This window comes from Protopterus annectens, chromosome 1.part1 (genome assembly GCF_019279795.1).
Source record: "Protopterus annectens isolate FY-2018-M chromosome 1.part1, PAN1.0, whole genome shotgun sequence".
NCBI lineage: Eukaryota > Metazoa > Chordata > Ceratodontiformes > Protopteridae > Protopterus > Protopterus annectens.
This window is the reverse complement of record NC_056726.1, coordinates 301824678-301896766: the sequence shown is the minus strand read 5'-3', so window position 1 is coordinate 301896766 and position 72089 is coordinate 301824678.

The following is a 72089-nucleotide window of genomic DNA, read 5'->3' as shown; positions in this document are numbered from 1 at the left end:
TGAATATTACTTACCATTTACAGAAAGCACTCAAAAAGTAATTTCCCTTTTCCTTAACTTTCTCAAAATTTTAATTTTATTTTATTTGTCATCCATTTCCTTTCCTTTTTTATTTTATACTCATCCCTTTAAATTTTCTTTTCCTATATTTTACCATTTTATCAATAGAATTCTTTTTTTTCCTTTTACTACTTCCCAATTTATATCTTCCTCATCACTTATTTCAAAATGTTCCTCTATTTCCTCCCTTTCATTTCATTCATTGACTTCTGTCTCTAACTTATCTTTTTTTCCTTTTACTACTTCCCAAGTTATATCTTCATCATCAGTTATTTCAGAACCTTCCTATAGTTCCTTTTTTCTTTCTTTGCCTTCTTTATTTAATTTATCTTCTACTCTCACAACTTCTAACATCCCTTATCTTTTCCCATTTTTCTTCTATTTTTTCTTCACTTTCCTGTTTATTAGTTTCTATTTCACAATCCATTCATAAATGTTCAATTTTGTTAAATTTATAATATTTCATTCACATTTTCTTGCATCATGACCCAGTCCTTCACAAATACATTTCTTTTTTATCACAGTTATCTATCATATGTCCTTCTTTTCCACAAAAAAAAACATGTTTGGGTTGCCCCCAGTATTTTACTAAACCGTTATTTCCATCAACATTTATCATACTTGGAATATGTATAATTGTGTCATTTTCTATCATTTACACAATATTACAGTCCCATCCACCAGTCCATAAACCCCTTTATCATAAACCTTTGCAATGTCCAGCACTTCTTTACATAAGCAAAATTATGAACATAGGATCATAGGAAGTTACTAGGCTATTGGCCCTGAGGCCCTTATAAGTCTAGCCAAGAGTTTAGCCCATGCATAGACAAATCAGCACCTGATGCCCCTGTCCAGCAGGGACATAGATGGAATCCTGGGGATATATTTTCTATTTCCCCTCCAGTTATCCAGATTGTGCTTAAAAAGGGGTAAAGAGGTACTCTGCTTGACGTGAAAAGGGAGTCTATTCCATAGATGGGGAGTCTCTGGGACACAGATCTCTCCTGCCAGCAAGTCTTATTGATGTCACAGACCAGGTTGAGGCCACGTGTGTGGGTTACTCGAGTGGAGCTTGACTTGCAGATATGCAGCAGTCCCATCGAGACGGGCTCCAAGATCACCTTGTATGCCAGACAGAGGTCACCTCTGAGGAGTCTGCATGAAACAGAGTAGAGCGATAGGGATTTTAGCCTATCTGTGTATGGTAGATTTTTGAGGCCCTGGATTCTCCTGGTGAGGAACCTGTGGTCTCTCCAGCTGCTGCATGTGCTTTGCGAGGTACATGCTGAATGGAGTGTTGAACTCAATAATGGGCCTTATAAGGGAAGAATACAGGGATGTTATGACCTCCTTGTCCCTGGATGAGATACCCTTACTTATGATGTGGGCCATGTAGAAAGCTATCAATCTGGGTGCCAAAATCCCTCACAACTGACTGCATGCTTAGAATGTTGTTATTAATGTAATAATTTGTGGGGGCATCTCTCTCCCCAAAGGGGATGATGATGCATTTTTTTGTATTCCACTTGAGGCCGTATTTCTGGCACCAGTCATTTGTTTGGGTAAGACCCTCTTGGAAGATGTCCGTGTCACTAGGGGAACTGATGACAGCTCCCAACTTGAAGTCATGTGAAAACTTAGTCAGCCATTGCCCACTGGTTTTGGCCTGTACCTCAGAAAAGTATATCCCAAATAACAGAGGCTCCAAGATGAACCCTGGGGTACACCACTCAATACGGGTCTACTGTTTGAGGTGGCTTCCCCTATTTTGACTAGGTGGGTTCTATCAGTGAGCCAGTTGGCTACCCATCTGGTAACATACAGATTGATGCCTAGTTGAGAGAGTTTATCTATTATGCCTGAGTGGGGAATAGTGTCGAAGGCTTTGGCCAGGTCAAGGTAGGAGGTGTGCACTGTCTTCCCCTCATCCATGGCTTTGGTGACTGTCTCAAAAAAGTCAACCAAATTTAACAGACATGACCTGTCATTGATGAAGTCAAACTGTGTGGGATCAAATGTTTGGAGGTTGCCAATGTCCTTGTTAATGAGGTTCATGGTAATCCTTTCCATGGTCTTGCAGATCTGGCTAGTTAGGCTGATGGGTCTATAATTTCCCAGATCAGTGGATGCTCCACATTGGTGTAAAGGGATGATAGTGGCTGCCCTCCCCTTAGCTGGGACAAAACCAATACTCAAGCTTTGGTTGAATAGGGCACCTAATGGTGCTGCAAGTTCCTGCCTGAGTTCACATAGGATGCAGCCTGGGATGTTATCAGGTCCTATGGAGGCTATATTTTTTGCCTTTGAGAGAGCAGTGATGACCTGATCCCTAGATATAAGGGGAAGGGGGCAGGTACTAGAAATGTCCTGATTTACTGATGGGGGGACAGAGGGGTGAAATTTTTGCTGAATCTGTCAGCCAGCAGGTTTGCTGTATCTATGCCATTTGTATATGTGGTGTCCTTGACCACCAGTTCTGAACAGATCTGGGTGCTACCTTTGAGATTATGGACATATGTGAAGAAGGCCTTATGATTGTCTCTAGTGAATGTGGCCAATTTGGACTTAAAGTTTGCTTTTGAGGATTTCACTAGTGCTCTTATTTGCTTGTTTAGGCTAAGGAGAGATTGCTTTCAGTTGGGCACCTGCTCCTTCTTGGTTCTGGACAGCAATTTTTTTCTTTTGTTATAGAGTTTATTTATTGCAGATGTCCACCAGACAGGTTTACTCTTCCTTGCGGAGGATGATTTAGTCCTGTTAGGTATTCCTGATTCCCTGCATCTATATAAATGTTCGTATAGTAATTTGGTATAGTTTTGGATACTGGTACCAGTTCCTAGAGGGGGGGGCTGTGAAGTTGTTTATACCATCCCTCAGGAGGCTGTAATCAGCATTGGAGACACTTTTTTGATTGTCCCTAGCTAGAGAGGGGTCGGGGGGCGATGGTGACTTCGAACATGACTATTTTATGGAGGATGATATTGCAGGGATGCTGCAGTGGTTACTCATGTTGGTTAACACCAAGTCTAAGATATTATCACCTCTTGTGGGGGTATTAAATAGCTTTTCCAAAGCATTTGCATTGACAAAATCAAGGAATCTCTGGGCATTTGTGTTCTGGCAAGAATAGTTCTTCCAGTCTATGTTTGGGCAGTTAAAGTCACCCAGGATCAGGGTAAAGGGTTGAATCTTGATAACTTTGAAGAGGTCTAGATAGGCAGTTTGGGCATCTTGGGTCAGATTTGGGGGCCAGTAGCTAGCAATGATTTCTATAGGGATCTTGTCAATAGTTAACAGCACCTGGAGTGTCTCCTGTGCATCATACTGCTTGACCAGCCTGGAGGTGTGTATGTCTTTAATATATATTAAAACTACACCTCCTTTGACTTTACTACCCACAGGCTATTTTGGTTCAAAATGTCAGCATTCTCAACACCACATCCCATTAAGTATGCTACTGTTATGTATAGCTTTGACACAAAGGGCAAGTCCATAGTTAAGGTAGAAGAAATTATGTTTTATGGCAAAGTTGCACAGTGACTTTATTATTCCTTGTAACTCTATCATTTCTACTATACTTTTCCTTTTTTTGTTTTTCTGCCTCCCCTCATGCTCTCCTGTTGGTTAAAACAAAAAAAAAATGTTTTTCTTTCCTGTCTTTCTCGCGTGTGTGCTCTCTGTGTGAGTGAGTATGTTAGGCCGTGTGGTTTGGAGTATGTCTGAAAATCCCAAACCAGGCTTCCAAAAATGCACAGAGTGTGGTCACAAGCTCTCCCCAGCTGATGGCCACAGTCTGTGTGTTGACTATCTTGCGGCAGCCCATTTGGACACCTCCTGTTCCATCTGTGCTGGGTTTAATCCCCGGGCACTGATGGACAAGAGAAATAAGCAAATTTTGAGGGCCTTCCTCCCCCTCCTACCACTGGGGCACAGGCCTCTTCTGCACTAGCTTCTACCTCTGTCTCCACCCCAGCCTCTGGGACTGAAACTCCCGCCAAGATTCCTGGGGATGGAGACAAGTTAGCCAAGTCTAAGAACAGGGCCAGGAAGTGATCCCCAGATCATTTGACTTCGGCGGGCCCTCCGTCTAAAGTCAGGTTGGCTCTGAGGTTGGAGTCTCCCAGCTCCATTTCCCTCAGTTCTCTCTGGAGCCGGAGAAGCTTTGGACCTGGTTGCCAGTGCAGGCCTCCCCTCACTGCCCCTCTAGGCTGATGTCAGTGGCCTCCTCTTCTCACTCCACCCCACAGCCTTTCTGAAGCGGAGATGGATAGGATGATGCAGACGTTTATCCACACCCAAATACAGTTGGGAGTCCTGCCTGCCCCCTCTCCTCCAGAGCTGGGGGCATGCAATTGGCATTCATCCCTATTGTTCCTTCTCCAATCCAACCTCCGGTTTTGGAGCCCTTGGATCTGAGGACACTTGGGATCGAGGGGTTAGCTCCAATGGTACTTTGTACCTCCATGCCAGCTATGGCCTTGAGCAGGAGAACAGACCCTTTCCTTTGGTATTTTGATACCTGGAGGTTTGGCTCCGGCTTCCCCGTCTGGTCAGAGGGTTTCGGCTCTGACTATTGTTCCTTCTCAGGAGGTCCATTCCCCTTTGGCTTTTGATGTGGTGGAGACTGTCCTCTTGATTGCATTGAGACCCTTGACAATCTCATCTTTGGAGTCTGTACTGGCTCCCTCTAATTCTGGTGTGGACCCAGCCATTCTACCATCTCAAGGACAGCCTGCTGCCTCTTTGCCCCAGGGTGGTCCTTCTTGGGGGCAGTGAGACCTTGACGAGTCCTCCCCAGAGACCCCCACTGAGGAGGTCCCTCACAAACATACATGCAAAAGGAGGCACCTGAACTCCCCTCAGGAGTCCCTCATGGAAGACACCAATTTGGAGGAAGGGGAAGGTACACCAAGGTCACCCCCTGAGGATGTCTCCTTTGGAGACATCATGGAAATCCTACGCCAATGTGGGGGGGTGGTCTGCTCAAAAACCTAACTCGGATGAATCTGTGTTCCTGGAGGCATTTGGTGCAGGACTCTCTACTTCCTGTGTGTCCCTTCTCGCGGATCCTTTGGTGGATCTTATCACATCTCAGATGTGGAAGGAACCGGACATGATTTAGCCCATTCCCAAATGCCCTGACCAGGTTTTGAGGCCCCCTTCAGACAGGACCCATTGGATTAAAGGATCCTCGGTTGATGCCATGGTGGTGGTGGCCACCACTAAGAAGGAGCTTACTCTGGAGAGCTCCACGTTCCACCCTCCTGACCAAGAGTCTAGAACGATGGACCATTTTGGGAAGTGAGTGTATGCTTCAGTGACATTTTCTGTGTATGCTCTGAATTATATGGCACATGTGATTAGGCTACAACTAGACCTGGTCAAAGAGGTCACTGAGTCTACCCCTGGAGCCATGTCAGAAGAGGACAAGAAAGTGTTCTCCTCTCGAATGGCCACCCTGACTTCTATCACTAACACCTCTATTTGTCTCCTCTCTCATGCTACCAAGGGCACTGCCTGAGCTGCCAGTACAGGCATTGACATCAGGCACCATGCCTGGCTCTGGCTCTGTGTCCTTTTGGAACCCTTCAAGGCATCCTTTATGAATGCCCTGTACAATGGTTCCTCCCTTTTTGGGAAGTCGGTATGTGACACCTTAGTCCAGACTGAGAAGGATGGGAAGACTGTCTGCTGTCAGGATCCACTTTTTGGCCCCTCAATGAGCCTTCTCAAGGAATCAGTGAGGGGCCAAGAAGATGTGGTTCTAAAAATCTCAGAGCTATTCCCAGGACACTCAGGACTCTCCTTCCCCAGGGGCAGAGAGGGATTTGATAGACACCACCCTAAGATACAGAGGGGGTCCGAGGAATCAAGGGTCTCATGGGCCTTTCTCAGAGAGACCTGAGCAGCAATCCTGAAGGGTTGCCCGGCTGCTTGTCTCTGGAAGCAGTCAGGGGTCACCTATTGCTACCTCTAAGCATGGGAATCTATCAAGAAAGATCATTGGGTGTTGCAAATTATATCCAGAGGCTATTCAATCCCCTTTCTCACATCAACCCCATCCACCTAGACACCTCCCAGATGTTCCACCTGTGCAAAGAGAGGATGCAACATTGGAAATTGCAAAGCTGCTAGAAAAGCAAGTCATCCAACCCATCCCCCCAGACCAGGTTTTTTTTTAGTGGCAAGGAAGATGAGGGACTTGAGACCCATTCTGATTCTCTCCACCTTGAACCTAAAATTCCAGATGGTCACCATTCTATCTATCCTGCCCTTCCTACAGGAGAGCAATTGGATGTGCTTGATCGACCTCCAGGACGTCTACTACCATATGAAAATTGACAGTTACTCTCAGAGTTTCCTCCACTTCTGGCTGGGGGCCAATCATTATCAGTTCAGAGTGCTCCCCTTTGGTCTCACCACAGCCCCCAGGGTGTTCACCAAAGTAATGGCAGTGGTAACGGCTCACCTGAGACTCCAGGGCATACAGGTCTTCCCCTACCTGGACAATTGGCTCCTCGCTGCCCCTTCCAGGCATCAGCTCAATTAAGTTAGGGATCCCCTTCTTCTCTTAGCCCAGCAGTTGAGCATTACCATCAATCTCAACAAGTCACTTCTGGTCCCACCTTAAGTGTTAGATTTCACTGGGGCTCGATTGGCCACAATTCAAACCAAAGTCTTTCTTACCTCAGACAGGATTCAGTCTCTGAAGCTACAAGTCCTTTGCATTCTCCATGCTCAGTCACCTACAGTGGAAATGGATTTTAAGGGCATTGAATCCATGGTGGCCACTATCAATCTCTTGCCTATAGGGCGTTTTCACATGGGGGTTCTTCAATGGACCCTCATGGTCCAATGGTCCATGTTAGATAACCCTTTGTCTCATCCTGTTCAAGTCTCTTGAGTCTGCAGGGACTCTCTTCTATGGTGGATTCATTCCCCGGATCTAACTCGGGATCACTTCTTTCTTTCACCCTCCCTCTCAACCACAGTGACTATATCAATGTCCTGGAGATGAGGGCAATGCTTCTAGATTTGCAGGATCTCCATGCCCATCTTTCCCCAGGAACAATTGCTATCCATACAGACAGTATGTCTGTGGTCTGGTACATCAACAAACAGGGGGAACCAGGTCTTATCCTCTATGTCACAAAGCCATGAAAGTGCGGGAGTGGGTGATCTCCACCAGCCATTTTCTGGTGGCAATGCACATTCCAGGGAGGTCCAACATTCTAGTGGACAGGCTCAGTAGGTCTATTCTGATGCCTTAGAAGTGGTCTCTGAATCCTTCAGTAGCGAAACAGATCTTTCTCAAGTGGGATCAGCCTTGCCGTGATCTCTTCACCTCTCCTTCCAACTCGAAATGCAGAGAGTACTTTGCTCTGAATGCTCCACTGGGGAAGTCACCAGAGATGCTCTGATTCATGCTTGCCCCCCCCCTGTCTTCTGTATGCTTAACCTCCTCTCCCCTTGATTCCAAAATTTCTTCAGAAAGCTCACAGGCTGGGGATCTTAGTTAGCCTCATTGCCCCATTCTGGCCTCATCAGGTCTGGTTCCCCTCTCTGTGGTCTCATTTGGTGGCTCCACCATGGATGTTTGATCCAGTTCTGGATTTTATTTCTCATCTGTCAGGGATTCCCCATCCAGACCTGGGCAGTCTGAAGCTCATTGCTTGGCTGATTCAGTTCCCATGATAGTCAGGACTCCCGGATTATCTTCACCTGTCAAAAGGATTCTGGTGGTGGCTCATAAGTCTTCCACCACAAAGGTGTACTCCAGCAAATGGAAATGTTTTTTTAATCTGGGCCTTGCAGCATGCCCTAGATCCCTTCACTGCCCTGGTCTCGGCAGTTTTGGAATTTTTTGCCGGGATCTTTCAGCAAGGTGCCAGTTCGTTTACAGTCAAGGTCCAACTTGCAGCAATTTCTAATTTTCATGTAGGTGATAATATGGCTTCCTTAGCATCCTCTAAGCTTTGCAAAGCCTTCCTAAAAGGCACTTTTCTGCTTCGGCCCCCGGTGAAGGACCCAATGCCACGGTGGGATCTTATGTTAGTTCTGCAAGCTCTAGTTTCATCCCCTTTTCAGCTTGCAGCTTCTGTGGATCTGCAATTTCTGCCCTGGAAGACGGCCTTCTTAGTTGCCATTACATCTGCCAGGAGGGTTTCGGAACTTCAAATGTTGTCGGTCAAGTCACCTTATATGATTTTTCATAAGGACAGGGTATCCTTGCGTACTAATCCATCTTTTCTCCCTAAGGTTGCTTCAGGGTCCAGTATTAATCAGGTGATTAATCTGACGGTCTTTTTCCCAAATTTTCAAAACAAGGGAGAATATAAATTGCACTTGTTGGATGTGCACAGACAGTTACATTTTTTATCTGCACAGGACTAAATCCTTTCACAAGTCTGACCAGCTTTTCATTTCCTACTCTAAACCCTTTTTGGGGAAACCAATATCTAAATTCACCATCACCCATTGGATTTCCCAGTGTATTATTCTAGTGTACTCTGTTAGGTGGTTATCCCCATCAGGTCATGTGAAGGTACATTCCACCAGATCTATGGCTACTTCAGCGGCCTTTTGGTCCAGAGATTCATTAGATTATATCTGCTCTGTCGCCACTTGGGCTTCATCTCATACCTTCATTTTACATTATAAGTTGGACATCATATCCAGGAACAGGGCAACCTTTGGCTCCACCATGCTCCAGAATATCCTTCCATGAGGGCCTCCCAGGTGCTTAGCAGCTGGGGCCTCTCTCCCACAGGTTAAAAATCAAATGAAGACAACAACTTCAGATAAAGAAGTTATATACCCACCATAGCATTCCATCTGAGTTGTTGTTCTTCATTTGTCTTTAACCGTCCCTCCCTCCTTCCCCCTGCCTTGCTTAGACTGTGTGGTGGTCTGACAAGTAGAGGATGTGTTCACCTCCTGCATACCTCTTACTCTCTCCCTTTGGCTTATGCAGATGTATTGTATGGGATAAGGTGTTGGGTCGGGTGCAGAAGCTAGTTGGGCAGCAAACTCAAACTGAAGGGAGGAAGGAGACAGGGGTGTTATGGGTAGGGGAGGAGCTTTGAGCTTGGATCAGATGCTGGATATGCGGCCAAGTCAGATCCATGCCAGATCCGGGAACCCACAGGTTGAAGACAAATGAAGAACAACTCAGATGGAACATTATGGTGAGTACATAACTTCTTTTTTTTTTTAAAGGCTATGACTGTCACTGAATAAAATATGAAATACAATAGTGTAAGGAAGCAAAAAAATGCAACACAAAAAGGTATTTATTTAGGCAATAACCCTTACATTGTGCAAATATGTAGGTGTTTACTTAAGTAGTGATATGTGTACAGAATGATTATTAAACAATTTTCCTATGTGCATATGTATATATATATATATATATATATATATATATATATATATATATATATATATATGTAAAACATATTTGGCTAGGCATTAAAAATGTATACTGTTGACAGAAAATGAATGCGCACAATGTTTTAAGAGTGGAAATGCTGAAATATAATATATGTTTAATTTGAACAAGTTTGTAGGCTAATTTGTTAAGTACTGTTAACTTTCCTTGCAATACAAACTGAGCAGTCATAGGTAAGGGCTGTAGCATTTATCTCCATGTTAATGAAGTGTGAATATGAACTATGGTAGGAATTCACAGAAGGTTAGCACAGTGCATAGTGCAAAATAGTATGGGTAGTGGCCATTTATAGGATGAGGTGAATCTAAGACACACATTGCTTGGCTAAGCATTGGTCAAAATGACATGGTTTGCACCACTTGCTAATGAGTGAATTGTGACATACAAGCAAGGAACTCCATGCAGATGAGACTTATGGAATATGCAAATAAAGGAATTCAAATGGTGTACTGATTCAGAGACAAATAAAATGAGGTGTTTTGTTGTCACATTTACCCATTTTGAACACAATGAGGTCTGTGATGTACATGATGGGAGGTATGCTAGAAACAGAAGCAGCAATAGCACAGCAGCATGTACTGGGAGTTGGCACTGCAGCCAGGGCTGACACTGTTGTACATCTCAGCCATCCATTAAATGGAGGAGGTTCAGACAGCACCCGGTATACCATTACTGCCTGGCACTGGCAGACCAGTAATTAGGGCACTGTGTTTAAGTAGACAGGGACATTATAAGGGACCAGGTTAAACTGTGTCACCCTCAAGTGGAGCTAAGATGTATATGAGTCATGTTCATTCCAGTGGACACAAAGATATTTGTAGCATTCACCATCTTAACCTACAGAGATCTTTTAAGAACCTTCTAGGGACACATTAAGGATATCACAGATGTCAGGCTTGTGAATCTTAAAGCACTTCCACAGCATGAGGAAGAGAATATCTTCCTCTCCAGGACACCAGAGCAACCTGTGAATGGATGATAATACATGACACCATTGTCAACCCGCAGACACATATGCCTCCATATCCCCTTCTGTTATGCAAAGTGAGACATGAGGAAACAGTACTATATAACATTTTGGAAGATGTATCTTGTGCAGGATGCTGCATTGCAGACCAAAGATGCCTAAAATGACAGACATGCAGCTTCCTTGCTGACCTGTGGGTGTTTGGTGCCAGGTCTGCTCTCTCTTCCTAGCCACCCCCAAATATGAGGAGCCAATCCCCCTGGTTGGTGAACAACATCAAACAATTCCTCTAACTCTCTCAACCACTTGTGTGTTTGTGGTCCACCACCAGGGGTGAATCTGTCTGCCAAAATGTCCCATGCTTTTACTTTTGCATCATCATATCAGTAACTCTCTTATCATATCTGTCATAGGGCGATATTATGGCTGCTGACAGCATTCACATCACACATCAGTCCCGGCCAAATCTGATCCCATCAATGCTTGTCTGCAGCATTTTTGCCCAGCAGGCACATGCCATGTATGTGAATTTCCTGCAGTGACAGTTTATTCTCCTGGCTAGTGAACCTTTTTAGGTGTTGTTACCATGAGATGGACAGTCTGGTATCTGTGTGCTTGTTATACACTGGGGATATACGCTGTGCTGTGGCATGCACTTGAGCATGACATGGCCTCATCCCCCCTCCATGGTCCTTGTTAACAGCTGCAGTTACTGCTGTATACAGCCGCATAGGTTCATAGGTTCATAGCTTGGTACTAGGCTATCGCCCTAGGGCCTATGCAAGCCTAACCATAACAATTCCCTGGCTATTTCTTCCCACAATATTTACTTCCCTGGACCCCTGTCTAGCAGGGTGACTGACGTGATCCCCAGGGTGAATTTCCTATCTCACATCCAATCATCAAGGTTCCTTTTGAAGAGGGCCAAAGAGGCACTCTGCTTGACATGTATGGGTAGTCTGTTCTAGAGTCTGGGGAGTCTCTGGGTCAGGAATCTATCCCTACAGCATGTTTTGTTCATTGTGATGACAAGGTTTAGATCCCTGGAGCATATGTCTCTGAGGGATTGGGATTTCTTTAAGTGTAGCATGTCCAACAGCTCTGGGTTTTGACATGGATTTGTATGTTAAGCAGAGATCACCTCTGAGTAGACAATATGTGACAGAGTATAGGTGGAGTTTTTTCTAGATGGTCAGGATAGGGCATCTGCTTTAGGCCTGTGATTCTTTTAGTGAGGATTTTCTGTGGCCTTTCCAGTTGTTGCAGATGTCTTGAGAGGTACATACCAAACGGGGCGTTGTATTCTATAATGGGTCTAATGAGGGATGAGTACAGTGGGACAATGACCTCCTTTTTTCTGGATGAAAGCCCTTAGTGATGAGGTGTGCCACATAGAAGGATTTCCTGACTGTTGTGGTGATGTGGTTATTGAAGGTGAGACCACTGTCCACCTGTGTCCCTAAGTCTCTTATCACACTGTCAGTGTTTAGTGTACTGCCATCTATGTGGCATCTTCTCTCCCTTTGGTACTGCACCCTACATGGAGCCCTAGAACCCCATGCTTCTTTTGTAATGCAATCCACAGAGTAACGCATAATCATGCCTTGAGCCCCCCTTACACACAGACAGACACTACTGGACCATGCGAGTATGATGGGATCCCAGTTAAACATACAAGACATTTGCCTCATGCTCCCTGACAGCTACTACAGGGTTTGTTGTTTTCCTCTGCTATACTTACTGAGTAGCCATGGCTACCTCTGGGAGCTTTAAAAACAGGGCAGCTGCATGGAGGGCCAGGGAGAGCAGGATTTTCCTGTTCTTCCTACACAGGGATTTTAAGGGGCACCTCTTGGACACGGGTGGTCACCTTTTACAAAATGGTATAGGAGATGAATGATGCCACTGGCATCAACCACTCCAGAGAAAGGCACCACCTTAATTATAATTAACTGAGGCTGCACCACTCTAACTTGCTCTGAAAGAGCCAGAGGTTTAACAGAGTGAGATAGATATGTGCTGTAAGCATTTTTTTGGGGGGGAGGTAGCGCCATTGTCTTATACTATGTACATTGTTGTACAAGTATGCTTAGCAGTATGTGTTTTGTTTTGCAATTGCTGAGGCACATCTCGTTAATATATCTAGAAGTTGTAGAAGGCAGAAGCTCATGTCCATATAGGTGGGTATGTGCATAATTTGTGCCAGTCCACTGTACATCTGCATTTGTGTTTGCATCATATGTGCATGTGCTAACTTTTCCCATTGTGTCATCTTTCTGTAGTTTAGGTTGTGAAGTGAAGGAAAAAATGTCATGTTCATCTGTCTCTACCAGCCTCTGCATCTGACACTTGGTCAACAGTACCCACCAAGTCTGCCTGTCAGGAGGCGGAATGTGGTCTGTCTGCTGAAGGTGACCTGGAGGGGTTACCGGTGCCCTACATGTATGCCTCTCAGTAGAGGTGGGTGAAGGCTCCTCTCCTGAAGGTGAACTGGATGGAACTCTTCTGGTATCCCAGCATCAGTTTCAGAGGCTGGACATTGTTAAGATGGATGGGCAACTGGATGCCTGCTTTGGCAACATAGATTGCCTTCTGATATGACTAGTAGAACCTTGTGACTGGCTAGTCCTGCCTGTCAGGCATCCAGAGGAGCAATCGGCATAAGAAATCAGCCATCCAGGTGAGTGATTCCTCTTTTTCTGTTTCTGAAGCCTTGGCAACATAGAGTGCCTACTGATATGATTGGTGGAATCTTGTGACTGGCCAGTTCTGCCTGTTAGACCTCCACAGAAACAATCAGCACATGACTTCAACACCCAGGTGAGTGATTCCCGGTTTGCTGTTTTCCAAATTGGACCAGCAGCCAATCATGACAGAAGTCAACTCTATCCCCTTCCTGGTATGTTGTCTCTCTTATGTGCCATTTCCCATTCCTTGTTCATTGTGAAATCCTCCCAGTCACCAAGTTTCCACCCTGTATAAGTATGTGTCTATCCATTGCACACCCCACTTTTTGTGTGTATACAACCCTTGTCTGTCTGTCTTTGCCTCAGATCTTTATCCACCTTATTTTGTGAATATTACACCAGGGGCTGTAGCCTGAAAAATATCCTTCCTCCTCCACCATTCATGCTTTAATGGTGTCCCTCGGTATTTGCCTCTGGTGACAAGTTGATAACATTGGTCCTGTGGAACTTATGATTCACATCGGATATACAATGCTGCTGATGATGATGTCTTTTTATCTATTTTGGACATCATGCCAGTTTACAGTTTTAGCTTTGACCTGCTACTGTCACCTGGAGTTATTTGAACTAACATTTGGACCTTGGACTGTGTTTCAACCTGTTAGTTGTTAGCTAGCACTGAGGACAGATAATGACTCATAGCCACTGTTTATTATGTGAGCTCACCCTGTCCTTAAATGAATTATGATGTCTGGGACATTAGAGAACATAGATTATGCAACACGTCCTTAACAGGAGACAATAAGGCTGTTTTCTGTACTAAGACCATTCAACATTCCACCTCCCCTTCCTTCCTAGTCTCCTTTTCTCCATTTGTCCCGTCCCTGTTGAATATGTACATGGGTTCCTTTTTAAACACCCATTCTAGTAGTAGTCTGTTCCATGAATCCACACCTCTGTTCATGTAAGATTGTTTCCACAGAACCAAGGAGTAGTTCGTCACTATAATCTGCTGCCTGTGTGCCCCCCCCCCGTCCTTCCTGTTTAGGACAATCCCTTCACCATGGCATGAACCTACACTCATATCATGCCCTGTCTTCTTTTCCAGTTTCACATGAGAAGAGCTTTAACTCCTGTAGTCTCTAGCCATATTTTAACCTCCCACCCTTGCACCCTACTGGTGACTTTCCTTTGGACTCCTTCCTGTAAGCCAATGTCTTATTCCTTCAGTGGTTTCCACAGTTACACACAATACCCAAGATGTAGGCTAACCATTGGCTGCTATAGTTGAAGCATTACTTATTTGCATATGGCGTCTCCGTCCTTGAAGATACACACTAGCATTCTGTTGACTGCTAGCAATATACTTTCACTTTCCTTGTGGCAATCCAGTCCAGCTGTGATCAATACTATTAGGCACTTTACCATCCATTTCACCCCTTTCACCTTGGCTGATACTCTATATCAGGGTTGTTGTAGTCACCATAAAGTACTTTGTATTTTTCTATACTGAATATGAACTGCCACCTTTCAGATCTCATGATCCTTAAAATCATATATCTTACACTTTGTGCCATCATTAAAGAAGTTAATGTTGTCTTCTAGTTCTTCAGATATGTCTAAAATGAGCACACTAAAGAGTGTTGGGCCCTAGAACAAACATGCTCCACTAGTCATGTTCATTATTCCTGACATGGCCCCTCTCACCATAACTCTCTGTGCCTTACTGTAGCTATGCAGTTCCTCAGTGTTGGTCCTACCATAAACCCCTTCAGTTTTCCTATCAACCTTCTGCGTAGGACATAGCCAAAGGTCTTTCTGTAGTCTAAGTATGCTATGTTTACTGGTGCTCTCCTGTCAAATTCACCTGAAGCCCAGTCATAAAATTGGATCAGGTTTGACTCACAGCTCCTTGTGGTCATGAACCTTTGTTGGATTCCTGTGCTAGATGTTGTTTTCCACTAGAATGTATACTTTCTCTGTGGCTGTCACAGAGATAATGTAAAACAGGCTCCATAATCATAGAATTCACTTTCTTTGTATTAATAGTCAGCCTTCTGCTTGTGCCATACGTTCTAAACTCTTAGGTTTAGGCTATGGTATGGGGATACACACTAACCCCTTTTAGTAAAGCAGACTTTAACCCTGTGCAGAGGCGCTGTCACTGGTAGTTAGGGGTGGTAAAGAAAAGAAAAGAATGAAATCTAGCAGCTAAGAACTGAAAAGAAGGGCTGTGTGTTTTAATATGACAACTGTATTCCTATAGAATTGGAATTTCAAAATTCCTTTACACGGATATTTCAGCATACTCTTTCTTTTAAGTGACATTTGGTATGTAACATATTTCATTTTTCAGATGATGCTCAGCCTTTCCTGACAGCATAATATCTGCTACTTTTTTGGTCATTAAAATGAAGCATCTCATACCACCTAACACTTTTTTCATATTTTTTTTCCTTCTGGACTTTTGTTTAGACTTTTTATAGGCAGCATAGTGGTTAAGATCCTTGGTTTATAATCATAACTCCAGGGCTGTGGCTCAATTCTGTCTCTGTAGAGTCTGCATTTTCTTCCTGAAGTTTTTTTTTTCTGGGCATTTCTCTCAACACCTTTGTGCAAGAATTCTGGACAAAGTCAAAAATAATGGGCGGGGAGGTCAGCTTTAAATCTTGCTCTTATAAACTCAAGTTGCTAGAATATGTTTTGCGTTAGCTTGCATTTTCTGAAGGATATACAGATGTCTTATTATTTAGTGATTTCAGTCCTCAACTATTTACCAGAAAATGACACAAACAGACCAAAATATAGGATCATAGGAGATTACTAGGCTAATGGCCCTGAGGCCCTTACAAGCCTAGCCAACAGTTTATCCCCAAAAAAGAAACCTCAATCAGCACCTGTCACCCCTGTCAATAAAATTTATGGTTTCCCATCTACTCATCAAGGTTGCACTTGGGTGAGTGACATACTTTGTTTGACGTGTATGAGGAGTCTATTTCAGAGATGGGGCAGCCTCTGGGAGACAAACCTGTCTCTCCAACAGGTTTTATTAATGTCACATATTGGATTTAAGCCTTTCGATTGGGTACTACGCGAGGAGTTAGACTTATGGATATGGAGCATCTGTAGTACAGCAGGGTCTGAGTATGCCTTATAGGCGAGACACAGATCATCTCTGAGCAATCTGTATGATACCGAGTAGAGTGATAGTACTTTGAGCCTGTCCACATAAGACAGGTGTTGGAGGCCATGGATTCACTTTCTGAGGTATTTCTGTGGCCTTTACAGCTGGTGCAGGTGTTTGGAGAGGTAAATACCAACAGGGCATTGTACTCAATTATTGGCCTAATGAGGGAGGAGTACAGAGAAGTAATAACCTCCTTTTTTTCTGGATGCAATCCCTTTACTTATGAGATGAACCCATTAAAAGGCTTTTCTAACCACTGCCGCTACATGATGGTCAAATGTGAGATTGTTGTCAATCTGTGTACCCAGGTCTCTACACCACAGGTTGTGTGCTTAGGGGGTTACCGTTGATTTGGTAATCAGTAGGGACCGTGTTTTTGCCAAATGGTATGATAATACATTTTTTTGCATTTAACTTAAGGCCATGACTTTGGCACCAGTCATTTGTTGCTGTGAGACCCTCTTGAACTATGTTAACATTATTTGGGGAGTCAAAAATTAGGATATTTGCAAAATTATGGACAATTGAGAGGTATGTCTCCTGGTACTGTGGTTTCTTTCCAGCAACAGGCTGATTGACTGGGTATTCTAAACACACTCTCAACTGTCCAGATTTTCAAAGAATGTACAGATTTTTGCCTCATATTCTTGGTCTATTCCTCATAATATTTGTGGGTATCTGGCAAATGACTGAGTACTAAATTCACTAAATAATGATACCCATTTAAGTTTCAGATTTTATATCCTTCAGAAAATGCATGTTAACATAAAACCTGCTATTTTAGCAACTTTCTAAAGTTATAATAACAATATTTAAAATCTGTCCCTGTTTCTGGGCCTTTCCCCCCCATTACTTTAGGCTTTGTCCAGATTTTTTGTGCTAACAGGTTGAGACGTATGATTCTAAATTGCCCATATGTGTGCGTGTGTGTGTAAATATATATATTTTATATACATATATATATATATATATATATATATATATATATATATATATATATATATATATATATATATATATATTGTATTTTATGCCTCTGGTGATGGAAGATTTCTGTATATGATATCAGTGACACAAGTCTAAGAAAAAACTGGGCTGCTAGATGGCCAGATACAGGTGGGCAAAACCGAGTGCCGTTAATGCCCCTTCTTCCTGGAGTAGGGCTTAGGTAAGTGTTGCAGATGAAAGGCTTCCGATATGGGCTGTATGTACAAGTAATATGATCTGTGTGTGTGTGTGTGTGTGTGTGTGTGTGTGTGTGTGTGTGTGTGTGTGTGTGTGTGTGTGTGTGTGTGTGTGTGTGTGTGTGTAGAAAGGGATAAAGACAGTATTAAGTCATTAGAAGCAGAAAAATGGAAAATGGAAGGGATTTTCCCCATTCAGCTCTGTTCAAGCCTAATGCTGACCTGCTGCTGTTGCAGGAGGCTTCCATGTTTCCAGGTTGGTATTTTGGACCATAAGGGGCACATATTAATACTTGTTGAGGCTATATTTTCAAGAGACAGAAGCCCCTGTTTTGAAGGAGGGTGCTGGAGATGTCTGAAGGTGTGATAAGTCTGTAGAGACGACAGGAGGTGTTGCTGGTCTGGAAATATGCTGAGCAATGGGGCACTGGAGATGAGCAAAGCACAGTCCTTAAAAGGATAAAGAATAAAACATAAGTCCCCACTGCTGTCACAAATCCTTCTTGAATAAGAAATGTACACTTTTGTGTTCATATGTGAGGATGTCTTGCAGTACGCCTACCATAAAAAGGTCACCTGTAAAAATGTAACACCTTTGCAACACCATACAATGTTAACATCTACTCCTGAGTCTTCGCTCAGTGGTCTACCTGAAATCTGTTTTCTTTGTTTTACTGCTGCCCAGTTAAAATGTGTAGTCTTCTTTTCAACAGTTTTACTCTGCTAATGCTAGACCTTATTTTTAAAATTGTATTTTTTCTGCATTGATTTAGTCCTTGTTTGTTTCTGTTTACTTTGACAGCACATTGAATGTTTTGTAGCTTGACTCAACTCCATCTGCTGTTCATTTTCCACGCTTATGCAATTTCACACTAGCCCTTTCTTGTCACTTAAGTGTTTCAGTCTGCCTTCTTATTTTAACTAATATATCACAGTTGCATGGCTTAAACTGTCCCATGTCTTTACTGCCATTATCAAATGTATTGTCCTGTGTTTCTTAATTTGCCCTTCCAGTTCATACCTAAAAATCGGCCAAGGGGATTTAGTGTTTATGCAGTTAATAACTGACAAGTAGAAAGTGCAATATTATTATGAAAAATCTCTTTGCAGTACTAGCCCAACCAGCCAGCCATCAAGTAAAATATGTTGTGTTATTAGGAGAAACATGAAATTCTTTGATACACAGACAACACAATGCTATAGATGAAGTCTTATAATCAGATTATTGTTATATATACCAAACCTTATGGTTTGTTTGTGTGCTGGAAGGAGGGAGCCATTTGAAGCATAAGTATATTTAATCATGTCCAGTTTGCTCAAATTAGATCACATCTTAAAATAATTAAGGTGGAAACTGAGAAAGATTTGCTGTTACTGTTAAAAAACTTAAGTTGATCTAAAGTTTGGGCAAAGAACATCTGACTGCATGAATTTGGAGATTTCTAAAAGTTTCCTGAACATTCAGCCGTCCTGGACAAATTACTATTTGAAAAAGGCAGGCCTCTAATATAAACATCAGTAAAGTCTGAGTTATTACAGCTAACACATTCCAGACCAAAGCTGTCAGAATGAGTTTTGAAAATGTTTTACCCCTCCGCATATAATTAAATTCCAAATCAGAAATGGAAAGGCTCAAAAGTTTGCAGAAGTGTTTGAAATTGTGTGTGCGTGTATGTGTGTGTGTGTGTGTGTGTGTGTGTGTGTGTGTGTGTGTGTGTGTGTGTGTGTGTGTGTGTAGGTGCACTGAAATTCATCATGTGCGGTTCACTTACAGCTGTGGAGGTAAGAGAAATGTGATGAGGGAGATGGGGTTGTTACTGACACTGCTGCAGGTATGTGTAGTACGGATACCTCATCACAACACATGTGATGAGTGAAGGAAAGAACATTACTGTTAAAAATTACAGATTTAGTAACGGAGGTGACAACAATTGCTGTGGTGATTTGATATGCAGTAAAAAGAATGAATGCAGCAGGGACAGAAAGTGCAGGCAAATTGTGAATAATTGGGAATAGAAGAAAAAAAAGGATAACCTGCTTTGACACTGATGCTTCTTAACAAAGGGATAACATCTTTTCAAACAATAAAAAGGAAAGGGATACAATTACGCATTTATTTACATTATATAACCGTGGCTAAAATATAGCATGTCCTACACTCCCCTTACTACCACGAAGAGAACAAGAACCATAGCAAGGAAGAAGAAATGATTATTTAAGGCATGGGCAAAACCATTTAGGGTTATTTATATGTCCTAAGCATACATTGTTACATAATATTAATAAATACCCAGTCAGAGCATGAGAGCTCTGAGTGTTTTTAATTTACCTCATACTCATACATAATAGCAGTATTCGCATACACTTAAAAATCCTGATGCACATATCCAACTCTACTGTACTATTACTTTTGAAATTGAAGAAGTAATAGCATGTGCATTAACAGTAAGCCATTGCTTAATGTCTTAAATTTTATATTAATTCTTCAAAGGGCACAGTTTGGCTTTATGATCTTTTGCACCAATATCATTGATCAAGCATTATTCAAAGTCACAAATATTTCAACAATGTCCTTGAGCTGCAGCATTGTTAGTTTCCAATCCAGACGAATGCTAATTTATGTTCTAATGTAATTGCATGCTTAGAAGTATACATTTACTAATAACAGTAGCTTCTAGATACAGACTTTAATTCTACATGTACACCTTCTGTAACTATTATGTTCCCTTCTAACTTCAGCTTCAGAAGGGGCTTAATCAAGCAGTAAGGCTAACATCACTGTGGTTCTTTCGGGCTCCAAACAGTGACCAGATGATAGCCTTCTAGGTCATCTTCAGTTTGGAATACCATACCATCAGCACTATACCTGTTTGCCACTGGTAGAGGGACTCAGTCATCTATCAAAAAATGATAATTTCATTAGTCATCCCTCTTGCAGTGTGGGTAAGGTTGATTATCTTTCTCTTGAAGCAGTCATCTTTTTGTTTGGTATATCATTTCTCTTTAATGGGAAAAAAGGTTAGTCGTCTTCATTACAAAATATTTATACTTTATAACCTAGTCAGTTAATAATCTGCTGAACTTGTCAGTAATCTCTTTCTTGGTGTGATTACAAGTCTTTCTGTAGTTAGTCAGCTTGCCATAACCACATGTTGCAGAAAGGGCAAGGTGAACTGCAGCAAAACATTTGGATGCATCAGTGATCACCTATGTGAGATCAGCATGCTCAGTAGATGACTTTTCACAATTTAAGTTGTTTAACAATTACCTTAGCCATCTGGTCTCATTATAATTCTTAACTGGCTTGTACATCTCTCTGTCTCATTTAATGTATTACATTTCTACTGTATACTTCACTGGCCCTTTTCGTATACTAATGTGTCCCACTTGCAATTTACAACTTTCACAATTTCTAATTATTATTTGTTGAACTTGAAGAGTGTACTCCCTGGATTGTTATTTAACTTCTGAAGTATAAATTCTTGTTAAATAATCACATTTCTGGTGTAGTATTGGTGGTTCTGTGCACTGTATTCCAATAAGCAAAAAAAAAAAAAAAAACTTCCTAGCATTTTAGTTACTTTGCATAGTGTCACAGAGCTGTGATTGTTTATGTGAACATTTGCACAAACCTGTTATCCGTCTCTTTCAGGATGGGTGAACAGTTGTAGCCATAAAGTTCAATTCAGTGACCATTTGAAATGTCAAGACCCTCTAGAACAAGTTCTGACATACAGAGATAGAATGGCTGAAAAAATGGACTTATATATACCAAGTCCAAGATACCATTTCTCAAAATATTTGCTTTTCTTCAATGTATTCATTCTCAGAGCTGATATATATACATTTGGGGGCACAGAGGGGGTTAAGAAGTTTAAAGGAGAAGAGCGATTTTCAAGATGCGCTCATCTCCTGTGTTTTGCAGCGGGGTTGGCTTTTCCACATTCAGCATTTTGGGTGCCAGCATTTTAATAGGGAGCTGTTCAATTCTGTTTTGTTTTCAAGAATGTTTTGAATTCCCTTGACCTGAACTGAGGGCAGTTTCCAGTGATAATCTACTTGAGTATTGCCTTTCTTACAGATACTGTCCTTGTCTGTATTATTTTTAGTGATTCTGGATGCCATATACATAATTTTGCCCACTTTTAATATGTATTTTTTATTACTTGTCTGATGTCCATCTTCTGGGCCAGTGATCAAGGAGCCACAATCCTTACCACTGACACCAGTGGGGAACATTCACTGTGAGAAAAATAGACGCACACAGTATTTTCAGATGCAGCTCTCTGAACCAAGTACAATTTCCCTTAAGAGCACACTAGGAATGCACACTCCAGTTCTGCGGCTGGGCTTTCTCTCCAGGCCGCAAATAAGACTCCTCACTGACCACTATAGAGCTCAGTCATTAGCCAGGTGTTTCAAGCCAAGTCCTCCACCACCCTTTCTGTGAAATCAGTGTTCTCAGTGTCTCTGTTCAAAGTAGCTGTCACACACACTCTCTTTGAGATTTAATTTTCACACACACACACACACACACACACACACACACACACACACACACACACACACACACACACACACCCAGACCACCTCCACCCAGACTATAAGGTAGATTTACTTCCACCAGATCACCCGAATCCACCTGTTTTAAGGCTCTTACCAGTGTACCCCATTACACTTAATAGAATTAATACTTATACAAATGGTAGTGTTTAACCAAGCAGCAAGACTTTCAGGAACATGGAGCCACAGTGCCACTAAATAAATTCAAGTACCTTCAGAAGTTAAATATTTTCTGAACAACCAGCCACAATGAAAGGTTTAGATATATTTAATAATAAATAATAAAAAAACATGAAAATACTGAATACCTATTTAGAATAAACACCAGAGTTTCAGCCACAGGAAATATAAAAAAACAACACAGATGGAAAACCCAGACAGATACAGAAAAAAACAACATTTAGCTAATCTCACTATATTTTCTTAAAATGACTGAAGAATCACTGTTCCTTAGTTACTTACTAAAGCAACGTTAGATGAAATTGGATGAGTGTCTTGTCAGGTCCAAAAACAGAGTGCACACCTTACATCTCTCACTAGTATTCAAACACAATTTCAGTGCTGGCTGCAGAAAGACATCATATCTGGTCACCTGACTCTGTGGTTCCCACACTACCCTCTTACTAGAAACTGAGCCAGGATCTGGCACTGATGTGTCAGAATGGGTCTACTTCAGAAGACTGAGAAACCAAAAGACTGAATCCCAAAAGACTGAAAATTCAAAATACTGAACACATTTTTAATGCAAGGGACAAGCCCACCCTGCACCCCTTCATGTGGGGGGCTGCACCCCACCCCACTCCCTACTAACTATAAATACCAACTCCAAGATCACACAACAGTGGAGAAGAGGCAAATTCCATCATTCAGTATTTTGAATTTTCAGTCCTTTGGGGTTTAGTCTTTTGTTTTTTCAGTCTTCTGAAGCAGATCTGACACAATACACACATAGAACTTTAGCTATGGTTTATTACAACATCTGGAAACTATAAAACAATTCCAAACTTCCACCCTTCCTTCAGAAACTAACAAGCTATTCTCTGGCACCCCAGGGTAGCAATTAGTTCACTACTAAGGACAATAAATCAGGATCCCAGCCCAGGCTTTTCACAGACATTGCATCTCTGGCTGCATTCAGACCTGTGAGATAAAATCTTTTTGGCCTAAAACATGTAATTTAATTTCAGGCTAGCTGGGCTGAGCTTAACCCCTTCCCTTCTAGTATCCCCTATTAAAATATATACAGTTCATCAGTTACAATAATACAGTCTGACATACATGTATGTTTCTTTTCTATCCAGCAGGACCCACTGTTGATACATTTTTAACTCAAGCAACTTTACAAATGCATTTTTAACATAAGCATCTGTACAAATCAGTTAGATACTCAAATGACATATAATTCTTTACAACATTCCAGCTAGCTATGCTGGCATATGTTACACATGCACTGTCCTACTCCACCTGGCACAACTGGCACTACCTCACATCATCACAACATGAAACACTGTGTCCACTATGGAATGTGTAATATCAATACGAATACATTGTCTGTATGCACATTAACATTTAAAACACAAAAAGGAACTTCAGAGGCACCAGTGCTTATTAAAACAATATAACAAATAAGCATAAATTCATGTAAATAACTAAGCTTTGAGACAAGCTCTTTTTTTAATGCAAAGAACCACTTGTAGTAAAACAACAATTTAACAGTCATGTAAAAATGTCTAGTCAGATAGCAGTCTTTAATTAAAACACAATATACATAATAAATTAAAAGCATACTTTAAGAGACAAAATATAAAATAAAAATCTTTATATCTTATTATGGGTGGTATTCATAGCCTCACACAGTTCTCATTTGCTTAAGGGCTAATGGTGAAAAATGCTGCTGCACCTTTATGTAAATCAGCTAAGTGTGAATGAGCAGCTATTATTACAGAAACTCTCACTGCTGCACTGAAATGTCCACAACAGTTTGGCTGTCTGAGTACCATAAAATGGATCTAAACTAGTATAGTGCTGTGTGACAGAAGCTGAATGAATACAAAGTCATGATTTTATTCCAGTATTTATGCTATTTGGAAGTGGGCACAAGCCTGTACAGATATAACAGTATATTTGTTGAGAACTGGAGGAGAGAGGCATTCAGTGCAGCTATCCAGCAGTAAACCCAAACAGCTATAAGGTTTTATTTATTAAATATAAGGGTATCCTTATATGAACACACTGACTAATTTTTTTATAAGCCTGGAAAGGGGGATGATTAGAAAGTTGGAAATGAGGCAGAGAGAGAAGAAAAAGAACACACAGAATGAAGACATGAAGAGTTTTGTGTTGGAGGAGGTGGGAGAGGAGGGACACAATGTTTTTGCAGGAGTTAAACCACCCTTTGTTTTTCAAATGTTTATATACGAAAAGTATGTTGAGGAAGGAATAAGGGAAGATGGTTTTGAAAGAGGCTTAGGAAAGAGTTAAGGAACTGACAAAGCATAAAAGGCAGACAAGACAGAAACACTATGTTGAGCTGTTGGTGGAAGACACAAAACATACAAATGGCAGACAGATACAAAAGGGGAAGGAAGAGAAGGTCTCAAGTACAGGTCACACCCAAGTCCAGAGGATCTCAATTATTCCTCCTCTGTGATGGACCTTGAGAGGGAGACCCTGATGGTATGGAGATGAAGGCCACTGGTGGCTTGATGATCAGAGCTGACTGGTTCAGAGAATCTTGAATCCATTGTCCCTCTCCACAGCTGACTCAATTGCTGCCTTAACTAGGTCCTGAAGCTTGTGGTATTGGTGGCATTCAAGGCTGCTGCATACTGGGGGACTCACAGGAGTGGAGCTACTGCACTGACCCTATGAAGATGTCCCCAGGCTGGCAGGGGGAGGTGATGAGAGGCCCCTTAAGTGAGAGGTATGCATTATGGCTATCCCTAGGATATCTGGACCTGTGAAAAAAGGAACATAGAAAGAAGAGAAAAAATGTGAAAAATCAAACAAAAAAATAAACATATGGAGACAAGAAGGACTTGTAAGTGGTTGGAAAACATAATTTTATTTACAAAAAAAAGAATAACTGTTTACTTATTTAATTTTCAAACTGCTACTAAATGCCCTGTTCATAGGATCATAGGATCATAGGAAGTTACTAGGCTATTGGCCTTAAGGCCCTTACAAACCTAGCCACGAATTTAGACCATGTTCCAAAAGTCAGCACCCTATGCTACTGTCCAGCAGGGACACAAGTGGAATACCAGCAGTGTATTTTATGTTCCCCATCCAGTTATCCAGGTTGCACTTAAAAAGGGTTAATAAGATACTCTGCTTGACATGGAGAGGGAGTCTATTCCACAATAGGGGGAGTCTCTGGGACAAAAATCTGTCCCGCCAAAATATCCTATTGCTGTCACAGACCAGGTTGAGGTCGCGCGTGCAGGTTACTTGAGTGGAGCTTGACTTGCAGATATGCAGCAGTCCCATCAAGGCGGGATCTGAAATAGCTTTGTATACCAGACAGAGGTCACCTCTATGGAGCCTGTAGGAGACTGAGTAGAGGGACAGAGCCTTTAGCCTATCTGTGTGGGGTAGATGTTTGAGGCTCTGAATTCTCCTGGTGAAGAACCTCTGTGGTCTCTCCAGCTGCTGCATGTGCTTTGTGATGTACATGCCAAAAGAGACATTGTACTCAATAATGGGTCTTATAAGGGAAGAATACAGGGATGTTATGTCCACCTTGTCCTTGGATGAGATACCCTTACTAATGAGGTGGGCTATGTAGAAAGCTTTCCGTACAACAGAGGCAATATGGTGGTCAAAAATCAGTTAACTATTGACTGCATTCTTAAAGAACATATTGATGGCACTTCACATTAATGCTTCTTAAGTTATATATATGAATTAATGCTGTTGTACTATATAGGTTACCAGCAGCAATATATCTGAATGTGTTATTGATATACATGGAAAAAGTATTTTCTATTTACTGTAATACCTCAATGGACTATGTTGACAGTCATTTTTTTATGCCATCCCTTAGTTCATTATAGAGCATTTACTGCAGAAATGAATTTATTATTGAATAATAATTTTCATATACTTTCTACCCAGGGCCCCCCTGTGTCAGACAGCCAATCCTCCTCTGAACCTGACTTCTTAGCTGTGGAGATATAAAAACAAAGGAATTTAAATCAATTTTGTTTACCCTTGCCCTATGTGCATCATTGATGAAGGCATTTTTTTAGTTCCAATTTATTTGTAATTGATTCCACATTATGCATGCATTATGTCAGGAAGAATTGTGATGTGTTTTGTGACTAGGGTCTTTCTGGGCTACTAAAAAGCTGCAGTAGACTTGAGAATTGTGCTCATTCCCTGACAAGCTTTGATTTTCCTTTCTGAGTAAAATTTGTTTATAAAATGAAGTAGAATGCTGTATATATTCAAGAAAATTACAAAGTGCATCTCTTTTCCCAACCCACAAAATACAAATGTCATTTAAAAAGCAAGTATATAAATAACAAGAATTAAAATTTCTTCATTCCTACTTCTACCTAAACAGGAAATGCAACTGCATTCTTCCACCCATACCTCTCAAACTCTCCTCCCCCTTCACTCCTGGCTAACCTTCTTACCTTCCTAACCTCACTCTCAATTGCAAATTCGTACTCGTAACTAAATAGTAAAATCTAGCTATTGAGCTATATTCTCATTTATCTCATGAACTAAATTGAAATTGTATTGTTTGTTTTATTTTTTGTTGAAGAAACCCACTGTCTGTATTTTAAACTATCTTTGAAAAATGTTTATGTTAATAAACTTTGTTCTGTGGAGCTTTTCTCCCCGGGCCTCCACTGAAAACGGGCCCCCTAGCCCAGTGGACCTCCCCGGTAATCAAACTGGAATAAATAAATAAAATAGGGAGAATTCAAGATACATTTTTATTACCAAGTCAACAACACAAGGTTGGCAAATATGGGGACACAGGCCACCCCCACAGCCACCCCACTCATTTGCTCGAAAAATTCTCCTTCAAAGAAAGTATAATCATTCTTTAATATTAATTCCATAAATTCACTAATTAATGTAAGGTCCTTTTGGTGCAAAAAATCACAACCCAAGTGGGAAACCACTGTATATCTTGGGCATGTGGTATAACTGTAAACAAATCCATAAAGTGTATTGTAACAAACATCACATCTTTCATAAGCAGCATGCTATTCCTTCTATCCAAAAAAAATCCCAATAATCCTTTAGAACATGAGTTATTTTATCAAAATATTGTATTAACTTTGTCAAGAAATACAGCCAAAGTCCTAGAGCTGTTAGCTGCTACAATAAGGTGAAGATGGGGGGGGGGGGGCTTAATCATCCTTATGGACCTTAGGGATACCAAATATGGCAGGAATTCAATCCTAAGAAACTCAAACATTTCTTTATCTACTGCACCCTGTAACAAAAGGAGCTCTAATACTAAACCTACGTTATAATAAGTGATATAAACTTCATTTTTGGAAATGGGAATATACAGATTTCCTGCAAGTAAAGTATTCATCATTTTGCCAATATAGTCCACAGCTTCCATCATGACTAAACCACCCGCCTTTATTGGGTTTCATAATCTGAATCATCTGATTGTTTGCTAAACCCATTAGTAATTATCTATCATCAGTATCTAAATTGTAATACCAGTCTTGTCTAGTTTTATCCATAGACCTAATATCATGTTCCACTAAAATTTCAAAATTTTGTAACACAGAACAGGGACAGGGATCCCATCAGCTGAATACTATCAGTGTCATCACTGGTGATAGGAATGATAGCGGGAGCTGCACTACCATCACAGACTTGCACGATAGACCAATACATCATCATGTTGTACAGAATGCAACACTCAGTAAATATCTTGCATGTAGCAGCAAGGTCATATTGAAGGGCACCCCTGGAATCCTTCAATAGAAATGGGCTTTCAGCAGGCCAAATAGTCACTCAGTGACAATCCATGTGTGGGACAGGGTAGTATTGAAGCAACCCTCAGCAGCTTCCCAAGGGTTACATACAGGAGTCATTAGAAAAAATTCAAGTTACTAACCTGCATCACCTGTAAAGAAAAGAAGTGGGGAGACAGAACAAAAACAGGGCAGTTTACTACTAAGCAATGCATTTTCCAAGCTCAATCAGAAGACAGTAGTATGGATAGGAGTAGGAAACGTTTGCACTAACCAACAAGGTGACTCTGGTGTATTCTACCATGCAGGAAGAGGTGGTAAAGTGAGCTTGTGTGCCAGATGTGAGAATTATCCACAGGTATAGGAAGGCCACTCATTCCCCAAGTCTCATCTGTGGACCATTTATACTCACTAAAGCCCATACTATATCTCTATTCACTTTAAATCTATCAAGAAATTCTTGTTCAGCAAACTTGAGATGACACAGTCTTATGTGTGCACCTTCTCAGACATTGGGCATTGTTGGGTGCCTGTGGCTTTGGCAGACCCAGACATGCAGCTCATAGCAGGAGTCAGCAAAGCTAACAGCTACAACAAGCATCTTTGCAGGCTGCAAAGTAGATAGAAAAGGTGAGACTTTGCCTTTTATTTATTTTAAAAATGTAATAACGATCCAAATTAAATGCAGACTTTATTAAATAAACATAGTAAGAGCTTTCATTCCAAAAGGAACTTCTTCAGACCAAGTTAACACAAAGAAAACCCCCTTTTTTAAAGGCTTTACATCACAATCACATAACCAAAAATGAATCAGTGAATTAACCCTTTCCTTTTTAAAACTACATTGTTATTTTCCCTTTCATTTAACCAAGCGAAATTACATGCATTTAACCTTATCTGCCAACAATATTCTTTCCAATTTAATTCATCATCCACATCAAACCTAGTAGTATAATTTAAAACTTGATCAACCACAGAAAACCTAAAGCAATTTTTTTTCAATTTCAGAACTATGCTTCAAAATGGCATGTTTTCCTAAACTATTATTTGTTTCTTTGATGTCAACCACCCTAAGATGTTCATATATTCTTTTATTAAATTCTCTGCTAGTTCTCTCTATATAAAAAGCTGGACATAATCCACAAAACACTATATATGCAACAAATTTTGATTTACAGTTATATCCATGACTTAATTTAATGTTAAAATTTCTAGCAGTTACTTTGATTTATCTGCCTTCTAAAATAAACGGGCAGAACATACAGCCATCACATTTGACGATCCCTTTGACAGCCTCTGCAGTCAACCCCTCACCATTGTTTCTATAAAATGATTCCTTTATATTTCCCTCCCTTTTTGTAACAAATACTGGTGTTTCTCCAATGTTACGTGTCTCATTAAAATTTAAGAGAAACTTCCAATTATTTTTAATAATATGCTTAATACTATTTGCATCCATAGAATTTTGCAACACACCGACTAAAACATAATTCTTATCTTTGATGTTGTTCTCCACGCGCTGATTCATGGGCAATTTAATCTCCCTTATTTTTCCTATCTCTTCTCTTACTTCTTTTATTAAACCATTCGGATACCCTCTTCTTAAAAACATCTCTTCCATTGCACAACTTTCTAACTCAAAATAATATTTATCTTCTCTTAAATCACTTAGCCTTTGAAATTACCCTTTTAATATATTTCTCTTTAAATTTCTGTCATGCATGCTGTTGTAATACAGATAACTATTGCTATGTAATTCCTTCTTCATAATTCTAACTTTCAAATTATTGGCAGATTTGTAAACTTTACTGTGTTTACTGTGACTTATAAAATTCAGTTTAAGATGTAGAACCTAGAGAATACCACCACTATAAAAATAGTATGTGCTGAAGGGTTTGCCATTTATACTTCTCTCATAATCTCTGTGGTTTCACAGATATGAACATTTGTTTGAAATGTGAGGATATCATTTGATTCTGTCAAAAGTCTTAGGCTCCACCTATTGGAAGTTACAGTGCAAACTTCCTGAACTCCATTGAAGTAAATGAGTTAAAATATTCCACAATTCAGTAATGCTTCTTTCTGGTTTTGTCAGGTATAAAATAATATTATATGCAAACAGAGACAGCTTTTCTTGACTACCATACCAATTATATCCTTGAATTTCTGAGTCCCTTGCTTTCTTTGCCAATGGTTCCAAATATAATGCAAACAACAAAGGAGAAAGAGGACACCTCTGCCTGGTTCCACCCCTCAACAGAAATTATCAGAGAGGATCCCACCCACTTTAATTTTCACCTCTGATCCCTCATATATACTCCTAATCAACCTTATAATTTTATCAGGGAAAACAACTGCTTCCATTGTCCTGCTCATGACTTTGTCTGCATCAAGACCCACCAATAACAGTGTTTTTTTTTTTTTTTTTTACATTCTGCTTCCCTCTGGATCATCAGTATTTTGTTAATGTTATCAAATAAGAAAATCTGCAAATATTGACCTTTTTTGACTCTGTTGCACTTGTGGATGACTCTAAAGTATATGCCCTACTTCATGTCATTAATGTTCAGAAAATACTTAATGGAGTTGACGATGAGGGAGAAAGTTAACTGTAAGTAAAAACAATTGTCTTAATAAAACTATTTGTATAATGTATGATTTTATTTCCATGCTATAAAGTAAAGTTTTCTCAGTTGTTTTTAAGTAAATAGTCTCCCTTCTTTTCTCTCTTTCTCCTTATTCAGTGTTAACAAATGTAGGCACTACAATGTAAAAAAAAAGTCTGGTTAAAAGAGCATCAGAAAAGAAAAAATAATGTGCTTTTTCTCATGCTTGCATAGAGGAATGACTGGATTAAGGCCCTTTGCTTAATATAGTAATATGTTTTAAAAGAAAGCAAGTAAATGAAAAAGAATTTCAAATATTATAAGGCTTTTTATAGCAAATACGTGTATGCTTAGTAGCAATTCTGTATCTGGTTCTCAGCTCTCCATGGAGATATCACACAAATCAGGAACCCGAAAAAAACTCATAATACAACTCCATGGAGACAATCTGATAAAGAGAAATTGTCTGCAATTTGATAAAGAGAAATTAGGTAGAACAAAAATTGGCTAGGAGATAATGTTCATTGAAAGCATTCAGGTGTTTTCCCAGCTGGGAGAACTATAAAAATAAGACAAAACCAAACAACACGTAATAGAAGCACAGACTGTACAATGTGTCTTAACATTGATAACCTTTCTTTTAGGTTAATTTAAATTTGTGACTGTGACTGACAGTTTGAGATATTTGTTCCTAGTATTAAGTTAGTATTAAGCTAATAGGTTTTAGGGGCTGTGATATGTGAGGTATTGATATGTGAGGTATTGCAGGCTATGCCAGGAGAAGTAAGACAGTAGATGTGTAACATATGCCAACATACTTAGCTGGAGTTTTGTAAAGAATTATATGTCATTTTTATATCAAACTGCTTTCTACAGATGTTTGTGCTGAAAATGTATTCGTAAAGCTACTAGTGTTAAAAATGTACCAACAGTGGGTCCTGCTGGACAGAAAAGAAATACACCTGTATGTCAGACTATGTTGTAACTGTTGAAATGAATATATTCTAACAGAGGACACTGGAAAAGAAGAGGTTAATCTCAGTCCAGATAACTTTGAAAAAAGTCCGAAATTAAATTACCTGGTTAAGGCCATAAAAATTGTATCTCACAGTTATGACTGCAGCCAGAGATGAAATGCCTGTGAGAAGTCTGGCTTAATAGTTCTGTAGGGGTATTTCAGAGCAATACAGTTAAGGCAGCTATACATAGCACAAACAGAAAACTATAATTCAAAGTGGAAAGGGATCAGGATGAAATAGGGGGGCTCAAAAAACAAGGAGAGACAGACCTTTAAAGAGAATAACAATAATCATGCAGAGTATGATATTCATAAAGTAGCAGAAAGCATTCTAAGAACTAAGCCAACACAGGAATGGAGAAAGGATATTCTGCCAATAGGGATGACTGCAATTAGGGATACAGACAATAAGCAAGAGGTGGCTGGAATTTATTGGTGGAAACTGGTAAAGGAACCAAGGTATTGGGAGCAAATAACTAGAGAGGGAAATGTAATAGAATGGGAATATGCCAATAATCTATTTGGACTGCAGGTTAAAGATTGCCTTCCCTATCAATAATTGATATCAGAGTATAGGCAAAGAGAAAGAAGTAGGGGTGTCCTAAATGAAAGACCAGTACTGGTAGAGTTTTTAGTAGAATCTAGAACAGAATCTGCCATTTAAAAAGGAATAATTAGTAGAGCATATAAAATATTGAGTGATAAATATAAGAATCAATCAGAGGAGGTTAGAAAGGATTGGAAAGAGAAAAGCTGGATAACAAATTCACAAAGAAACAATGGAGGGATATATGTATGTCTCCCAAATTTGCAACAAAATCTACAAGATTTAGGATTTTTGCTTGGAAATGTTTACACAGATATTTTTATATCCCAAGTAGACTCCAGAGAATTTTTCCTCAGATATATGGCAAATATTGCAGATGTGATAGGGAAGAAAGAGGTAACTGGACCATATTTTCCGGGAGTGTAATGAGTTGGCAGACTTTATAAATTCCCTGCAGACTACTCTGTCAGAAAATGCTGGGTGAGCAAATTGATGTAACTAGTGAAATGATTTGTATGAAATAAGATATAGAATCAGAATTGCCTAGACATAGTAAGACCTTGCTGAGTCTAATTATGGTGGCTGCCAAAAAAGCAATTACTAGCAAATGGAAATCAAAGTCTAAACCAAATGTACTAGAAGTAGTGAATATAGTAACAGATATAAAACAACTGGAATTGGGACATTTAGAAAAGGGTAGGAGCAAATTATATAGGAAAAAAATGGGAACTGTGGGAACAATACATACAGAGGAGGAATGAAGTTTAAAAGAAGGCAGGACTTGAATGAGTTGTGTAATGTTTGACTGAAAATGATTGATTATATTATAAGTAATGTATAATGTTTGCAACTAGAATTATGTCAGTATGGTTTCTGATATAAAATGCTTGCAACAGGGATTGTGTCAATATGGTTTGTTATTTATATAAATGTATGATTGCCTAGGTCATAAGTGATAATTTAATAAAGATGTTCCTTGTTTAAGAAATACCAGTGCAAACATTTTCAAACAGAAATCCTAAATTTGCATATCTTGGAGCCATATGTATGTCCTCCTGTTGTTTCTTTGTGAATTACTTTTCCAATCTCTCTTCCCAATCTTTTCTAACCTCCTTGGATTTATTCCTATCATTATTGTGCCCCACTAATTATCCCTTTTTTTAACAGCAGCTACTGTTCTAGATTCAACTAAAACTCTACCAAAGTAGGTCTTTCACTTAGGATTACCCTTTCCCTTTCTCTTTGCCTGTACTCTGATATCAATCGATGACAGGGAAGGCAGTCTCTAGCCTACAGTCCAAATATGTTCTTGGCCTCTTCCCATTTTATTTACCTTTCCCTCTCTAGTTATTTCTTCCTAGTACCTTGGTTCCTTTGCCATTTTTATCCAGTAAATTCCAGCCCCCTCTCACCTATTCTCTGTATGGTCTATATTAGAACAACAAATAATTAAAATGTCGAACACGAAGAGCGAAAATGCCAGACCTCGAATTGTTATTGTGGGGGGCTGTGCCCCCCACACCCCTCGCTAAATATATATACCAACTCTGAAATTGCACTACAGTGAGGAAAAAGCAAATATTCTGATCTTCACTGTACCGCACTCTTTAGAGCATTTGACATTTTAATTATTTGTTCTTCTAATATAGACCCTTCTCTTTACCTCTATTTGCAGTTATCCCTATCGTCAGAATCTCCTTCCTCCATTCTTATGATGGCTTAGTTCTTAGAATATTTTCTGCTACTTTATAAATATAATGTTTCTCCCTTTTATTAATTTCTCAAGATCTTTTGGATTTATAATACCATGATGGGAATGGACCTCATTCTTAAGTCAAAGTATGATTAAAGTTCATAAAATTAGTATTGTTTCAATCTTTGATGTCAAACAGAAGTGCTATTTGCAGCACGAACAATAATGGTCTGTATGGTTATTTTTATTCTCCTTAAGGATATGCATCCAAAATCCCACTTTCTCTTTATTTCTTGAATCCCCCCCCCCCTGCTTTATCATCATCCCTTTCCACTTTGAATTCTAGCTTTCTGCTTGTGTTAGGTATATAAGCCTTAACTGTGCAGCTCTAAAATATCCCTTCAAATCTGGTAATCATAAACTTCCTTGTCCTTTTGGGAGGATCAACTTATCCCAGTTGACCCTTGCCTTCTTCCCCTCCCAGATAAAATCCTTCAACTCAACTCTTTATTAACCACTGCCCAAGACTTCTCTTATGTTTAATAAAAATATGCCTGACCTGCATATAAAACTAAAGGGACTAAAAACATTTTCACTGCTTTTATCCTGGCATCCATATCCATAAATAAGCACTTCCACTTTCTCGTTTTTTGTATTATCCTTTGTTTAGTTTCTTCCTCCGTGTCCTTTGCTACCATAAAAGAATCCTTTTTAACCCAAACTCCTAAATACTTCATTTTATCATGTCTCCATAAATATGGGTATTGCTGAACCAATTCACTTATGGATACATAGTTTACAGGTATAAACTTTCCCCGGGATTCAGCAAGCTCTGCACAGAGTGCAGGAATAGTGCAAGAGTTGCTGCAGGCAATATGGCCGACAAGTGATCCAGGAACGAGCTCCCGGGACATGCACGAGCACTCCTACACTATTCCTGCATGGACACCACTGCTATATACTAATTACCCCATTTGCTGGTGAAAACCATGCAAATGAGGTGAATTAGTGATCCAGGAAGCAGGCAGGTGTCTGTGCAGGAATAGTGTAACCTGCAGAAATGTATTCAATTACTAACCAAATACATTTCTGCAAATTACAAAATGGAGACATGACAGCTCCAAAGAAAGCATGTATTCAATGTAGTAGGCATGCCAATGGCCAATATATGGCCATTGGCATGGGAAATAGTTGCACAATTATAAAAAAATAACTTTTTTTGGCCGATTTTGGACTTTTAAGTGTAGGGCAGCGGTGCGCAAATGGGATTGGCCCAAAAATATGGAAAAAGGTTGGAAATAAGCTTTTAAACCCAAATCAGCATTTTGTCATGATAATCAATGGCATGCATAAGACAACAATACCAGAGAATAGTGGTTGCTAAGGGGGAAGGCTTAGTGTGAGTGTGGTAATTAAGAATTAGCATTCTGTTTTATGCAAATGAGGGGATTGATACTGAATCACAGAATTCCTCTTAGTGTTAGCTTGCACCCAACCGTGTAGGTGCAGCAACACCATGGTATAAGTATAAGAGGTAAATGACCTCATAACGGGGAGTGTCATGCATGCTGTAAGCTTATTGGAGCTCTGTGGCCTGTGTTTGCCCTTAGCTAAGCACACCTAAGGAAGGGGGTGTGTCTGAGGCTGCCTAGCAATGTTTACATTCCCTAAATGGGTATGTGCACCGCTCACCAGGTTTTAAACAAACAAAAACACAGGAAATAGCAGCTCTGTTTGCATCTGAGCACTGGGTATGCGCAGCGCACCTCCGGGCTTAAATGGGAAGGCAATGGGAAGGGAAAACAGCAGTAGGAAGGCAATCAAGGAGAACTAGCATAGCTGCCGGGTGAAATGTATCAGAATCAGCCAATTACACAGGCAGCAGCCCAGCCCAGCACACTACTATAAACTATGCAAACACCTTTCACTCTATTTTTTCCCACAAACTCTACACCACTGGTGTACACAGATGGGGAAATTTTACCTGACAAAACTAACAAAATGTTAGGGGCTGAAGTTGCTCTCATACATCATTATGTGGAAGAGACTGAGGGTGGTGAGGATTTGAATGCTGATGACCAACCCACAGTGAGGAGGAGGAGAAGAGTGTACAGGCCCAGGGTAACCTACCAGGGGCTACATGAACTGGAGATAGTGGAGCGCTATAGGGTGGACAGAGACATTCTACAGCAAATTGTTGAGCCGTGCCGGCCATGCCTCACACACAGAACCAACAGAGGGGAACCCATCCCAGTGAATACCAAGGTATGTGTAGGGTTAAGAATACTAGCCACAGGTACCTTCCAAAGGCCATCTTGGGATATCATGGGGATCTCACAGGCATCAGCATCTAGGGTACTCCACCAGTTCCAGGATGCCATGTCAGCACATGCTGGTGAGCACATATATTTCCTCAACACCTGTGAGGCATTGACCAGCAATATGCGTCTCTTCCACTAAATAGCAGAATATCCTGAGGTAGTGGATGCTATAGACTGCACGCACATACACATCAAAGCACCACCAGGTGAGCAGGGTAGTGTCTACATAAACTGCAAGGGCGTCCCCTCCAACTGCCAGGTCATGTGTGATGCCCAGGGCATTATCTTGAATGTGTGTGCTGGCAGCCCTGGAAGCTATCACGACTCCCACATCTGGCATATGACACAGCTGTACCAGAAATTTGCCAGTGGGGACATCCCATATGGCCACCTAGTGGGGGATGCTGGCTACACATTGGAGCTATGGCTGATGACACCCATCAGAAATGCACACACACCCGAACAAGAACTCCATAATGAGGCACACTCACAAACCAGAATCATAATAGAGCATGTGTTTGGGATGCTCAAGTCTTGGTTCCGCTGCCCGGACATATCCAGTGGAGCCTTGCAGTACTCTCCAGATACATGTACACAAATGTTCATTGTATGTGCCATGCTGCACAATATGATCCTGCAGAAACAGCTGCAGCAGGAACAGTACAGGGCAAGGCCACACAGCCCCCCACCATTGCCAAGGCGATCACAGGCACAGAGGGACTCGGAGGAGGAACAACCTTAGCCTGCCAATGTAGTCAGAAGGAAGCATGCCCAGTATGCTCAGGCTTTGGCAAAGGGGCAATGCATAGCACATACACTGACACAGCAGGGACCCAGGGAATGGCACCTCTCTCTGACTCACACATACAGTAAAAGGGATATCAAACATGACACTACCTGTGCTTTACCATGTATAGGGAGTTTACTATGTGCATCCGACATAGTCAGACTTCCAGCACCATCATCAATACTGGCACAGCAACAAGGTAAGTCACTCTTCCTATCAATTGCTGAATGGATTAGTATGTTCTGCTAGGTGTATCTATGGTATGGATGTGAGCATGCAAGGGAATCGGGTGGCTGAATGGGATGCCAGCAGATAGTGGACACCTATATGGGCAGCATGAAATCCATAACAAATACTGGTGTCAACAAAGTAGGCAGTACTAGACAAGGTGACAAATCCCACTGCAGTACATGTGGTGACCCAAATGTGTGTCCATAGGACACACACACATGCATGTCAGTGAGGCTCACATACCCAACACCAGCCTCAGCCAACAGGACAGGTATAGATGACCATAAAGAAAGGCTGTGCTAAGGCCTCCAATTGATGGCAATGGTGAACAGCTCCCCTCCAGACCTACACAGACAGACTACAACAGGTCTGGCAGTTGTATGTTAGTGCTGAAGGGTAAGAAGTCTGAAACTGAAATGTAGGTAAATAAAACCTAACGTCTGTACTACACTGATATGCCTCTAGTCTGCATGATAGGTCAGAATACAGAATGAAATGGAAGCCAACAGAGTACCTGAAATACCAGTATAGTCATAGCCACAGATTACCTGAGCTGGCTCAATTTACAGGATAGATTGTTGCACGTGTACAATATGCAGGGGTCCGTGTGTTAGGTTGTTATGTGTTCAATATTGTCTGGAAAATCAGTCAGCATGTATGGAGAGGTTGTCTGTCGGTGCGGGCCAGGCCTGTTGATGAAGATGAAGGGCCATCGACAACCATGAATGTGAGCCCAGACATACACACAACACACAGGTGGTACCTAGACTAGACAGACAAAAAAATAACTGTAACAACTGCACACTGCAATGTACATACACACAGGTAGCACATTATAGTATGGGTAGTATGAATACTGATGTAGTCTGGCCAATCACTGGCAGACTACAAAAGGCACAGTTATGAAGTAATGATGTACTGCCTATGTCCCACAACAAGGCAGCATAAGTGGAATGTCCCAGGTATAACTGTGAGACACAGCTGCAAGAAACTTTCATATCACATCACACATGCCTCACATCATCCATCATCCACAGGTTATCCATCACATCCCATATCTGTTGGGAATGAGTACAGTATGACCCCCACCCCCATGCAGGATGCTGAAGAGAATGCAGCATGCTGAAGAGGTGTCCCATGCAGATGTGTCCCCTTAGCCCTGAATCCAGTGGCTTGCAGCCTGGGAAATGTAGAGGACAGAAATGCACTGCTTTCTACAGATGGCATGCATCACTACCAAATGCCCTACAGTCTCTGTCAAAGGCCTGCCTCACCCCACCACTGCAATGTATGAATAACAGAGTGGGGGGTATAGAAGCATGGACGTCATAGAGTGTGTGAAGTCTGAAATTCTGATGTGCGCACATACTACCTCTGCCTGCAAACCAAGTAATGGGTGGCTACAAACCTGCTTGTATACCACAATGTGAAGGGGAATTGACCAGATATATGATCTCTGCCTCTGGGTAACCTGGGTGAATCTAAACAGCTGAGAGGTATGGCCACAGTAGGATATTGCCATTCTGTTACATCAATATTTGCACAAAAAGGGGATCCACTCCCACCACAGTACCAAGGTGCTGGACCATTTACACAGACCTATCAGCAAGTGTCTGCAGCTACCCCTCCAGAATGGCATGATTGTGCAAAAATATGTCGGCAGCAGACCACAATACTGGACACATCTTCATTCATCTTGCATTTCCCAGGAAATAACTGTGAGCAAATAAGTATATCTGTCAGTAGCTGATGACATAATACATCACAGTGTAAAACAGTACATATGTCTGAATATCTCTGCTAACACCAACCATGGAACACAAGCAGCACAGACACAAAAGTTACAGTATTCCACTATATGTCGAGACTGTCACACATTGTGACTCCATATTGTCAACCTATCTACAGATATCCTGCAGAAACAGGCTGCTAGCTGTAGGTGTAGAACACCAAATCCTGGACTGGAGTACAACCTAGCTAGAATGGATTCACACATTAAATACAGAAGGTCATGCTTGGCATGCTCCTAAACTTAGAGAAATGAAGCCCCATGTCTGACAACAACAGTGGACAATACATATCTGTCAGTCGCAGATGTCTGTGCACACACACCACACACCACATTGTACACCATTCATGCTTTGCACACACATTGGATAGGAATACTCACACATATCCAAGGCCAGCACACTATAATATGTCAAACATACACACACAGAAGAGAGAGACAGACAGTGACAGAGAGATTTCCATCATGAGGCCTGTCCAACCCACTTCACATCCAATTGGCCAATATCACATGATGTGCTGATGTCAATCACTGTAGACATTGCTTTTGGTAGTCCTCAGCTCTATAGTGTCTGTGGTGCTTGTGATAACTATATAACACGATAGTACAAATCAGTATTCATCTAACATTTGTATACCCAGTCCTGTCAAATGTAAAGTTGTGTGTGACTGAGTGTGTGTATGTGTGTTTCCAGAGGAATGGTTTATGGCCCATTCACACACACTGCACTTCCCATTGCCCATGTTAGCACTCCTGCTGATGTCCGTCACCTAGAAATAACCTTCTGGTCAAGTGTCAGCCTTATAAGCTGTGTAGCACTTGTGATACGTGTGTAATACTATAGTGTAGAAAATTAGTTAGGTAGGAATTCTAATCCCAAACATGGTAATTGCAAAACTGTGTGTTTGTGTGTGTGGAGATGAATGATTTTGAGGCCATTCACAGTCACTGCACCTCCCATTGCCCTACTTTAGCAAGCCTGCTGATGTCAGTCACCTTGAAATAACCCTTTGGATAAGTGCCACCCCCATAAGCTCTTTGGCGCTTGCGATAACTGCATAATGCTATAGTGCAGCATACTAGTTAGGTAGGAGTTCTAATCCCAGACATGGCAACTGTGTTTGTGTGTGTGTGTGTGTGTGTGTGTGTGTGTGTGTGTGTGTGTGTGTGTGTGTGTGTGTGTGTGTCTGTGTGTGTGTGTATGTGCATGTGTGTGTGTGTGTGTGTGTGTGTGTGTGTGTGTGTGTGTGTGGAGATGAATGCTTTTGAGGCCAATAACAGTCACTACACCTCCCATTGCCTTACTTTAGCAAGCCTGCTGATGTCAGTCACCTTGAAATAAACCTTTGGACAAATGCCAGCCCCATAAGCTCTGCGGTGCTTACGATAACTGCGTAATGCTATAGTGTAGCATATTAGTTAGGTAGGAGTTCTAATCCTCGAGATGGAAACTGTGTGTGTTTGTGTGAGAAAGTGTGTGTGTCTTTGATGATATCAGATTTTATGGACTTTCACATTTAATACTCTCCCCTTACCCCTCCTTTAGCACTGCTGCTGATGTTAGTCACCTTCAAAGATACCTGTAAAGAGCTCTCCAACATATAAGCTCCATGACACTTGTGATAACTGTGTAATACTACTTTGTAGCATACTAGTTAGGTAGGAGTTCTAATCCCCGAGATGGCAATTGTGAAACTGTGTGTGTTTGTGTGAAAGAGTGTGTGTCTTTGATAATACCTGATTTTATGGGAATTCACACTTACTACTCTCCCCTTACCCCTCCTTTAGCACTGCTGCTGATGTTAGTCACCTTCAAAGATACCTGTGGAGAGCTCTCCAACATATAAGCTCCATGGCACTTGGGATAGTTGTGTAATACTGTAGTGTAGCATACAAGTTAGGAAGGAGTTCTAATCCCCGAGATGGCAACTGTGAATCTGTGTGTGTTTTTGTGAGAGAGTGTGTGCGTGTGTCTTTGATTATACCAGATTTTATGGACATTCACAATTACTACTCTCCCCTTACCCCTCCTTTAGCACTGCTGCTGATATTAGTCACCTTCAAAGATACCTATGGAGAGTTCTCCAACATATGAGCTCTGTGGCACTTGCGATAACTTCGTAATACTATAGTGTAGTAGACTAATTAGGTAGGAGTTCTAATCCCAGTGATGGCAACTGTGAAACTGTGTGTGTGAAAGAGTGTGTGTATCTTTGATGATACCTGATTTTATGGACATTTACACTAACTACTCTCCCCTTACCCCTCCTTTAGCACTGTTGCTGATGTTAGTCACCTTAAAAGATACCTGGTGAGAGCTCTCCAACATGTAAGCTCCATGATGCATGCCATAAATGCAGAACAATGTAGTAGCAGTAACTACATAGGTATGGGTTTGAATCTCATATGTGGGAAGTGTTTGTGTGTGTACATACGTATGTATGTACCTCAAAGATTTTGGCCCCATTTACACCCAGTACACATCTCAGAGCCTGACTTTAGCAGTTCTGCAGATATCAATCACCTTAGAAGTACCTGTTGCCAACCCTAAACCATGTCAGGTCAGTGGTGCATGTGGTAAATGCATAACATAATGGTCCATAAAGATTGTTAAATAGAGGTTTGAACCTCACCCCTGGCAAATGTAAATGTGTGTGTAGGGTACAATTATTTTTGGGATCTCTCACCCACTACATCACCCAATGCCAGTATTTACAAGGGCTAGTAATGTTCCTCACCTTAGAAGTATATTGGGACAACATCCATCCTAAAAGCTCCATGGTGCATGCAATAAATATGGTTCACTACAGTAACAATACATAATTAGGTAAGGGTTTGAATCTCAATACTGGTAAGTGTGTGTGTCTGTCATCAGTATCCTGTGTGGAGGTTGCTATGATTGTGTAATAACAGGATCCATTGTGGGGTGGAGTTTGCTAAATTATTATGCTGAGGACCTAGTATATGTTACAATGTCCACCTTACAAGGACAACAGATGTCAAACACCGGAGAGGTTGGTGTAGACAATTCATAGCCCTACATGTGACATTATGGATTGGTGAACAATATAGGCAACCCTTCTATTACTCAGAGAACACTCTCCACCAACGTCTCATACACAAACACACTTGGCTAGGCAACAACCACTATATTGGTACTTCCCTGCATATTGCCTCACAGATAGTAACCACAGGGTGAGTGCAGTGGTCTACATGCCTGTTGACCACAACAGTGCCACTGACATCAGAAAGTACTTTGCTGTATTACATCTCCTAACTGTGTGTTATCCAGCAAGTAAAAGGTCATGGCACACTGTTCCATCCCCGCAGTAGGCAAATAAAAGCTTACAGTGACCTTTTTGCTATGTTCCCCACTGGACGCCTGCAACAACTGTAGAGTCTGCAAAAGTAACCCACAAAGGAAATACCATGCCCTATACACATGCCCTTTATGGACAGATGCCACTAACTCCACTGAATACCTGTATCATGCTGTCAATGTAGGTGCAAGCATGACCTCAGTTACATAGCCAGATCTCACCAAATGAGGTCAGGAATGCTAAATCAGAAGATAACCAATCTGTCCACATAACATTCCCCAGAGACATCAAGTACACTTCCACATGTCAAAGAACATGCTTGTGGGACATGTGCACAACCCAGACACCGTCCATGTTATGGAATATAGATCACATACATGGGAAGCAGTGCATATCACTGGCCACCCACAATAGTAACCCAGATGAGTGGATGGTGAATACAATACCCACCCCTTGGGATAACTCCAGGGAAGACACCCCTGAGCCACACTGGGGACTATTGTCATGTGGCCTGATGCCAAGGTATTCCCTTTGCCTAGCCGTGCACAGCCTTCAGGCCCATTTACCTACTACACACGTGTGAAGCAATGAACCTATGCATCTCAGTACTGGAAAATGTGTGTGTGTGGGTGTGTGTGTGTGTGTGTGTGTGTGTGTGTGTGTGTGTGTGTGTGTGTGTGTGTGTGTGTGTGTGTGTGTGTGTGTGTGTGTGTGTGTGTGCGTGTGTGTGTGTGTGTGTGTGTGTGTGTGTGTGTGTGTGTGTGTGTGTGTGTGTGTGTGTGTGTGTGTGTGTGTGTGTGTGTGTGCCATTCACACTCACTGCACCTTCCACTGTCCTACTTTAGCACACCTGCTGATGTCATTCACCTGGAAATAACCCATTGTTAATGTTTCAGCCCTATGAGCTCTGTTGCACTTGCAATAACTGTGTAGTACTGTAGTGTAGCAAACTAGTTAGGTAGGAGGTCTAATCCTGATCCTGCCAACTGTGATCATGTGTGTGTTTCTCTGAGAGACATGTGTGTGTCTTTGTTAACACCTGATTTTGTGGACATTCATACTCACTTACTACACTTCCCTTACCCCTGCTTTAGCCAAGCTGCTGATGTCACTCACCTTCAAAGATACCTTTGGAGAGTTCTCCAGTAAGTTCCATGGCACATGCAATAACTGCGTAACACTGTAATAGCAATACATAGTCAGGTAGAGGTTTGAACTTCAGTACTGGTGTGTGTCATCAGTATCCTGTGTGGGTGTTGGGGTGATTGTGTAATGACAGGATCCATTGCACTGTGGGTTTTGCTACATCATTATATTGAGGACCTATATGTCCCAAAGTCCATATTACAAGACCAATAGTTTTCAAACACTGTAGAGGTTGGTGTAGATAATCCTCAGCCATAAATGTGTACAGCCATGTGCAATTACTATGTGACAGTATGGATTAGTAAATAATATAGGCAACCGTTATAATACCCAGATACCACTCATCACCCACGAATCATACACAAACATGCTTGGCTCTTAATCTCTTACTGCCTTCCTTTCTTACTTTCTCTCTGTCTCTGTCTCTCTCTCTCTCTCTCTCTCTGGTGGATGTGGAAGAGTACAGTTGTTTTGCATAGGCAGCATCTTGAATTTTGTAAGTAATGCTCATGATCAGCTGATGGCCTGTGCACGAATTGGAGTTCCCCCACTTGCTAATTGCATGTGGAACAGTTGTGGTATCATTCTTATAGCCAATTGCATGGAAACACACTCCTATAACTAAGCATTTCATGTGGGTGTTGGCCCTTTTCCTTCACTGTGAGCAGGACTTCATGTGGGTATCTGACAAACAGCATCACAGAGGGTTGTTGGAAATACCTCTTACAACATATATTGTGGAAACAGGCCAACAAACAGGAGGGGGATGTTCCAGACATGGGGACAGAATGTATGTATTGCTGTTCTACATTTGAAGTAATGTTGGTTTAACAGGGTTTGTGTGAATATGGGTATTCTACATGATTTAAAGTCTGTCATGACAGTGTTATGTGGTTGAGGAGACTCTCACCTGTAGGGCTATCTGCAGACTGACCAGAGTTTTGAGTCTTAGATGTGGTGTGTGTGACTCACATTTCCTATCTTTAGAAATGCAGTATCATACTCTGATGATTGCAGTCAGTACATGGTGACATCCATGTGAGTTATTGACTTCATATCCCTCAGAAGAGATATGTCACAACAAACCCTGTTACACCAGGTATTTTCTCAGTTTATCATAGCAATATGTCAATATTGGCCCTGTGTTTGTGCCTCTGTCCCCCAAGTCTGTCACCCTTTGTCCATATGTCATGCAGTAAGAGGTGCATATGTACAGTACATCATTATTTGCTGACATCATACCTGATAACAAGCCAGTGAGATATCAGAATGCTAGACATGTTATGTATAGTAGGCCTTATATTTGAGGACAAAACCTAGACATTCTGTTGTAGTCTGTACAGTAGTGAGGTTTGTGTACTTATGGTGATTGTTGACAGAGTGTCAGTATTGTGTAGCAGTGTATTGTGAATATGTTACTTGGCCTGTGTACAGACTGTGGTAGATGTCAGTGTTCTTGGTCCTGTTCTATCTGACATTGCATGCTGCTCCAGTTTCTGGTACACTATCAGTGTATATGTTTGTAGGACCAGACTGAGACATGTCCCATACCACAATCAGGCATCAGACTACACTGTGTATTGGGCCAGTATATGTGGGGTTAGTATGTGAGTGGAAAATATGAGGATGGTTTTGTTCACGCAATCCATATACTGTACTATTAATTAGGCTTACCATAATGTGACTGTGACTGTGTTCAGATTGGTTGAGGGTATGCACTTTCACACTGGTGTCTGTTACTCTGTGCTGTTACATGCCTGTAGTGCCTGTTATATTTGCAGCTACATGTGTAATCCCCCATAAGAAATGTAGGCCAGTGTTGTGGCAGTCTGCCTGTAGTTTGCACAGTGATTTGTGACATGCCTAGCAGCTGAGTGTATTTACCTAGTGTGATGTTATGTCCAGATATTTGTCAGATGTACTGTTGCATTACAGGTAAGCTTCTTTCTTTCTTTTTCTTATAGTGTTTTTTTTTCAGTTTGTCTGGGTAGAACAGTTTATTTTTAGTGCTGAATTTTAAAATAGCTTTCGACAAACACCTGACTGAACATTTGCAGATGCCAAAATGTTGAGTGAGAAAAGTAAGCTTCTTATTTTATTTATCTTTTTAAATATTATTTTGTGTGGGTTGTTGTGTTTATTTTTAGTACAGTGCTTTAAAATATTAAAGGTTCTGGTTAAGAGAGAACAATTTTGTCTCTGTTCATGAGTTCTAGGATTTAGAAACTAACAACTTTTGAAAGGAAGTGGATCTGGACACCAGTATTTCTTTTTAAAGAGAAAGAAAGCATTGCAAGGTTTTCAACTGAAATCAGGCTGAATGACCCCTTGGTTTATTTTACTGATATTGAGCTCTTAAATTATTTCTTATAGAGTTCAGTAATTATTTTTAGCACAATCTTTTAAAGCAGTTTCCTGCAGAAATCTGACTGAATAGCCCCTAACATAAAAGAAAGTCCTGTGTGGGAAAGATGAGTTTCTTGGTTTATTGTGCCTTCTGTGGAAGATTGGGTGCCGGGCTGGCAACTCGACACCATAAAACTCCACTGCCAATCATGAGCAGACAGGTGATCTGCTGTGGTGACCCCTAACCGGGAAAAGATGAAAGAAGAAGAAGAAGACTGTTGCCTGGCCTCAATATGTGTTGTGTATTTCTGAAAAAGCAGTAGGATGCTGTGAAAATGTATGTCACTAACTAGTGGGATGTATGTGGGCTTGGGACCTCTGCTCCTCCAGTTAATATGTGTCAGGAGAGACAGGAAGGTGTGAATGCATCAACTGTGTGAGCTTATCTATTCCAGTATTTGTGTTATATCCCCATTTTCATGGCTGTAAACATCCCCTTTGCCAGGCTTGATCCACACATCTTGCACTAAGGAGTTCTGTGTACACCTCTGGACTGACCAGATTGTGTCAGAGTGTCCATGTTTATTGGTCATATTTCTGCTGTATTCCACAGGATCATTACTGTGATTTGTGTGGTACTTCATTATGATGATTTTATGATGTCTGTCAGTAACTGATGGCGTACATGTCAGTATCAGAAGTGACTTCCTACACAACATGCCTGTTGATACAACCATATACACACACACACACACACACACACACACATATATATATATATATATATACACACACATATATATATATATATATATATATATATATATATATGTATATACATATATATATATATATATATATATATATATATATATATATATATATATATATATATATATATGTATATATATATATATATATATATCCTTGTTATGTGTAAACATGAGTGTTGTATATACCTTCTCAGAGGTATCCCACCATATTTATCTGATATGTGCATATTTAGATATACAAAAGTGACTGCTTCAACACTATTTTCACTTACAAGTACTAAACAATTTTAGTAGTCAAAGCAGTTGTTCACTACTATTCAGTATGTATACTGAATTATATATTTGAAAAAACAACAGATATTATCTTCACAGCTCTGATGACTTAGTGGTTAACTGCTGTGACTGTAGTGTATAGGGTTCTGGGTTCAAGCCCTGCTAGGGCTGTTTTTTTGTTGTTGCTAGGTAGAACAAGGACTATTGGATAACAGAGTGGTTAAGGAAATTTTGAGCAGTTTTAAGTGGGTTTGCACGATGGTAAGCACTGCTAATTTATGGTTAAATGAATACGCGCTTATACCATGTAAGCTTCACTTACCAGTGTGCAAATGTGCTTAACATTTACATTTAAGCAATGCTTACACCTGCTAAGCATAGCTCTGCCCTGGTAACCAGTGAACACATTCCAGTATAATAAAATAGCAGGGTAATAAAATTTTTAATAAGTGTATTTAATTCCATGTACATAACATGCTTCTATGTGCTGTCATTACAATAGCAAGTGGTGTGAATATACTGTATGGGACACCTGAGTATACATGGCTAGTACAACAATCTTTTCTCCTTGTATGTTTCATACATGGGTAGTATCCCAGGTTATATGCAGTCAAACTTACATGTATTGCATTACGTTTCTACTTTTAACAGTGCTTTTCCAAGTAAGAGCAGATTGCAGATTGCAGTACTGGAACCATACACCCCTGCATGCAAACCTGGACTCTGAGTACTGACTATTGTGTTCTTGGTGTGCAAGCTGTATGTTATTAAGTATCTGCTACTGGATATTGATCTGATAAGTGAATATTAACCATAGACTGCTATGTGTTTAGGACATGTCATTGAGGGCTACTGTCATGTAGTAATGGCATACCTATCAGTGTCAGATGTCTGTCAAAACACTCATCCTAATGCATAACCTGTTGGCTAGCTGATTTCTCTCTGTCCTCTGTACAGATGTGCAGATGTCAGGTATCCATCTTGGCTGCTTATAGGCAATCTATGACTGACTGGCACTGACATGTCTGCCCAGCTGTGTTATAAATGCCACAGTTAGGAAAGCCCACCCTGTATGCACCACATGCCATGGATACCTCAACCTCTGTGTGAGTGTGTGTGTGTGTGTGTGTGTGTGTGTGTGTGTGTGTGTGTGTGTGTGTGTGTGTGTGTTATTCATGGACATTTTGTGTGTGCCACACAGTACACTTACAGTTGTCAACTGTAGAAGAGCTGCTGACATCAGCCACCATGCACTCACCTGTATACACACCTCAGACCTATCAGCCATGTGGCACATGCAGTAACTGTTATACAGACACGTTACCTGTGTTCAGCTGTACCTGGGATATGATACAGTCAATGTGTCACCACAGTGCTACACCCCTTGTAGGAAAGGACAGCAGACCACAACATTGCCTGCTGCATTGTGGTGTGGACAGCACACCCCCTTCAGTGCTGTTGCTGGTACTGCCACTACGAGAGTGGCCGTGAGTTGTTCCACATCTATGTAGACCTCCACCTGCTGGTGTTGCTGACCTATGTCCACGTGGCTGCCACCCTACTCCCACCACATGCTCTACCACAGACACCACACGGTCAAGGATTCCCACCATCTCACCCAACTGTCTATCCAGGACCTCTGCAAAATAACATTGGGCACATGCCTGTTCCTCCATGATGGCCCAAAACATGCATCTGGTGACACCTGCTGTGACACTACTACTAGGGGCATGATGGCCAGCATCCCTCCTACGAACACCCCTGTACACCTGCTTGTGTAGTACCTCGCCAGTCATTCAGCTATAGATGCTGTGTACAGACACACTTGCCATAGTCCCCACACTGTCTTGTCCCATGCCACCACCCACCAACTGTCCGTCATCTATGGCCACTGATGATGGGGTATGTATGGGCATTGAGACTGTGTGCAGGAATGGGGATGGATAAAAGTGGGGTGTCAACCGATGGCACAGCTTCAGCCCCTGAGAACACTACCTGTGCCTCACCATTCCTATCATCATTGTCAGAGTCTGTATGGACATTAACATCAGTTTCACGAATACCAAAAGGCAGCAATAACTAGTAAAACAACCAAGGTGGATCTGATTCCACACAGGACTGTGTTTAATAAGAATCCACAATTGACACGAAAAATTAACAGAGCAAAAATAAAACTTAAAAATACTGAGCGCTTTCACCCATCAATTCTGTGTGTATCTTCAGAGTAATAAAAACTTCACTATGCGCATCTATTAAATAATGAGGTTAATTATGCATAGCCAATCACTTGCCATATTTTTTCTTGTTGTTTAACCAACGCCTCCATTAATACAATCAGCACATACCAACAATGTTAATAATGTTGTAAAAATAAAAGAGTTTAAAAATACAGTTAATTCTACATATAATGTCAAGCTGCTGTTACCTAAAAATGATTAATAAATAATAGTGATGTGTAGTAGTACAATAGCTTTTTAACACAGATATCATATAAATAAATAAATACAATTTATACATACTATATACATAATCTAAAATATTAAATATAATAAATATATTAAATATGAATAAATATAATAAATATATGTGTTTAAATAAGACAATGTATAAATGTATTATTTGGTAATAATTTAATAATAATCACTAATAAAAAATGTATATATATATTAATTACTTCCCATTAAATAAAATGTGACTTGTATTTCAAAATACTTGAAATCGAAATTTGTTCATTGATGCCTGGTATGTTACTGGCATTGAGTCTTAACTGCCACAGGCATTCTTTAACCTCTAGTAAATTATTGTCATCACCTCCTTTACTAGTGTTATAAGGAATCCTATCAATAACAAAAAATATAAACCTTTTAAAATCTTTGCATGTAATACTATGTGTATATAAGGAATTGGTCACTTTTTTATTTTTTATATCTCTGTTATGTTCCATAATACGGTCTCTCAACTTCCTAATAGTTTTTCCCACATAATAAGCTGGACAAGATAAACATGAGGCCAAATATACCACCATTTTTGTATTACAATTACAATAGCCTGGACACTTAATAGATCTACCGTAATTTTGTACTGCTACATAAGGGCCATCATTTATATATTTACATGTCCTACAAAAACCACATTTACTCATTTTTTAATTTTTATAAAGCTGACTATTGTTACTACTCCAAATATTCTTTTAAGCTCTTACCCCTACTGTAAGTAACCTTTGGGTAGTTGCCTAGAGTATTCATAAATTCTGTCTTGTTAGTGAATACACTGGTCCATGTCTCATTTAATATATTAACTATTGCATAGGAAACTTCATTGTATGGTAATATAAATGCAGCATTTTTGTTCATAGTTTTTTCAGTTTTTCCCAGTGCTATATTTTCTTGTCCAAATTTTAAAATGGGTTTATATGTAAGATTCCTTTTAGTCAATATTTCTTTTTTCAGTCCAGTAAGTAATTTTTGTGGATAGCCTCTGTCTAAAAACATGTAAATAAGTTTATCAATTTCAATAATAAATTTATTATCGTCGCTTATAATACGAGATTATCTAACCATCTAGCCTTTTACCAGATTCCTTTTTTGAAAATGAGGATGGCTACTGCCATAATGTAAAAAGGAATTTGAATACGTTTTTTTCCTAAATATATTTGATTCTATGCCATCCTCATTTATATGGAATAAGATATCCAAGTATTCACAATCATTCTCATAAATGTTGTGTGTAAAAGTTAGAAAGGTAGATGTAGTATCAAGAAATGATATAAACTATAAAATTTCTTCCTTACTGCCTTTCCAAAAAATGAATATGTCATCTAGGAATCTACAGTAAAGTACAATTTTAGACCAGTACCTAGAAGTAAAAATACTTTGTGTATCCCACTGGGCCAACACTAAATTGGCATATATGGGTGCACATCTGGCACCCATAGCCACTCCTGCACGTTGTCTAAAATATTCACCATCCATAAAAATATAATTGTTTTCTAACACCATATTCATTAACTCAATAATTAATTTACGTTTAACAAAGTGCATCCCACTAAATTTGGACAAACTAGCCTCAAACATTGTCAGACCCAATTCATGTGGTATAACTGAAAATAAATTTACTATGTCTATTATGACCATAATAGTATCCTTATTAATAAATGCTGCATGTTTTCTAATGACCTCAAGACAGTGCCAGGAATCCTTGAGGATGTGTGGCAAACGTGACAGGGTGTCTTTACAATTTACATCTATGTAGTGAGCCAGAGTTTCCAATTTTGAACCTTTTGCTGAAACAATTGGTCTGAAAGGTGGATTGTTAATACTTTTATGAATTTTGGGTATACCAAAAATGGAGGGAGTAATAGGAAACTCAACCATATTCTTCCTTATTGATCGTACCATCCATTAATAATTCATACAATTGCCAATCCACTTAGTATAAGCCCTACACATCTCATATTTAGACACCTTCTCATAAGTTTCACTGTTACTTAATATATTAATCATTTTATTTGAATAATCTATCTTTGACATCACCACAACCCCCCACCCTTGTCAGGTTTCATGACTCTGTATTAGTCAGTACTAGTCAATTCCCTTAAACAAAATCTCTCGGCTGTGGTTGAATTATCTTCCACTATCATAGATTTTGTGAGGACTCTCTGAATTTAAACCTCACATAACATTTCATATAAATGAATAATAGGATTCTGTGGGGGTATAAAAGTACTAGTTCTTTTTAATCTAAAACAACTAGAGTCAGATTCAATTCTATTATTATTGTCATTAGCAAAAAACATTTTAATATTTAATAATCTTGTAAACAATTTTAAGTTGATTAAAATTTTACCTATGTCAATTTTAAAACTAGGAACATATGTAAAACCTTTTTTGAGAAGTGTAATGTAGTCAAGACAAAATTCTGTATCTGTGCAGTTATATAATGTAAACCCACCATCAACTACTATAGAACAACAGTCTCTCTGCTGAATACTAGTTTTGTCAATGATGATACCATAAGCAATACTACCATCAATGTTTAACTCATCACCATTTCCAGTGTTAAAAACATGGTCACAGTCATGTACAACTACTGTTGATTCATTAAAATTGTTGTCAAAACCCAGTATGGACCATTCATTAATATTTTTATTAAGACATAGTGTGGGCCTTTCACAACCATTGTATCTTTCACTTAATAGTGTGAATGTGTCCTGTACCTTGTTACATTCCTGTGTTGATTCTGCTGCTGATACTGACCCTGATAACGGTCACGTAATCGTTCTGACCTCCTCAATACTGGTTCTTCTAAAAAAACTTTGTCATTATCCTTATTGGATTTACCATGTATATTTATTATATTATAATTGTGTCTGTTATACTGTTCTGTATTGTGTCTTTCTAGACTATCAGGCATTGGTTAAACAACAAGAAAAAATATGGCAAGTGATTGGCTATGCATAATTAACCTCATTATTTAATAGATGTGCATAGTGAAGTTTTTATTACTCTGAAGATACCCACAGAATTGATGGGTGAAAGTGCTCAGTATTTTTATGTTTTATTTTTGTTCTGTTAATTTTTCATGTCAATTGTGGATTCTTATTAAACACAGTCCTGTGTGGAATCAGATCCACCTTGGTTGTTTTATTAACATCAGTTTGCCTGCAGGAGGAACCCGGACCCACCTCGCCACATGTGAGGGGCAAACAAAAAGTGTAATTTAAGAGCTGTACATTATGGTTTACCTCTGCACACATTCACACACACACAGACACACACACACACACACACACACACACACACACACACACACACACACACACACATAGGTGAGGTGGCAAAAAGATATTATACATTCCTCTCATTACCCAACAGTCAACATGCATGACATATGGCACTCAAAAGCATGCACTGCAGCCATACTCAATCCTTGTTACCAACATTATACAGCTCTGTGATGCATGAATTGTGTTAGTAGGTGATGCTCCTTCCCCTGAAACACACTGCACTCATGTATACAGTATTGCTGTGCACCTGTACAGCACACTGGCATATACTGTGCACCATACCTCATAAGTGTACACACCATTGCTGAATGTGTATATGTGTGGCAGTTATGTTTGCTCTGTTGCTCACAGCCCCTATGTGTTTGTCTGACACATACCTGGGATGATATGAGGACTGATGTCTAGTTAATGCCTGACCTCTGATTTGCAGATCTCATCATCAGTAGTGCATGTATGAGCAATAAAATCCAATTACACTGACAACCTCCAAAGCTTAATGTGGATATGAGGAGTGTACACACCCTTGTTGATATGCCAGCCCTTTCCATGGTATGCAATGGGGCCACAAACTGCATATGTTAACATTACACACACCTGATATGTGACATATGACCTGTGCAATCCAATGCAGTATCAAACAAATGTGTTAGTCATGCAAATGCTAAATGAGATGCATACAATATGTGGTTTGCACACCCTTAACACAATGGTTTGTTGCAGCAACTGTTAATTGAACTACAGCAGTCACTATTCCTGGAAGGGGTACAGTAGCATGGCCCATCTTCACTTGCCATTATTTGGTCACTCCACCCTACAAATGTCCCCCAACTCTGCTGGATTGCAAGGTCAGCTCATGTGCACAGACCTTGGAGGTCACACAGTGGCTTCACTATTGCTGTGGAATCAGGGTTATGTCTGACACAATTCATGACCTTTACTGTGTTTATATACAGCCATTCTTAGTAAGCTTTGGATGTCTGCTTCAGTTCACTGTTGTGTTTCAGGATGACACCCCTCCCCATCCTCAGCCTTATTGCAGATGCTTGACAACTATGGGCCACACATGAGTGTCATTTTGCAGTGTTCCAATTCCAAATGCCATGTCTACTGGACTAGTTCCTGCTAATGAACAGCAAACCTAAAGGTGTACACTGGCACGAACAAGGTAAAAATGGGGATGGTGGCCCTGAGGTGGAGTGAGGTATTATTCGTGCACCACATGTATCTTTACAAATACTGGCCGTAGGTTTCAGCCTTGGTGTCATGACACCATTACACATTGCAACACATGCCTTTGGGAAACTTGATGTTATGCATATGCTATTTGTAGAGAGTCCTGGATGATGTTGCCTGTGGAACAACTCTTCTGTCTGATTACCCTAACCCATAGGCCACACTTATGCAGATTCCAGGTGATTCTCAACACAGGTACTGCACAGGCAGTACTTGCTAGACATTCCTGCAAGTCCCTCAGTATTGCTGCATGTTCCTGGGCAGCCTCCGTGAACAGTTTGCAACATGTGTTGTCATCTGTTTTGGATGGACATCTGTTTATTTTCAACATTAATGTTGTCCCATACTTCATACACACATACATGACTGTCTGCACTGTTTGCCATGGTATATGCAATGGTGAGGTAAGGCTACTTTTCCCACTCCTGAGTGCTACCTTTTGGATATGAGATCCATTTTATGGTTTGTAAGATGTATGGAAGCCACAGCTGCCTCTCTTGGAGGTGAGTGGGCAAATGTCATGGACATACTTCTTGGACAGCAGACCATTACTTGGTATGACATTGAGGCCTTGTACTTGATGGAAGGTCTGTACTCAAGAAGAGTGAATGCTGTCAGTACCTCACAAGCTGCTTCCACAATATGTTATTTGGAGTGCATGCACACATATGCTTCCAGTGTATGTTAAGGTATGTATTCCCCATATTTGTTGTCCTAACATAGGTTTCCATATTACACATTCATTGCTCATGTTAAGATCACATTACAGGTTACAAAAACGTGTGGAATGTGGTATTGTGATTTGCCATTGTTTAGATCATGAACAGTTGCCATTGTAATAGTGGTGTATACACTGTTGTAGCCACTGTATAAGGGTAATGTTTCAGACATGGCCCTACTGAAGGCCATTTGCCCCACCATTATGTCCATATCTGTCCACACATCTTGCACTGACAAGTTGTTAGGTATACTGCATAACTTTTACATACCCTTCGGATATGCCACCATGGTGACCACTGTGATGCAGTGCAGTTAACAGCAACAATAAGTGAACATGTACAGCATGCATTATGGGTAGGTGTGTTGCAGGTTTGCATGGCAAATAGCATGGCCTTAACATGGCTGGTGTATTGGCAAACCTGAACAAAACAACTCCATACTCACCAGCTACAGGTTGCTGCCCCAGGTGTATACCAGAGAGACCTAAACAGTTGTGTGAGAGACATAATGTCAGTAGCCACACCTGTGGCATTGGTACAAAGAGGGAGCAGCATTTCAGCACATCAACACTACAAACCCACAATACTAGAGATAATGCACATATGTTCATTACTACACTGCAGCAACAGACTTATCTTATCTGGCATATGCATGTTGATACTTTACAGATGAAAATGGATAAGCAACAGTGGTCTACTAATGTGCCCTGGAGCCTTACCTGCCTGCTCCTCATCCATTGTATGGGTGGCACCCACCTCCACAATGCTGTCTTCAGCTTGCTAGCTTGGCTGGCATGTGCCCCAAGGCTGGTGAGGAGATCCTCAGCATGTGTAAATGGGGGCTGGATGGTATGACCTCCACCTGTGGCTAGCTGGTCCCTCCTAACTGCAGTGGCAAGCTGGCGGGCATGGTGGATCAGATCTGTGCAGCAATGATGCACCTGCTCATAATTGTGGTTGTGCAGGCCAACATCATTTACCCTGTGGACGAGCTCATTCCACAGGTCAGTCCTCTCCTGCAGATCCTGGGCCCTGTGGCTAAAGAGGATGGCATGATGGACTATGAGGAACTGGATTATAGCATAATTTTTCAGGGCTCAGGGCTATGTACATGGCCAGGCATTCCCAGGACATTGTACCTGGAAGGCATAAACAGGAAAAAATGTCAGGGGACCTCATACAGTTGTCCACGTGCACATCAACAGTGGGTATTACTTGCAAATAATCCAGACTATACCATAACGCTGTAAGCAGTCATGGCTTGTACATCTTGCATTACACTCCTGGCCCTGACCTGTTCAGCTCCTCCAATGTTGGACACTTAATGGCATAATCCACTACACACCATTCATTTCTGTGTAGAGGGATGACAGTAGCCATCTTCCATGTGGATGGTGTGTGGATGGTGGCATGAGTGTGTTTGACTGTAGTGTGTGATGGGACTGTGAGCACATGCCTGTATTAATGTAGGAGGCAAACTGTGATGTTTTCATGCCCCATGGAGACTTGCTGTTGTTGCCATCAGTCAGCATTATGTCCATGCTCACCACTGATGTGGGCAGGAGTGTAGGTGATGTGCATATCCCCCTGTACTACTGTTGTGGACAGGCTGCCACTGTTGCCACCTATCCTATCTGATGCAGGTTGCCTGTATCCATGGCATGTGTGTATGAGGTGTGCTTTACCCCCAGTACAGGTTGACTTGTGTTACTGGCTCTGAGACTGAGTACATATGTGCAGACATGGTTGCAACTGGCCTTGGTGGTTTGCATATGTTTGATTTCTAGTCATAGTCAGCCTTACAGGAGGTCACCTGTGAACTTACATGCTTGCTCAGATAGAGGTGCACTTGCTTCCAAGTTGTGGTCTGCACCTATGTATCCCTGTGCAGTCACTATAGCAACCTATTATGTGCTTTGTGTCTTGGTGGTGTCCACCAAGGGGGATTACTCTATCGTTGTTGGCGAATGGTTGTACAGGTAAGGTACTGCTAATTCCATATAGCTACAGTGGATATGAAGTGTGCACACCCACATTACAATGCATAGTACTTGTACAATTGGAACATGACCCCACAAAAGCACATGTCAACACAATCCCCACCTGTGATGTGTCCTATAGCTTGCTCAGTTCAATAGGGAACATAACAACCTGTCCTGTGGAAACATATAGGTTGATAGGTTCATAGGTGTGTACTAGGCTAATGGCCCTGGAGCCTTTACAAGCCTAGCCCATGGGATTACCCTAGTATAGTGCCATCCAACCTTAGTTCCCAGTGCCTCTATCAAGTAAAGACACTGGAGTGATCCCTGTGATTAACTTTCTATTTCCCATCCACTCATCAAGATTTGTCTTGAAGAGGGCCAGTGAGGTGCTCTGCTTGACATGTATGGAAAGTCAATTCCATAGCATGGGCAGTCTCTGGATTATGAATCTGTCCCTCCTGCATATGGGAAGTGATACTCAGTACAGCAAGCCAGTTGAATGTGTGTGCACACCCTAACACTGATATGTTGTGTAAACACCTGCTGAGATGATCACAGCATCCAGTTGTCTTGGTCTGTCACATCTTCACTTGGCAATGTTTGCTCACCTTCCATGAAACAGCTTTGTTTATTTTTAAATAGAATTTTACAGGTTATGGGTCACATTTGAGGTGAGAAATGTTTTGGCATGACTTCCTGTGGTCTCATTGGCATATAGCACACAGTCCTGGCATTCCAACAGGGGTGTGTACACTTTGATATCCAGTGTATATGGGTGTTGATATAGCTATTAGTGGTAGGCATGGACAGTGGGTCATAACACAGTTGTACACTTCTCTGATTATTATGTGATAATCATGCCTACTGTAGTACCAATATCAGTGTCATGGCAATGCAACAATCAGTAACAGTGCACATTTTATTTTTGTTGTATGCAGTGACAGTGTGGGCATTGTCCCTTTACTTTTCCTGTATGGAAGACATCCTTCCTGTGTGTGGGCAGTGGTGTTACAGGCAGCAGGTAGCTATACTCCTTACAACAGGGCTTGTATACACAGGCCAACTACATGTTTGTATAAGGTTCCAGACCTAGGGACAGTGTGTGACTATTGCTTTTATATGCATTGAATACTGCTAGTTTTACAGGGTTTCTGTGTACATGCTAGTTTTGCATGGAATGCAGTCTGTCTGCATAGCTCTCAACTGTGGACCTATCCACATGATGGCCAGAGGATTGGCTGTTATGTTTTGTCTGTTCCCCACACAGGTCTTGTCCCTGACATATCAGTGGCATTCTCTCCATTGATTGCTACCAGTACATGGCAACATCCATTTGTGTTTCTGACTTCATATTCCTGAGTAAGGGTATGTTGCAACCAATCCTGTAACACCAGCAACTTTCACAGTGTATAACAGCAATATTTCAAATATGACCCGGTGTTTCAGCCTCTGTCCTCCACCTATATATCAGGCTTTGTCAAGATGTCATGCAGTAGAAGGCTAATAGTTAATGGTCTATCATTATTTAGTGCTGACATTCCTGCTATCATTTCAGTGATGTTGTGGACCCCCACACAAGTTGTGGGGTAGGGTCCATGTATATGAGGGCTACAGCTGGACAAAACATGTGTGACCCTGTACAGTCTGGAGGTCAGTGTATGGAGAACACTGTTATATGCCCTTGTAAAACATTTTATGGAGGAGGGGTATTCAATGTTTTTAACCCAGACTGTTACAACATGTGAGGGATATCAGTAATAAGAAACATTAAGGTATATGGCTATACATTTTTATATGTTTCACCATGGGAACAGTGGTGGGCTAGACCTTACTGTCTTGCTCACAGTTCTGTTTGTCAGTGTGATAGTGACGTTTTAAGTTAAGCATTGTTATGTAATGGATACATTTACATTGTGACAACTGATACTTTCCCCCTAGGGGGTTGAGTACAGAGTGTAATTGGAGGCTGCTGAACTACATCTGTAATAGTATTGATTGATTCTTATCTTCAAGGCAAGTGTGTTTTTTACTGTTGTACTACTTGAAGGCTTTAGCCTACACCGCAAAGTATGTTATGTTTTGCAGATTACTGTATCATATGTTTTCTTAGAGAGGTGCAATAATCAGTTAGTATGTATTTCAAACATCTAAATGCTATAAGAAATGGCATAAACAACTGAAATAGTACACAAATAAACATTTATATGTATGCAAACTGAGTGTGATGTCATGTCCTTTGCATTGTGTGTGGGTATATCTTTCATGTAATAATTCTCATTTGTAGGAAAGAATCAGACACTGGCCATTAGAAAATGTGGCAAATGTAGGAATAATGGCTGTTTGATATGCTGTGCACCCTCTATATATACTCTATATATATCTATAAGTATTTATATATTTATATATATATATATATATGTATGTATATGTATATATATATATATATATATATATATATGTGTGTGTGTGTGTATGTATCATTAGAATGTTTAGTGCTTCCACATTGTACACTCCCTGTGGTAGACTGACTGTTCTGCATGATATGTTAGAGAAATCATCCCAACATCTTACAGCTGAGATGGCTTACTTGTAACTTGTGGTTATGTTGTGCAGGGTCCTGGGTTCAAGACTTGCAAGTGCTGGTTATTTTGTTGCAAGGCAGATCAGTTCAGCTGTGGAGGAAGGGATAATGGCAATAATTACAAGAGATCCCCATTTTGGGCCCCTTCACCCCCATTTACAGTGCCTTTTGTCAGATGTTTTGCAGTGAGAGGCTCAGAGTGTGGATCCGATGTCCAAATGCAATAAATATATATATATATATATATATATATATATATATATATATATATATATATATATATACATACATATATATACATATATAAATACATTTTCCCTACTGTTGATTGCCTGTGCTGAATGATATGTTTGAGAAAACATTGCACTTATTTACAGCTCAAATGGCTAAGTGGTAACTTGCTGTGCCTATACTGTGAAGGGTCCTGGGTTCGAGACTTGCAAGGGCTGATTATTTTGTTGATGGGCAGAACAAAGGCTGTTGGATACAGAGTGATTAAGACACTTTTAATCAGTTGTAAGCAGGTTTGCATGGTGGTAAGCAATGCTAACTTCTGGTTAAATATGCTTACAGACAGCCTGAAAGTGCTTAATCTGTGTAGGCACTGCTTAGTGCCATGCAAACAGGCTTAATCCCACTTACTACTGCTTAAAAGTGCTTACTCCAGCTTACCCCCACCCTAATTTCTTTAAAAGAAAAGAAAAAAGGGGTGATAGGAAAGTGGAGAAAAAGGGGGCACAAAGAGGGAAAGACAATTGGGAAAGTAGCTATGGATGTGCAGGACAGGTGTAGGGAAGGTCCATAGCTGTCCATTTCTTCTAGAGCAACAGCTCTGCATATATATTGAATTTGGAGGTAGATGTGGACACTCAAACCCCTGGGAGAGGGGTAAGGGCAACAGTAATGTGTTGTGAAGCCAATTAGACCAGATTACATATATCCAGGTGACATGTGTGTAAAATGGAGAGCTATGTATGGGGCATAATGTTTTGGGGGGAACAGATTGCCCTTTTTTTTATGGTGAGAGTGGGATGTTGGAAAGGATAGTAGGTATATTTCGGGAGGTAGGTTGGGTAGGAAGACAGACAAGACAGACAAGACAGCATAAGGGGTGGTATATGACACATGTGGAGGTAAACACCTTGGACAGGGAGGGGTGTTTGGAAAGCAGAAGCCCATGAGCCCCAAATTGAAACAGTGGGATTGAGGTCCCCACCCATGGGCAGTCACCACTGCACCTTCACGGCCCTGAAGGTGGGTGTGCTGGGGGCTGAGCAGGAGGGGCAGGCAGGCAAGAGCTGGCATAGCAGATCTTCAAACCCCCTTCAGAGCTCACTATGCACCAATCCCCAGACCTGACTTCGGGTGACAGAATCCTGTCCGCACCAGCTCCCAGGGGGGGGACGAGCCCCATCCTCTAAGGCAGTTCCACCCAAAGGTGGTGCAGGATCAGTGTACAAGGAGGTCCCAGGGTGGGTCCCAGATGAGCTGGGACTCAGTGCCATGGCCAGATGAGGTGGGAGAGGTGAGTCCGCTGAGACCGGCCTTCCCAGACATGTTATGGTTTTGCAGTTTTAGAACAAATGTGGGTTAGTAATAGTCAACACAATCCAGGATTTGTTATAATAGCATGCATAGATATTCCCATTAACCCAAAACACCAGATTTGGAACAGTTGCATAACAAACAGAACACATGCATATATGGAACCACAGTGGCCTTTTCACCAGCATGCAGGTTACACTGATAGCAACAGGCCACATTTGATAATATTTAAACATGGAACATTAATAGAAACACATTTCAATATTTGTTGAACAATAAGACATATGTCCCAGCAGTAGGTTTGGTGTAAACATACCCATTGATTTGTGTGTTTAGATTATTGTTGCAGATATAGTGGGGGGGGGAAGAGATGTCAGTTAACAACTTATATATCCTTGCAGTACTCACAACTTTAATGATCATTGCTCTAATCATTACTTTACAGGTATTATTACAATATCCTATGACCTTGGTTTGGGCAGAGGTATGTTTGTACACAGTGTATACTTCAGCTGTCTTATAGCTAAAGTCTACATCTCTTACCTGGTAGACCTAAAGAGAGAATGTTTATTAACACTACCTGACTGTTTCTACACATATTCCCAGATTCCGAGTTAATATTATACACATACCTCTCAATCTCTTAATGCGCACACTCTGGACAAAGCTTGACAACATGGGGGTACAAATAGGGACATATTTTGAATATTGCTCTCATTAACTTGGAGAGTTGCTAGAGTAACAGGATTTGTTTTAATATACATTTTCTGAATGTTTTGAGGTCTGAAAATCAAATGTATTTTATTATTTAGTGACTACAGTTCTGAGCTCATCCCGCTGATTGGCCAGGGGGACAGAGGAACAGGTGGAAAATATGAGCCAATTATTTGGACATTCTGCAAACATCTGTACAGTTGAGAGGTATGACTATGCATACAGCTTACTACCACTCCCAGGATTCTAACCATGGCTGTGTCTGCTAAAAATACAACAATTTAAGTTTCATCAGAGTGTGCTACTTGGATATTGCTGTCTATTCTTTCGGTGTTTTCTGTCTAAGTCTCTCTTGGTTGTACAATCTGACCTTGTAATTACAACAGTCTTATAAAGACATTCCTAGACATATTTTTATGTAGCACAGAGTGAGAAACAATGGTTGACACAACAGTACTATTCTGATATCAGATATTGGTGAATGCTACATGTCAAGCCATACAATACCAGAGTAAACACTACCAGTCCAGGATTTAAATCTTTATTGACAGTCAGTTACAGTTTTCTTATCTGATAGACCTGTGGGGGGAATGTTTGTTAACACTACCTGACAGTTTGTACACATATTCCCAGATTCCTAATTAATATTATACACATACCTCTCAATCTCTTAATGCACACACTCTGGACAAAGCTTGACAAAATGAGGGTACAAATAGGGACATATTTTGAATATTGCTCTCATAAACTTGGAGAGTTGTTAGAGTGACAGGATTTGTTTCAATATACATTTTCTGAATGTTTTGAGGTCTGAAAATCAAATGTATGTCATTATTTAGTGACTACAATTCTGAGATCATTCCACTGATTTGCCAGGGGGACAGAGAACAGGCGGAAAATATGAGCCAATTATCTGGACATTCTGCAAAAATCAGTACAGTGGAGAGGTATGATTATGCATACAACTTACTACCACTCCCAGGATTCAAGCCATGGCTCTGTCTGTTAAAAGTATAACAATTTGAGTTTCATTAGAGTGTGCTATTTGGATATTGCTGTCAATTCCCTCAGTGTTTTCTGTCTAAGTCTCTCTTGGTTGTACAGTCTAATCTTGTACTTACAACAGTCTTATACAGACATTCCTAGACATTTTTTTTATGTAGCACAGTGTGGGTAACAGTGGTTAACACATTACTATTCAGATAATGTAACACTAAATGCCATATAATACCAGAGTAAACATAACCAGTCTAGGATTTAGAACTTTATTGTGAGGCAGTTACAGTTTTATTTAAATATGACATATATGACTATTACTGTCATACTGTCAGCTTTATTCAGTACAACCCATACACAGTTTTTATACTGCCAGGTGACTTTCTACTACTTTATATTTATTTGATATAACTACTACAAGCAGGATTGTTACTCACCAGCCTTGCGATGCAGCCTTTGCAACCTAGTAGAATGGGCTTCCTGATTCACAGCCCGCTCAGCTGCAGCCATAAGGGAAATAGAGAAATATTTAGGCATACCTATCCATCACATACACAGGCTGGACATTAGTAAACAGCTATTGGTATGACTACTTACACACTGCTGGGACATCACCCCTCTGCCTTGCTTCTTGAACCCACTCATCCAAGAGCTCCCTCTTCCTCCGGTTCAAGTCGGCATAGTGGTGCTGGACCTGCTCACCAGTTCGAGGGATACCAGTGGCACTAGTGAGATCATGGGTGAGATGGTCCCAGGCTTCTGCTTTATATTGGGAGCCCTGGTACTGGCCCTGCAGCAGTCTCTCATCATGGTTTTGTGCCAGGAGTCCTACCATGACCTTGGACTCCTGTATGCCCCAGAACTGTGCCCAGAAGTGCATGTCCTCACCAACTCCTGCCTAACTGCCTACAGTGGGAAGCTGCAACCAGTTATGAGCTGTATTCCCACCTGTGAGGTTTCAATATGGCCAATTTCCCAATCTTTGCCGTGACTGGACAGTTTTGAATATGCTGAGCAAAGCTAAGCTACGGGCAAACCTGCTTAGCTAAGGTTGGCAGTGCTTAAAGGGGCAGGTTCAGCATTGCTTACCAATGGGCAAATCCACTTAGCTGGGCTATTCATTGCTTAGTATTCATATGTACACAATGTTTACACCCAGTCAGCAAAGCTTTATAAACTATCTGCTGTATGGGATTGATTCATCATTCATTACATATTATACATTTGCTTACTGTCCCTGACACCCCCCAATGTGCTTTCATTACATTTATTCATGTGTGACTATACTGTATGGGGCACTTGTGTTTATATGGAGGTTTCACATCTTTATTAAACTGGCACCTCACATCTGGACCTACTACAATACTCTGGTTAACAAATATATGTTATTTAGTAACTAATTATTAAACAAAATGTTTATGCACTGGTTTCACATGTAAAATGCAAATTGGTTACAGTGGGGATTGAACCAGAAATGGCTGCTTGCAAATTGTACGCTCTAACCACTTCATTATTGCTGTACTGCAGTACTGCTTATGTTGGATGTCTCTTGCTATTTAACATCTTGTGCTGTTTAAGCTGGACTAAGCGTAGCTAAGCAACGAGCACAGCTACGCTTAAACTTTATTGCATGTTTAAAAAAATATTATTTGTTGTGTTTTTTTAATTGTACCCTTCAGAATATCCAGGCTAATGATGAACCTGTTATTCTATCAACTTTCTGCTTTGTGGGACGATTGTCCCTTTTGGCTTTGTCCACATTCCTTACTCTGACGGTTTGGGAGGTGTGCGTTATGTGCTTATGTTAAATGTGTTATTATTTTCTTGGTAGGGACAATTGTCCCTTATGGCCTTTGACCAGATTTGTTATCCTGATGGGTTGCGATGTTATGAGCATTCTCGCTCATTTTAAATTGCCGAAAGGCAATTCTGGAGTGCAGGGGGCGTGTATATTGTGAGAGCTCTGCTCTCAGACACACCCCCTGTGCTCATACACAGAACCGTTTCAGTTTTACAGCATGGCAGCGTGCCTTCATACATATGCGTGGTGCGCTGCAGTGCTAAACAAGAACAGTCCCTGCCATGCAGGAATAACTTATTCCTGCATGGCCGCTTGCTGAATCCGGGGGTTTGTTTTGTCTTCATTAATTTTATATCCTGAAAAGACCTGAAGCTCTCTCAGAGTGTTCCACAACACTGAGATGTCCTTTTCTAGTGTACAAAATAATATTGTTTGCAAATAAAACCAACTTTTCTTGCTTGCTATACCAATTATATCCTTGCATTTCTGATTTCACTGTATGCTGGCTCATTTTGTTTTTGTCTATTTTCTTTACCAATGGCTCCAAATATAATGCAAGTAACAAAGGGGAAATAGAACACCCCTGACTGGTTTCTCTATTCAGAGACAATTTATCAGGTAGGAACCCTCCACTTTCACTTTTGCCTCTGGACCCTCATATAGCCTTCTAATTAACATTATTATTGTACCACAAAATGAAGGAGGAGTTTCCTGGGGGGACGTTATTGAGAAAATTCAAAAGGATGATGCAGAGACAATCCTGAAGAATAGTGGTAAGATGGAAAAGAAAACATATGCAGAGAAAGGAAAAGAAGGTAAAAAGGGAGTAGCAGAAAAGAAGGCAGAAGAAAATGAAAAATAAATGTACATGGTAAGGATTCAAAGTAAAGAAGACAAAGAAAGAAACAGGCATGAAGTGTGGGGCAATTTAATAGCTCATATGGGTGTAAAAGCACATGAAGTAAGAAAATGTATTTTTATTAACAAAGAGATATTTTGTGACATTATATCTGACACTGTTTTTTCAATGGAAAATTTTCTCGGAGAATATGAAAAAAAAAAGAAAGACTGCAACCCATAAAACCTTTATGTGATAAAAGCATTTGACTGGATGTGACAATGTGAGGTACTGGCATCTGTGCCAGGGAGAATAGGGCAGTCCGTGTGTAATATATGCCAGCATAGTTAGCTGGAGTTTTGTAAATAATTTTGTGTCATTTGACTATCACACTGATTTAGGCAGATGCTTGTGTTAAAAATGCATTAAAGCTTGAGGGAGGTATCTAAGGAGACACCTGATGCCCAACAAAAAGGGGAGTTTGTATACTGGAACAAATGGTTACTGTATAGATAGTGGATACCTAAGAGAGGGCTAGAGAGTGAGGTAATACAGCAGTTGGTAGTGCCTAGAGCCTACTGGCTGACACTTCAGATAAAATACTCACTATCCAACAGTCTCTGGATTATGAATCTGTCCCTCCTGCATATGGGAAGTGATACTCAGTACAGCAAGCCAGTTGAATGTGTGTGCACACCCTAACACTGATATGTTGTGTAAACACCTGCTGAGTTGATCACAGCATCCAGTTGTCTTGGTCTGTCACATCTTCACTTGGCAATGTTTGCTCACCTTCCATGAAACAGCTTTGTTTATTTTTAAATAGAATTTTACAGGTTATGGGTCACATTTGAGGTGAGAAATGTTTTGACATGACTTCCTGTGGTCTCATTGGCATATAGCACACAGTCCTGGCATTCCAACAGGGGTGTGTACACTTTGATATCCAGTGTATATGGGTGTTGATATAACTATTAGTGGTAGGCATGGACAGTGGGTCATAACACAGTTGTACACTTCTCTGATTATTATGTGATAATCATGCCTACTGTAGTACCAATATCAGTGTCATGGCAATGCAACAATCAGTAACAGTACACATTTTATTTTGTTGTATGCAGTGACAGTGTGGGCATTGTCCCTTTACTTTTCCTGTATGGAAGACATCCTTCCTTTGTGTGGGCAGCAGTGTTACAGGCAGCAGGTAGCTATACTCCTTACAACAGGGCTTGTACACACCGTCCAACTACATGTTTGTATAAGGTTCCAGACCTAGGGACAGTGTGTGACTATTGCTTTTATATGCATTGAATACTGCTAGTTTTACAGGGTTTCTGTGTACATGCTAGTTTTGCATGGAATGCAGTCTGTCTGCATAACTCTCAACTGTGGACCTATCCACATGATGGCCAAAGGATTGGCTGTTATGTTTTGTCTGTTCCCCACACAGGTCTTGTCCCTGACATATCAATGGCATTCTCTCCATTGATTGCTACCAGTACATGGCAACATCCATTTGTGTTTCTGACTTCATATTCCTGAGTAAGGGTATGTTGCAACCAATCCTGTAACACCAGCAACTTTCACAGTGTATAACAGCAATATTTCAAATATGACCCGGTGTTTCAGCCTCTGTCCTCCACCTATATATCAGGCTTTGTCCAGATGTCATGCAGTAGAAGGCTGATAGTTAATGGTCTATCATTATTTAGTGCTGACATTCCTGCTATCATTTCAGTGATGTTGTGGACCCCCACACAAGTTGTGGGGTAGGGTCCATGTATATGAGGGCTACAGCTGGACAAAACATGTGTGACCCTGTACAGTCTGGAGGTCAGTCTATGGAGAACACTGTTATATGCCCTTGTAAGACATTTTATGGAGGAGGGGTATTCAATGTTTTTAACCCAGGCTGTTACAACATCTGAGGGATATCAGTAATAAGAAACATTAAGGTATATGGCCATACATTTTTATATGTTTCTCCATGGGAACAGTGGTGGGCTAGACCTTACTGTCTTGCTCACAGTTCTGTTTGTCAGTGTGATAGTGACGTTTTAAGTTAAGCATTGTTATGTAATGGATACATTTACATTGTGACAACTGATACTTTCCCCCTAGGGGGTTGAGTACAGAGTGTAATTGGAGGCTGCTGAACTACATCTGTAATAGTATTGATTGATTCTTATCTTCACGGCAAGTGTGTTTTTTACTGTTGTACTACTTGAAGGCTTTAGCCTACACCGCAAAGTATGTTATGTTTTGCAGATTACTGTAGCACATGTTTTCTTTGAGAGGTGCAATAATCAGTTATTATGTATTTCAAACATCTAAATGCTATAAGAAATGGCATAAAGAACTGAAATAGTACACAAATAAACATTTATATGTATGCAAACTGAGTGTGATGTCATGTCCTTTGCATTGTGTGTGGGTATATGTTTCATGTAATAATTCTCATTTGTAGGAAAGAATCAGACACTGGCCATTAGAAAATGTGGCAAATGTAGGAATAATGGCTGTTTGATATGCTGTGCACCCTCTATATATACTCTATATATATCTATAAGTATTTATATATTTATATATGTATGTATGTATATGTATATATATATATATATATATATATATATATATATATGTGTGTGTGTGTGTGTGTGTGTGTGTGTGTGTGTGTGTGTGTGTGTGTGTGTGTGTGTGTGTGTGTGTGTGTGTGTGTGTGTGTGTGTGTGTGTGTGTGTGTGTGTGTGTGTGTGTATGTATCATTAGAATGTTTAGTGCTTCCACATTGTACACTCCCTGTGGTAGACTGACTGTTCTGCATGATATGTTAGAGAAATCATCCCAACATCTTACAGCTGAGATGGCTTACTTGTAACTTGTGGTTATGTTGTGCAGGGTCCTGGGTTCAAGACTTGCAAGTGCTGGTTATTTTGTTGCAAGGCAGATCAGTTCAGCTGTGGAGGAAGGGATAATGGCAATAATTACAAGAGATCCCCATTTTGGGCCCCTTCACCCCCATTTACAGTGCCTTTGGTCAGATGATTTGCAGTGAGAGGCTCAGAGTGTGGATCCGATGTCCAAATGCAATAAATATATATATATATATATATATATATATATATATATATATATATATATATATATATATATATATATACACATACATATACATATATAAATACATTTTCCATACTGTTGAATGACTGTGCTGCATGATATGTTTGAGAAAACATTGCACTTATTTACAGCTCAAATGGCTAAGTGGTAACTTGCTGTGCCTATGCTGTGAAGGGACCTGGGTTCGAGACTTGCAAGGGCTGATTATTTTGTTGCTAGGCAGAACAAAGGCTGTTGGATACAGAGTGATTAAGGCACTTTTAATCAGTTGTAAGCGGGTTTGCATGGTGGTAAGCAATGCTAACTTCTGGTTAAATATGCTTACAGACAGCCTGAAAGTGCTTAATCTGTGTAGGCACTGCTTAGCGCCATGCTAACAGGCTTAATCCCACTTACTACTGCTTAAAAGTGCTTTCTCCAGCTTACCCCCACCCTAATTTTTTTAAAAGAAAAGAAAAAAGGGGTGATAGGAAAGTGGTGGAAAAGGGGGCACAAAGAGGGAAAGACAATTGGGAAAGTAGCTAGGGATGTGCAGGACAGGTGTAGGGAAGGTCCATAGCTGTCCATTTCTTCTACAGCAGCAGCTCTGCATATATATTGAATTTGGAGGTAGATGTGGACACTCAAACCCCTGGGAGAGGGGTGAGGGCAACAGTAATGTGTTGTGACGCCAATTAGACCAGATTACATGTGTCCAGGTGACATGTGTGCAAAATGGAGAGCTATGTATGAGGCATAATGTTTTGGGGGGAACAGATTGCCCTTTTTTTTACGGTGAGAGTGGGATGTTGGAAAGGATAGTAGGTATATTTTGGGAGGTAGGTTGGGTAGGAAGACAGACAAGACAGACAAGACAGCATACAGGGGTGGTATATGACACATGTGTAGGTAAACACCTTGGACAGGGAGGGGTGTTTGGAAAGCAGAAGCCCATGAGCCCCCAAATTGAAACAGTGGGATTGAGGTCCCCACTCATGGGCAGTCACCACTGCACCTTCACGGCCCTGAAGGTGGCTGTGCTGGTGGCTGAGCAGGAGGGGCAGGCTGACCCTCTAAATGCACCACACAGCCCTCAAGCTGGCATAGCAGATCTTCAAACCCCCTTCAGAGCTCACTATGCACCAATCCCCAGACCTGACTTCTGGTGACAGAATCCTGTCCGCACCAGCTCCGGGGGGGGGGACAAGACCCATCCTCTAAGGTGGTTCCACCCAAAGGTGGTGCAGGATCAGTGGATGAGGAGGTCCCAGGGTGGGTCCCAGATGAGCTGGGACCCAGTGCCATGGCCAGATGCGGTGGGAGAGGTGAGTCCACTGAGACCGGCCTTCCCAGACATGTTATGGTTTTGCAGTTTTAGAACAAATGTGGGTTAGTAATAGTCAACACAATCCAGGATTTGTTATAATAGCATGCATAGATATTCCCATTAACCCAAAACACCAGATTTGGAACAGTTGCATAACAAACAGAACACATGCATATATGGAACCACAGTGGCCATTGCACCAACATGCAGGTTACACTGATAGCAACAGGCCACAATTGATAATATTTAAACAGGAACATTAATAGAAACACATTTCAATATTTGTTCAACAATAAGACATATGTCCCAACAGTAGGTTTGGTGTAAACATACCCATTGATTTGTGTGTTTAGATTATTGTTGCAGATATAGTGGGGGGGAGATGTCAGTTAACAACTTATATATCCTTGCAGTTCTCACAACTTTAATGATCATTGCTCTAATAATTACTTTACAGGTATTATTACAATACCCTATGACCTTGGTTTGGGCAGAGGTATGTTTGTGCACAGTGTATACTTCAGCTGTCTTATAGCTAAAGTCTACATCTCTTACCTGGTAGACCTAAAGAGAGAATGTTTATTAAGACTACCTGACTGTTTCTACACATATTCCCAGATTCTGAGTTAATATTATGCACATACCTCTCAATCTCTTAATGCGCACACTCTGGACAAAGCTTGACAACATGGGGGTACAAATAGGGACATATTTTGAATATTGCTCTCATTAACTTGGAGAGTTGCTAGAGTAACAGGATTTGTTTTAATATACATTTTCTGAATGTTTTCAGGTCTGAAAATCAAATGTATTTTATTATTTAGTGACTACAGTTCTGAGCTCATCCCGCTGATTGGCCAGGGGGACAGAGGAACAGGTGGAAAATATGAGCCAATTATCTGGACATTCTGCAAACATCTGTACAGTTGAGAGGTATGACTATGCATACAGCTTACTACCACTCCCAGGATTCTAACCATGGCTGTGTCTGCTAAAAATACAACAATTTAAGTTTCATCAGAGTGTGCTACTTGGATATTGCTGTCTATTCTTTCGGTGTTTTCTGTCTAAGTCTCTCTTGGTTGTACAATCTAACCTTGTAATTACAACAGTCTTATACAGACATTCCTAGACATATTTTTATGTAGCACAGAGTGAGAAACAATGGTTGACACAACAGTACTCTTCTGATATCCGATGTTGGTGAATGCTACATGTCAAGCCATACAATACCAGAGTAAACACTACCAGTCCAGGATTTAAATCTTTATTGACAGTCAGTTACAGTTTTCTTATCTGATAGACCTGTGGGGGGAATGTTTGTTAACACTACCTGGCAGTTTGTACACATATTCCCAGATTCCTAATTAATATTATGCACATACCTCTCAATCTCATAATGCACATACTCTGGACAAAGCTTGACAAAATGAGGGTACAAATAGGGACATATTTTGAATATTGCTCTCATAAACTTGGAGAGTTGTTAGAGTGACATGATTTGTTTCAATATACATTTTCTGAATGTTTTCAGGTCTGAAAATCAAATGTATGTCATTATTTAGTGACTACAATTCTGAGATCATTCCACTGATTTGCCAGGGGGACAGAGAACAGGCAGAAAATATGAGCCAATTATCTGGACATTCTGCAAAAATCTGTACAGTGGAGAGGTATGATTATGCATACAACTTACTACCACTCCCAGGATTCAAGCCATGGCTCTGTCTGTTAAAAGTATAACAATTTGAGTTTCATTAGAGTGTGCTATTTGGATATTGCTGTCAATTCCCTCAGTGTTTTCTGTCTAAGTCTCTCTTGGTTGTACAGTCTAATCTTGTACTTACAACAGTCTTATACAGACATTCCTAGACATTTTTTTTATGTAGCACAGTGTGGGTAACAGTGGTTAACACATTACTATTCAGAGAATGCAACACTAAATGCCATATAATACCAGAGTAAACATAACCAGTCTAGGATTTAGAACTTTATTGTGAGGCAGTTACAGTTTTATTTAAATATGACATATGGGACTATTGCTGTCATACTGTCAGCTTTATTCAGTACAACCCATACACAGTTTTTATACTGCCAGGTGACTTTCTACTACTTTATATTTATTTGATATAACTACTACAAGCAGGATTGTTACTCACCAGCCTTGCGATGCAGCCTTTGCAACCTACTAGAATGGGCTTCCTGATTCACAGCCCACTCAGCTGCAGCCGTAAGGGAAATAGAGAAATATTTAGGCATACCTATCCATCACATACACAGGCTGGACATTAGTAAACAGCTATTGGTATGACTACTTACACACTGCTGGGACATCACCCCTCTGCCTTGCTTCTTGAACCCACTCGTCCAAGAGCTCCCTCTTCCTCCGGTTCAAGTTAGCATAGTGGTGCCGGACCTGCTCACCAGTCCGAGGGATACCAGTGGCACTAGTGAGATTATGGGTGAGATGGTCCCAGGCTTCTGCTTTATATTGGGAGCCCTGGTACTGGCCCTGCAGCAGTCTCTCATCATGGTTTTGTGCCAGGAGTCCTACCATGAC